At 32.4% G+C, this 72,089-nt stretch overlaps 4 protein-coding genes and 1 long non-coding RNA gene across 5 annotated transcripts in view; 1 reads left to right on the top strand and 4 right to left on the bottom strand.

Annotated features, from left to right (window-relative positions):
- The window catches only part of LOC132744616 (uncharacterized), a gene marked incomplete at its 3' end in the record, with an annotated part of 50,871 nt that extends 42,164 nt beyond the window's left edge, over window positions 1-8,707 (bottom strand). The window contains exon 1 of the mRNA XM_060733376.1: window positions 8,613-8,707. The remainder of the gene's footprint in view (window positions 1-8,612) is intronic.
- Window positions 8,708-13,067: 4,360 nt separating this feature from the next.
- On the bottom strand, window positions 13,068-15,005 carry LOC132744615 (uncharacterized). Its single transcript, XM_060733375.1, has one exon. It carries the CDS (start codon window positions 15,003-15,005, stop codon window positions 13,068-13,070), a length of 1,938 nt encoding a protein of 645 aa, XP_060589358.1.
- Window positions 15,006-15,514: 509 nt separating this feature from the next.
- On the bottom strand, window positions 15,515-16,342 carry LOC132744614 (uncharacterized). The gene has a single exon (XM_060733374.1). It carries the CDS (start codon window positions 16,340-16,342, stop codon window positions 15,515-15,517), a length of 828 nt encoding a protein of 275 aa, XP_060589357.1.
- A 106-nt stretch (window positions 16,343-16,448) lies between these two features.
- LOC132744613 (uncharacterized) lies at window positions 16,449-18,227 on the bottom strand. The gene has a single exon (XM_060733373.1). The coding sequence runs from the start codon at window positions 18,225-18,227 to the stop codon at window positions 16,449-16,451; it is 1,779 nt and encodes a 592-aa protein (XP_060589356.1).
- A 17,570-nt stretch (window positions 18,228-35,797) lies between these two features.
- On the top strand, window positions 35,798-41,416 carry LOC132744618 (uncharacterized). Its single transcript, XR_009627727.1, has 9 exons — window positions 35,798-36,808; window positions 37,196-37,297; window positions 37,484-37,585; window positions 37,969-38,142; window positions 38,540-39,326; window positions 39,772-39,833; window positions 40,279-40,471; window positions 40,699-40,830; window positions 41,101-41,416. It is a non-coding gene; the product is annotated as an uncharacterized LOC132744618 (long non-coding RNA).
- The last annotated feature ends 30,673 nt before the right edge of the window (window positions 41,417-72,089 follow it).

Raw genomic sequence — 72,089 nt, 5'->3', positions numbered from 1 at the left:
AGAATATCTGATATATATATTTTATCACGCGATAATACGATTGACTATCACGCGATATATTATCTCGCGACTGTACGATCATACTATCGCACCATCGCATTTTCACCATCGTACCACTGCGCTTTCAACGTCGTTCTATCGCGTTTTCACCATCGCGCTATCGCGCTTTCACCTTCGTGCCATCGCGTTTTCACCATCGTGCCATCGCGTTTTTACCATCATGCCATCGCCTTCCGGTGGACATGCGCACTTGTACATTTTTATCAACAATGGATGCATGCATAATTATGTATTATGTGTTATGTGAGAGGTTATTCGTATCGAGGCAATATTTAATATTGTGAGGCTTTCACCATCGTGCCATCGCGTTTTTACCATCATGCCATCGCCTTCCGGTGGACATGCGCACTTGTACATTTTTATCAACAATGGATGAATGCATAATTATGTATTATGTGTTATGTGAGTGGTTATTCGTATCGAGACAATATTTGATATTGGATTAATATTGGAATTGATCTCAGGTAATCTATTAATGACAGTAATACAATATTCTTTGCGCTCTAATTTCCCAATCGGTCCAGGTTAACGGCAATCATTTCTCACTTTAAGGCATTTTCTCGTACTTTTGGAGATTATTACTGCAAATTTTTTGTAAATTCGGCATCATAATCCGAACATAGGCTCCAGTGCCAGACTTGGGGATTTATTAGTAATTTATTTAATTTTACCTCTGTTTTCAATTAAATTACATAACTGAACAGAAGAGAAAGTTATTTTACTTTGATTTGTACATAAATGTATTCCATTATCATGATACATTGATCAAAATGTATCGACAATACATTTACAGTACTTATATTCAATTAATGATGAAAAACTTTAAAGACAATGTCACGTTACAATTTAAGTTGTTAGTAATAAGTTTAGAACGTTTGTTTTCAAACATCATAGTGTTGAGGATAAACAGTTTAAAACGTAATGTTTACATAAAATTGTATAAGTTTTTGTTGATTTGACATTACGCAATAACTTTGAGAGAGTAATTGATTGATAACCTAACAAAATTATTTCTGGAAAAAATGCAATAATGAGGCTGGCAAAGGCGCACAGAAAAAGTAAAATTCCCCCTACCCCTCATGGGGGTTAAAATTTGTCGATATTTTATCATCAAGTCAATAAATATCAATGTTAAAAATATGTGCACATATTTTTCGACTACGCCGGTCACAGTAGCCATGTTACTGGTAAAATGATAAACAATGCTGATTTACGATGACGATAATTATGTTTCTTTGGTGATAATGTTGTTGCTGTTGTTGATGATGATGATGTTTTATTAACGTTGATGAAGATAGTTTTAAAACGACGATTATAATGTTAGTTTAAAGTGTGCAACATTTATTGTCGGGAATTTACCATCAAATTGCAGAAACGTAAATGGTACGTAAAGACAGCGCCAAATATGTCCCACATATAAAGTATAATTATACGTTCCGTGACATAAACAGTCCGACAGGCCACAATGGGCCTTTAGATTGTTTTGTGTTAAATCTGATAGTAATCATGTCAATCAAATCGTAATCATAATTACTGAATGAATTTAAGCTATAATTGATTAATTACAATGAATATAATCAATTTTGAACAAGGTGATCAATTACATGATGGTAACCGTGTAATAATGCAAACGACAATAAAATAACGATAAACGATTACCACAGATCTGTCGCAGGCAGCTTTATCCGAAAAGACCCACATAGGATTTGGCGTGTGTACGCCACTTGTTTGTCTTCTGCGTACATATTGAACGATCATGTCTTGTGGCAAATTTGAAATTCTTTCGTAATACAGAAATGAAATGTATTTTCATTACAGATAGTACGACATTTTGTTTCAGTTTTCATTAAAGGACACTTAAAGAAATTAGGTTTGAAAAGAATACAATCGTTGAACTTCTGCCAGATTGAAGAATAGTATACATTCTTTCTTTATCTATTTAAAAGCTTAAGATGACAGTAAAAGCAACTGTTTAGACTCTTGTCGGTTACACAAGTTACTGTTAACTATACTGTTTCTTGGGAATAAGTTAATTAGTTAATAAAAAAATAACGTGAACATTTTACAAGAAGAAAACATTAAATAAAATTAAACATCAGCATTTCTTTGAGTCCATTTTGTTCGTTAAAGTGGTGTAAAATGCTATTTTGAATGTGCAAAATAGCACATGAAAATTAAAAACAAGGGCAAAAATCCTTACTGTAATCCATTAGCGGTCTGGTTTATATAATTATCAAATATCGGTCCTTATACCTGCTCTTATATTTTTGTGAATGCGTGTTTTCTTTTGATTGAGTAGCTTGAAGGAGAAATGTAACGGTGTTTTGTTTTGGGGTTTGGTTTTGTGATATATTTTTTCTTGCTTTGCAGACTGGCGTTTTCTTTAGTTGTACCTATGCTGCAAATTTCATCTGGCATGGAGGGTGCCAGATAAGTCGCCAGCCATACAACAACGTCAAATTCGCGCATATTATAACTTCCAACCTGGGCAACCTGCCCATTGGCGGTAACTCGGCAAGCCTCGTTACTGCCCAATAAGCGGTGTCCCTTCGGGACGGATATTCCGATCTGATCCTAACACATGGTAGGTATAATTGATATATCACATTTATGTCATTGTTACTCTTTATCTGTCATAATCTCCAGTTGGAAGTTACAAGGAAGAGGACTTAATCTTGGGTGTCGTTCTATGTCACGTCGACTGCTTTCAAGATATGGAATTTCAGTTGGAAGGTAAGCTTAATTGTGACTTTTAAATCTTCATTTGAAATTAATTTAAAATCATTTGAGTCCTGACTGGGCCTTTGTTGGCGCAAGGCTTTGTATGCTTAGAAACTACGATAACGAGTTACATATAAACATAACCGCCGTCACAAAAGCGTCATCTAATAAATTGACCGTTTATTTATATGAACTATAAGTATAATCTTAAGTTACAAAGGTATTAATACGTGTTAAAAATAATTTTTAAAATGTCCCTAAGTAACATCTGTCACGAGTCTAATATACCGACATGTATAATTTATTGTTTGTATGTATGTCTTATATATTGTGTCGTTAAATACCCCCTGTACGTTTGCCATTTTTGTTATATCATATAATGTACATGTCGTATATATTTGTCCTATTCATTTTCCCATATTTTTCTCATTTTCATTCATCCTTTTCATTCATTGCAACATGTGACACTTAATGTCATTCTATAATTCATAACAACTTTTTTCTTCTGGACGGACCTCCTAACATTTACTCACCCGAATTGGAAGGCACGCATGCGCACATTGAATATACTTTCATTGGTTTGCGCCACGAAGTAGCTGTGTTGCTTTTTCTTTCTACCTTAGTAAATTGTTTTATTTGTCTTCGTGCCATTATAGGCCGAAACAGCCCCTCCTTTATTATGAAAGAGGAACCCTACAACACATCCAAAAAGTCTCCAACATTTATGAGAATCAGCACAAATTCGGTGTTAGATTAGACAACATTCAGTGATACATGGTACACTTAAGTTAACGCCTACTTATAAATAGAACGGTTTCTTACGTCAAAGTTTTTACTCGAGTACTCAGTCTTCATGTTAAAAATGAGGGGAAAAGGCAAACAGGACATTAGACCCCTGTTTTTTTGGGAAAAAAAACAACAAAAAAAACAAAAAAAAAAAAAACAACAAACAAACTAACAAAAAACAACAACAAAAAAACAACAACTTGTTAATCAATCTGTTCCATGTATGGAACCTTCAGCCGAAAGCCGAAACCTAGATAACTAAATGTTTGTAGAACCTTAAGTTTTTCATAATTATATTAAGAACTCAACATTATCGTATCATTCCTGTTGCCAGTATTGAAAACCATTGTAGCAGTCTTATCAACTTTAACAATAAGTCCAATGGGGTCGAACGTATAGCGGTGCGATACTCTTTCAAGCGAGGTGAAGCCATGCGATACTGACTAATGGCCGACGAAGACGAAAACAAAAGAGGGTATGCGCATGTTTGTTTCCATATATTTGTTGTATACTGTAATTTCTTGAAGAATAGCATTGTGCATGCTGATCAGAACTAATAATTGTGCGTGATCGTCAAAACAAAATACTTAATTTTATAGTATTTAGGAAGTTATTGAGGTATTTGTTGCTGCAAATTCAACCGTCGACCTGATATACACATGCAAACAAATCATGTATCAGTACTTTTAAAACTAGATATTCAGTTAGTTTAAGTCCTAACATTATTTATTTTTGATAACAAAACAATATAAAAGAGTAGTTTTCCATATCTATCCGAAAATATATATAATATTTCCAGCTTTCTTACTATACAACTAATATTTGGCCCGAGAAACCAACTGTATGCACAAATTTTGGTGTGTTTTTCTGTGGTGACGGGGAGTTCCTCATTACAGTACATTCTTATTCAATATTGATGAAATATTAAGCTTTGTGTTTGTATGTTAATCATTTGTGTAAATCACAGTGTAAATTAAAAAGTAGTTTCAATTAATGTATAATAGATCTACTATGATATACAGTCGGCATCGTACTTGCGTCCACCTTTATTTAGCGACTTTTTTATTAAGTGGCCGCATAAAATCCCTCCCGATGAGTTTTACTATATAAGTTAATTCCATTAAACGACGATTTTATATCACGGCCAGCGGCCACTAAGAGTCGGCCCAAATGTACAAAATTCAGTGTTAAAGTATCTATTAAACGGCCGTGACAAACAATCGTCCCTACGGGCATTCTCACCTGTGTAATTAGCGAGTAGGTTTGATGTTTACAAGCAAACAAACAAATATTTTTCATGGTCATTGGTCTTAAAGTATCTATTAAACGGCCGTCAATTAGACCGTCACAATTAATTGCCGTTTAAAAACGAATTGAATAACAATTGCAATCGTTTCAAAAACAGTTTTACGATCTTAATATTTATTGTGACATATTTTGTCAGAGCAATAACGTATCACAACACCGCAATGGCACAGTTTTCCAAAGTTTTGTCATGTGCTCAAGTGACTTCCCTTCCAGAAAATCAAATCGAAAATGACGTCGGAACGAGCGAAAAATGACAGACAACTAATAATACCGGATAAATTGAATGAGGAAATCGTGAATGGAATTGAGTCTGAGTAAATAGCAAATGTCATCGTTTGTAGAGTCGAAATAAAATCATGAAACGTAGTGGACTAAACATTAAAGAACCGAGCTTGCTGATGGTGTAGGTGCTCATCGATCTGATGCTTTATAAAATACATGTAATACCCAATTAAATATGACCCTTCGACAAAATAATCTAAGATCTCTAAAACCTAAATTTTTTGAAAAACTAATTGCTGAAAAGCAAGAAGTTTAAAAGTCATTCCATGAAAAATTATCTGGAGCTCTTGCTGATGATTTGAAAGTATGTTCAGCAGGAGATGTGTATGAACATATTAACAATATATGACAACATGCTCTGTTTCAAGGTCAAAATGACCTGTTGATAGTATTATGAGCGTAGATCACATTTGTACACAAATTTCTACTAAAAAACAAACACATATTGATGACTTTTTTAAAAGAAAGGCATAAATGTAATTATGAAGATGTAATACATATATAATATTGTATAGTTTTTGTTTTTATAAAAAAGATGTTATCATATCTATGACTTGTAAAATAAAAAAGTATCGAATTTTCCAGAATTCTATTGAGAGACCGCTTTATTAAGAGACCACTTTTTGTCAGTCCCTTGACTGGTCTCTTAATACAATGTCGACTGTAGTTAATTTTAATATTTTCATCACGCAAAGGTTAAATATTAAAATTAGATAAGTTATTGCACAGAAACTTTGAATTTTATCAAATAACCAATAGTAACGATAATACTCGTTTTGTTTATTCCATTTATTCAGTAAAGGTTTTATCATTTAATAATATGTTTTTCTATTATTAATTATATATTTATGTTGTCAAAGAAAGAATAACTTTAATTAAAACAGCAACATATGAGAAGTGGATCTACTATTAATTACATGCACTGGTCGAAAAAAAACGCCTCCCATCCGTTCTAATGTTCATTCAATACATTGAGTAGTACATGTAATAAATTGTGTTGATGTGTTTTTTTTTTTGGATTTTCTTGCAATGTGACTAAAAAATTTATTAAAATATACTAGTTTGATTTCCTCTATGGATTAGATATTGTATATATATATATATATATATATATATATATATATATATATATATATATATATATATATATATATATATATATATATATATATATATATATATATATATATATATATATATATATATATATATATATATATATATATATATATATATATATATATTTGCCCTGATGATCATAAGAGAAACCGGTTGGCAAATAATTAAATAAGTTAACTCATGGACAGTGTTTTTTGTTTTATTTATATATTATTTTTTTAGAAAATTAAAAAAAAACATTGACAATAGCTTATATGATCACTCCTTTTTTATTAAATGTCATTTTAGGTCAAAGATGAAAGCCATTGTAGCAGTTTTAGTATACAGGCTTGAAATAAGTCATACTTTTGCCTAATTTCCTACTTCTTTGCCATACTCCTACTGTTGTTGTTTTTGTTATCAGTATTTCTACCTTTCCTACTTTTTAAATAAAAAAACCTAAACAATGTATATATTAACATATAAAAGTTGCATAATGAAATGTACAACATGATATAAGGAATGATAGCATATACTGTTTTACTACTGTTAAGGTTCCTAAAGAGTCCTTTAACATGCTTCTGTTGATCTCTTACGCAAGCTTATGTCTTTCTAAATGTGTGTGAACTGCTGTATTTTCTTGCCTTAGTGGCAAGTTGGAGTTGAATAACATTTTGAACTTGCATGTTGCCTTTTATGTGAATGATGTGCGCTGTAAAAATTATAAGCTACAAATTTTCGCGAATTTGTTACATGCAACTTTTTCGCGGATACCAACATTCGCGGAAATATATTCAGCACGAAAAGCGCTAATTAAATAAGCTCGAAATAATTTCTAGGAATACAGTATTGCCTAATCAATATCAAGAGCAAAATCAAATGACAAACATATCATAGCTGAACGAAAGTGGCAAATAAATTTCAATATTAAATTGCATAGATTCTTCAGTAATCAATTAGACGACAAAAAAAGAACTTAACACAAATTCTTTGATCAAAAATGAGTAATTAATCACAAACAAGATACTGTACAAAAACAAGACTCTTATTGTTGAAAATGGCGACACAATTTTGGGATGAAGATAAGTAACTATGAACGTTGTTTAAAATAGAAATATGATAAGAAATATAGTTATCTAAGATTTAAGAGAACAGGTTACTTTTTCCAACTCCTAATTATCACACGTTGAAATCTAACTAATAAAATTTAGTTCAAATAGTAACACTTATGTAGATAGTGATACGAAACTTTAATTTGAAGTAAATCCTTCAGGAAAGAAGAAGATATCAAAACGTTTTTTTTTTCAGAAATCCGGAAAGGGACACATATATGGTAGATCTCTTATTGTAATCATAGGAAAACATGTACAACACATGTGAAAAAGAACAAATATCGAACCTTTAACACTGTACAGTTATTTTATCGCACCAAAACCCAGCGTACACTTAAATATTTTGACCACTAAGCTTCTATGTATATGGGAGCACAAAGGTACTTGCTATGCAAATGAATTATGACTACCCTTACAGAATAAAGAAGAAAAAGAAATTAACTATTTTAAATTAAATATAAACTTGCTTTAAGCGATTTTATTCACCGACACATAATCAGTTGCCGTCAGTTTACCTTCAATAACGTTTTTTAAGTATGAATTTAAGCCTCTGTAATTTTGATGAAATGTATATCGGTCCTCTATTCACAACTTCAATACAAAATATGCAATTGTAATCGAAGATTTATGAAATAATTAATAAAATACACTCACTCTGACGTGTGTTTACACGAATAAATCCGCCAATACTCCGTATCACATGATTTCCCCTCGCTTAAATGAGTATCGCACCGCTATACGTTCGACCCCCTGATATCGGTTTAATTTGTTCAGACATTTTTGTAAATATGAAAATAACAGACTTGGTTTTGTCGGATTTGTAAGCGAAAATAAAAGTAAGGTACCACATTGGGTAAATCTTTAAAAAGTAGTCAGTGTGAAATTATATTTTGATAATTTTCACAGTAAAAAATTATCAAATATAATTTTCACGGATAAATCAGTAAACAATATTAAACAAAAAAAAAGAAAAAAAGAAAGATCTCCTTAAAAGATAAAATCTGCTTTTTTGAATGAATAAATTGAATGTAAAAAAAGAATTCAATTATATCTAAACTTAAAACGTACTTTATGCATTCATAAGATCTGTTTAAAGTTTCAAACTTGTAGACTATATTTGAAATGAAAGCGTAAGATGTTTTTCTTCAACGCGTATAAATTAAATTGATTTATCGGTTAAAAATTCTTAAATTCATAATACATGTACCACTAATATTTTCGAAATTTTAAATAAATAAAACATACCTTACGGCTGTCACGCGGTACTCAGATATAAGCTCTATCTAGCGCACACATTTTCAGAAGTTTGTATATCATACAAATATATAAGAAGCATCAAGAGAAGGAAATGTCCCTTTCCCTCCAGGTCTACCTCTTTTATACTGCTGAATGTACGAGGGTTGGTGAAAAATATCGCGGTAAGATGCTTCCTATTTCTTTTCCTAACACATGATATTCATGATAATTCTACTGAGTCGAGATTAATTTCATACAAGCATTTATCATACTTTGCTCAATTTACACATTTGATTACAAAATTACACACCTTTAGAAAAGTACTCGTCTAATAAAAAACATTTTCAAGGTTGATGCCAACAAAATGATTTATGTCGACTCGTGTGAACAAATCTGCGAATATTTCTCCGTTTTCAAATCTTTAATTCAAACGTTGCAATATGGTATTACCGGACATTTAGAGACATTCAGAGACTGCTATAGTTTCAATTATGAAGCATTGGTAATTGGAATATAAATAACATTAAAATTAAGAGAATCCAGATTACCATAAACACAACATGCATGTCATGCTGCTTATTTTGCGTATGGACGTATGGAAAGACGTTTTACGACAAACAGACGACGATGTTATACTTAGATACTTCGAATGTCCCCCTGACACACCATAATTGAAACTGTTGCAAGAACTTGTTCCTGTATAACAGTGCTTAATGCAATTTACCTTACATGACTCATACAGCCGAATAGTTTAACATGAAAACGTCGAATAGTTTAACATGAAAATATTGTTATTTAGAAATAAGTTAAATTCGCAAACGTGTTTCTACTCTTCTTGACTTGTGAAGAATGATAACACCATAATAAGTCAGGTTGACTTTCAAGGCTGGCGATACTGATCGTTACGGCTGGTATAATTTTCATTTGATTTAAGCAATCATTGGTAACCATGGGTTCACTATACTTTCGTTTCTGACTCGAGTTTTGTTTTGTCATACTTATTTATTACCCCTCACTTTTTTCGTAATGTTAATTTTCCAGAGGCATTTGGGAGTTATTCTTACTGTTAATGCAAGTGTTCCACGTGACTAAGAATTTTGTACTGTAACATAAGTAACAGCATTTTTTAACAGTATAAATTCTGGTCACGTGTTTTTTTTTCTAAATGAAATAAAATGGCCGCCATTTTTTTCTCGATTCATTCTTATTTTCGAAGATAGGGCATCGCCGAAGTAACTATTACTCTCATAAAATTTAGTTCTTTGCACCCCAGAGTTACTTTCGCGTATAAAATATCTTTTTGTTGAATAGTACAAAGGAAACATCCGTTTTCAACGGAAGTAATTGTAATGTGAATAATCATGTGTCAAACTGGAACATGCAGACGATTAAAGCATGCAACAAAGGATTATTTAACAATTTTAACCAGTGAAACGTTACAGATAGAGTTGGTGGACAGACATCTAGCATCTGTAGGATATCATCGTTATTTTCTAAATGCACTTTGTCAAAAACCATGCGAAGAATATTCTGGAAACAGATGGATCAGATTTCACAGATCATAACCGTGTAAATGGGTTAGTGTTTTGTTTTCTAAATAAAACCTAGCTTATTGTATGTTTATGATTTGTAGATATCATCACTTGCCTAAAGAATAAAAGAAAAAGGAAACTTCTCAAGTAGGCCTAAAGTACACTTAAAACTTAAAAGGTAAGGACAGTTTAGTTATTGTTACTCTTGGTTTATTTTTGTTACAGTTAGATTTAGTTAACAATTTCAGATCATCACAGTTTTTTTGTTCGGGGTAATAAAATAAATAACACATGGGTTTGTGAGTAACAGTAAAAATATCATCCCGAGGAAAATACTGTTACCCGAGGCGTACAGTAATTTCCTCGGGATGATATACGCCTCGGGTAACAGTATTTTCCTCGGGATGATATATTTACTGTTACCCACAAACCCGTGTGTTATTTATATAATGTTAATCATATATTTCTTTCTTAGAGTTAGTCAACAGTTTGAGAGATTACTGTCGGAATTTGTCTTGTCTTACGTTGAGACCATGGGTCAATAACTTAGCAAACAATTACACGTTTCCACATACATTTTGATCGCCCCTTATTCATAATAAGCTTACGTTAATAAAATTTCTATAGGCCGGGGATTTTGGTTGTAATTTATGATGTGGCTGACACCAGGAAGTCAAAATATCGGTATCGTATTATGTTTTTCACTTCCAGCGTCGCAATTCCCATCGTCGTGTCTGTAACTTGATCGGTTAAACGTAACAAAACCTTACTTAATTGTACGACCATTATTAAAAACTTCATAATTTACATTTTTTTATTTAAGAAAGCGAGCGATTATGACCTTAGACGGCGTTTTACATTTCTGCTGTGCCAAATACACACTCATTATCCAAAGTGGGCTAAATACAGACACGTGCATCGGCGTTCCTGTTCTGACTTAAATCTTCATTTTAGATTATGGTATAATTAGTGGTATTTGCTGCATTTTCATCAGAAACATTCAGTTTATGAAATATGTTTGTAAGTATAGAATTAACATTACGCGCTCCGCCCGGTGATTTACGTGACCTGGTCAGTAAGAACCTTAGACAAAATACGGTACCGATGTATTCGCAAAACTGTTATGCCACTAATGTTACCAATGAATTTACCTTATATAATTTTTGTGTACATGTATATAAATTGTTGATGTTTTTAATCGTTTTATTGAATAGTAGATATATTATTCAATGTATAAATGTATTATGGTATTTTAAAAAGTAAAAAAAATAAATGATCTGCATCAGTTTACAGTACACATATTTATTTCATTATTTTACGTATATTACATTTTACATGTATATGTATATAAATGTTACATAATATTGAAAGGGATTAGAACGAAAGAAAACTTATAAAGTTCCTCTCCCTAGATAACAAATGATATTTACACAAACTTATATGGCAGGATAGAACATTGCAAGATTTCGTTAAAACATAAACAATGATAGAAAGAAAAAATATCCGCACTCAGGTATTAAACGCATAAAACGTTTTGAAAGATCGGGTTATTCCTTGTTGACTTCAATGAAAATCTAAAACTGACAAAATATCATTATATTTTACAAATTCAAAGAGTTCAAATATGTAGAAAAGTATATGATAATGTTATGATCGTTTTATTTTGAAATTGAAGTAGCGAAACATAAACAGTAAAGTTTATTTGGTGACACAAATAAATTTAAAATCATTTTCGGGTTTTATGTGCGAAATTCAGTTTAGATAATACATTAATTTGTTTTAAAATTGATTCAGAAAATTGCATGCTCTTGCTAACTTTTTATGTCAGATATGCGATTATGTATTGTCATATATTTGATATGATTCACGACAAAATACAACGTTATTCTCTTTAAAATAAGCTTCACATACATCTGATCAGACATGATTTATTGGTATTAGTTTTGTATTATGCAGATCTATATGAATATTTAATGTTAATTTATTGATCTTTAATACGAGTAGAAATATTCAGGTTGGAAAATTTCACCCAATTTTTTATTGTATTTACTCATTATATATGGATTTTTTACATCTGTGTTATTATTGACGCTATACGTTCTGGATATTTTGGAACCTTATAATATGTAATGTCATTATGAAATATTGATAGAATGGAAATAAAAAAGTTTGTTTAAACCTTTTCATTTTTTAATACATTGTGTTATAGCCATGATAAATATTTCGTACTTATTATTTCCATATGTAGAAAATTATTGACATTTTGTATAATAAACTAACTTTTTCGATCTGTCAATTATGTCAGTATATTTGGAGACTTAATATAAGTTAATATATTGATAAAAAGGCTTTAAATTTACAAAAAATTAAAATAATTTCAATCTAAATTACTTCTGCATCATTGTCTTAGACAAGTAGCTTGTCTAAGGGAAATTGCGGACTTCGCAGGCATCTTAGCGTTGAACTGATAACGATCGATGATTGGCTTATCTCTGTGACCCCTGCCAGTTTGATTGACAGGCGGCGTAATGTCAATACGTTCAGGTACGCAATAATAATTTAGCAATATTATATAACAGTGGGTAGAGCTTGTGGGGATGTATATTAACTAGGCAAAATGCGTTGTAGTTTCCAGGTTCGACCTTTACTGATCAACATTCATATATAGTATAAACAACAATACAATGTTAAGTCGGAAGTGACGTTAACGTAAGCGCGGAACGTCACGTTATACAAGGCGCTATAAATGACGTTATCAATTCCCGACATACTCGGGGCGCGAAATGTTATTTAAAGTTTAGTAATAAATCCATTATTTGAACACTACAGTTGCTATAGTACCTCATATAAAGTATTATTAATTAAGAAACAGTGTCATAAATATTGAATACAGTCTCTTATTCATGTATCACCTTTCCTTTAAAATTTTGAATTAATACATTTCGAGGGGGTAAAGTTTTACAATTGCGCGATTTGTGAGTCCATTTTGAGTTCGAATTTTAGCACTTCGAATAAGTCCATCTTTTCCTGGCACGAGTTCTTCAACCACAGCAAGTTTCCATAATAAGCGGGGAACATCGTGGTGGACTAATACAACGTCTCCAACGGATATCGTCTGGTCATTTTTGCCAGTAGTCTGATAACGTTCTCGTAAAGCTGTCAGGTATTCGTGACGCCATCTATCCCGGAAGTGGTTAATTAACTTCGTTTGTATCGTAGCTTGTTTGATAACTGACGATCGGTCACTTGGCGTAGGGAATGTACATGAAAGGACATCTTCATAAGGGAGTTTGGTTATTCGTCTGCCATAAAGTAAGTGTGATGGTGTAAGTACTTCCGGTTCATCTGAATTACCAGAACAAACATATGTCAACGGCCTATCGTTAATCATTGCCTCGATTTCTGTGATTACAGTCTGTAACGTTTCGTAGGTAACATAGGAACGTCCTAGCACTATCTTTATAGTTGTTTTCGTCAGACCTATGAGACGTTCCCACATTCCACCAAACCAAGGGGCGCGTTTAGGTATCATCTTCCACTCAATTCCTCTGTTGTTGAGTTCTTCTCTAACTGTGAGTGAGTGAAACAAATCTCTTAATTGTTTTGAGGCTGATATGAAGGTGTTAGCGTTGTCTGACATCATGACGTAAGGGACAGATTTTCTGCTACAGAAACGTCGGAAAGCTTGTAGGTATGATTCTGCTGATAGGTTTGAAACAAGTTCTAGGTGAACTGCTCTCGTAGAAGCACATGTAAACAAGCAGAAGTAAGCTTTTATGTCTCTTTTGTTACTATCCCGAACCAGTAATGCTCCAGAGAAGTCTACTCTTGTATAAGTAAAGGGTTTGACGTCAGAAACTCTACACTTTGGTAATGGAGGTGGGTCAGGTGCTGAGTAGGGTTTCCCAATAACCTTTACACAACATGTACATTTACGTAATATGTTTTTTACAGTTTGACGAATCGAAGGAATCCAGTACATCTGTCTTAAGAACGTAATAGTTGAACTAACGCCGGCATGCAATAATCTGGAATGTGCGTCGTTGACAACTAACTTTGTAAAAGGATGCTTAGCTGGTAGTAGGTACGGGCATTTTGTCAGCTCGTCTAATGGAGCATTGTGGATACGACCACGGCACTTTAATATGCCATTGTCTAAGAATAACTGAAGTTGTCTACATAATGGAAATTTGTTTCTTTTTGATTTTGTATCTTCTATTTCTGCTTGATATTTGGACATCTGGCAACATCGTATGCACATCTCCTCAGCTCTGCGTAGTTCGTCTGTAGTTAAAAAGTCTAATCTTCCAGTATGACTCCCGTCTCGACACTTGAATATAAAACGCAGGACATAAGCTGTAACCCTGAGCAGCTTTCTTAAAGAACTGAATCTTGACATGTCTATGAAACTGATATTGCTTAATGGTAAAATTGTATCTTTTGGCTTGGTTGCTGGGTCAATAAACGTTGTCATGGTAACGTAAATATCTTTTTCTTGCCAAACTGGCCAACTGTCAGGTGTGGTAAGCCATGTAGGTCCATGAAACCATAGATTACTGTTCTTGAAGTGAGTCACAGAGATACCCCTCGTAAGTAAATCGGCAGGGTTTTCTTTCGTCGGACAATAATTCCATTTCCGGTTTTCGGACAGCGCGTGGATTTCAATCACTCTGTTCCTTACAAATCGTGGAAGGGTTTTAGGCGTCTGAAGCCAAGAAAGCACAATCTGGCTATCTGACCAAAGGTATATCTGTGTTATGCTGGTGTTTTGCTGCAGGTGTTTACATAGTAGGGATCCAATTACTGCCGCCATTAGCTCTAACCTAGGTAATGTTAACTTTTTCAATGGAGCAACCCAAGTTTTAGCCATTACAAGAGTAGATTGGTTGTCTCTACAGATGTAAGCCGTTACACCATACGATACCAAGCTAGCGTCGCAGAATATGTGAATGCACGTGTTTCTTGATGCGTTTAATGTATTTTCGAAGTAGTATCTAGGAAACGTAGTTTTGTCACGGAATTCAAATCTGTTATTAAACTACGCCATTTTTCTTGAATACTATCAGGTAATGGCATTCAAACTTCTGTTGCCATAACTCCTGTAGAAGTAATTTAGCTCTGATGGTAACTGGACTTAGTAAACCCAAGGGATCATAGATTCGAGATGTATGCTGCAATATTTCTCTCTTTGTTACAATCTGGGTATTTGGTATATTTCTGACCGGATACAGTAAAACGTCACTATTTGTGTCCCATTTCATTCCAAGTATCTTAGGAGTTTGTGCATTATCTATTACTGAATCGTTGATTGCTTGTTTTTGAAGCATTTTACTATTTGAACTCCAGGACCTAAGGTTAAAACCTGCAGATGACATTAGCTCACGAGACTCGGTGTAGAAGTTGTTCTTCCTGTTGGAAACTTGATATCACGTTATCAACGTATAGATCTTGACGTAGGTATTTGCTAGCTTTCTTGTCGTTGTTAAGTTCAAGGTGCTTAAGTATAGTTGCGCAGAGAATAAAAGGGGACGATGTAGCCCCAAAAAGGACTGCTCGGAATTCGCTGTTGGGGTTACTAGGATCACTGAGCCATAGAAATCGCGTCACATCTCGGTCGTTCTCGTCAAGAGTAATGTTGAGGAAAGCTTTATCAATATCGGTTGCTATGGCGTATTTATTCATTCGAAAACGAATAAGAATACCAGTTAAATCATTCAGTTCAGGTGGTGTAGACATCAAGCAATCGTTCAGACTAGGCTGGTCACGTGACTTACAACTGCAGTTATACACGATGCGGATAGGTGTCGTGTTCGAGTCCTTCTTTACATAATGATGTGGAATATAATGTACAGGGTTTGATGTGGTAACATTTGCATCACACTTTTCAATAAAACCGCGTTTTAACTGATCTTCTATGATTTGTCCATAGTTTTTTAGTATATCCGTTTCTATTGAAAGTCGTTTAATTGTGTTTTCTGTACGCTTTCTGCAAATTTCGTAATTTGTAGGAAGTACGGAATGATCTTCTTTCCAGGGCAGTTTTGCAACATAACGTCCATCTTTGTACTTGATACAGTTTTCTTTATACTCGTTAAGTATACCGGAAGTAGATTTCTCAGTATCATCTTCTAATATTCCCATAGATTCTAACTTCCAGAATCTTTCAAGATCTGTGGCATTAGGTGGCGCTGTTACAACATTAAACATATAGCTAACAGACGACGCATTTTTAACTTCCGGAAGAGGTCCTGACAGTAAATAACCGAGCTTTGATTTCACTGCCGTAGGTCCGTTGCCCCTAACCCTAACAAACTTATTCTGCACGATTTGCTAAAAAATAGTCGGCTCCAATCAAGAGTGATATCTCGAAATCGTCGTCAATGTCCGTAATAGGATGTGCAAGTTTAAGACCTTCGATATATTTCAGACATTTCACATTTCTCTGCAAGTTAGGTAATGGTACAGCAATGGTTGGTACAATAAGTACGTCAAGTGGTATTATCTCTCTATGTTCGACGTGTAGAAACACTCTGCCTGTTGGTATATGACGACACTGTTCTGATTTGCCACCAAAAGATGCTAATGATATAGTGTCCGAACCGTTGGGCTTTAATTTCAGTTTCTCAGCAAGCTCTTCCGTAATAAATGACCTTTGAGCACCTTCGTCAAATAATATGTTTGTATTAGTTATGGTATGGTCTTGGGAACTTACTTGAGCGATAGCAGTCTTGAGTAGAATGTTCGATCTTTGATGCGTAGTTGAATGAAGAATAGCAGTTCCTGCATTTCCTGTTTGACCGGAAGTAGAGCTTATAAATGATGTTGCATGTGGATTCAAATCGAAATTAGATGGTTGGTCACAAATACTAGAATGGTGCTTTCGCTGGCATTTCTTGCAACGAAACTTAGAACGACACTCTGAAACTTGGTGTTTTCCCAGGCAATTATAACACATACGTTTAGATTTAATGATAGTTAGTTTTTCTTCACGTGTTTTAACTTTTTCACAATCAAGCGACTTGTGGTCACCTTCACAGAACAAACATAATTTCTTACCCTTGTCATTATCTCTTGTGTGCGAAAATTTCTTAGATGTGTATTTTTTCTTACCGGTTCCGGTAAATAATGATGCCGTCGGCAAGTGTGATTCTCTTATTTCGTCAGTTATGCCCATTTCTAGGAGGTTTATTTCTCTGGCGATAGAAGTTCTCAAATCGTGTATGTGCCATCGTACATTTCCGTGTTCTCGAGCTAAATTTCGTCGTACTTCGGAGGGAAGTTTTTTCATGATTATGGGTATCAATAAATCACCATAGGAACCCTGACTCTCACCTAAAGACTCTAAACCCCGGATGTAGTTTTCCATTTTGTCGTGAAACCTGCGTAGACTCGTTACACTGTTGTCTGGTATTGGTAAATCTAAAAGCGACTGCATGTAACTATCTATTATTTTATGAGACTGTCCGAATCGTTCTTGTAACAAATTTATTGCATTCTGGTAATTTCCGTTAGTTAATGGAAAACCTGCTATGGCGGTATATGCAGTGTCTTGTAGTAAGGAACGTAAATAGTTGAACTTTTGGACATCAGATAGGGTTTGGTTCAAATGTACAGCAGCCTCATACGAGTCCCAGAATGACTGCCATTTTTCAACATCTCCATCAAACGTAGGCAAACTCAGTTTAGGTAGTCTGTGAAAAGATGAATTTTCAGACGACACTCTGTGGCTATGATTAGAAAAGTTCTCATTTGATAAAGTTCTAGCACTACCGTTAATGTCCTGTGAATTACGGATCACGCTGCCGCAGCCAGTGTTATTAGATTTGGTAATATCTTCCTTCAGTTTTCGTAGTTTCAAACGTAGATCAATTGAATATTCGTCACTCTCTACCAATTCTGTTTCCAAATCGTCAATATCTGCATGATTAACAATCTTATCGTTGAGGTTCTTGATAATCTCGGCTTTTTCTTCCATGATTTCGAGCAGGGCTGACTTCTCCGAAAGTGACAACTCGTCGTTAAATTTCTCCAGTTGTCTAGAAATAAGACGTCGCTGGCCCTCTCTAGTAGAAATAAGCTTCTGTAAATTCATTGTGATTGTAGAATTTCTCACGGCACCAACAATGTGGGGATGTATATTAACTAGGCAAAATGCGTTGTAGTTTCCAGGTTCGACCTTTACTGATCAACATTCATATATAGTATAAACAACAATACAATGTTAAGTCGGAAGTGACGTTAACGTAAGCGCGGAACGTCACGTTATACAAGGCGCTATAAATGACGTTATCAATTCCCGACAGAGCTGTTGATACGCTTCCCCCTTCGACGCATATCTTCGTTAAACGACTTGGTATTAAATGTGTGTTGGTTTTTGATCCAATTGTCCTATTTGTCTTGATCACATTATTTCAACTACAAATTAAAATTCAATCTTTGATCATCTTGATCCAACTTTCTGTTATCTTTTTATTTTATAAGACAATGTAATGATCTGTCTGACATGCTGCTATAGTTGATAATTGTTTCATTTTAAGGTTCCAAAAAATAAGGATTAAAAGGGACACATGTTATTTTGCATGACAGGACTTGAAATAGTTTTTAGAGATTAATGTTCCGTTTCATGTAGGCATTGACCTATAACTTGTTTGCGAAATTTCAGATCATTTGCACACTTCGTTTTTCCAGAATAATTATTCTAATTGTGAAAAATGACCCAAGATTAATGAAAACGTTTCAATGCTTTCAACTCAAATCGGGCTGAAAAAATCACACAACATGATTTCTCTTTATTTCTAAGTATATATCTTGATTACCTTCCTTTTTAATGCCTCCTGTTGATTTATGTATGAAAATTAAAAATTTTGTTTCAGGCTTTTAGACTTGAGTTGAGTCCATCTAAAAGAACTCCATTGAGGTCTTATATTCTAAATCATAAAGTTTGAGGTTCATAAATCAACAGATGCGCTTAAAATGGAAAACTATACTATAGATAATATATATTGATATTCGTTAATAAAATGATGATCGATACAGTCTTTGAGTCGATTTGAGTGAAAAGCGTTGTAACGTTGGACAATTAGTGCAATAAAATTGATTATCCCTAGGAAGCGGAGAGAGCGAATGATATAAAATTGAGTACACGAGTTATTGGTTCAAACCTATATAAAGTGACGCAAAATTAAAAAAAACCACAAGAAATGTCGAACGACACATATGCCCCCTTTCTAGCCTTTGACTCACATTATTGGTAATTTTGTTAAAGAAACTTGCCATAAATGGGTACATGTAAGTCAAGATGAATACTTTGTGATGAATTGCAACCAAGATAATAAGCGAAAACCATTCTGACATTTAAAGCCCCTGTGAACCCAAAATCAATAGGGGTCATCTACTAGTTATGTCCAATCACTATGTGAAATATGAAGACTTTGTGATGAATACTTCAAGATAATCAGCAGAAACCGTTCTGACATTTAAGACCCCTGTGACCTTGACCTTGAACCTAATCAACAGGGGAAACCATGTGGTCTACCGACGGACAGACCGACAAAACAATTTACCCCCTCTTCTTCGAAGGGGGGCATAAACATATTTATTACCCTTCCAGATTTTTTCCACCTTTTTGATTGGATATTGATCCGTCGAAAGAAATTGATATTACCGAGCCAGACGGGTAATATACACACTAAATATACCCGTTTGGTACCCAACGTTGTAAACAACATGCGTTGTGGCGATGCGCGTACGGTTCGATTTTACGCGGTGTAAATTCCGATAAACAAGCACTTTTTAAATGTCAAATGAAAAATATTTACCAAAAGAAAGTAATGATGAATATTCTCATCAGTATTGAAAACAAAAATGGCTTCGCCAATGCTTAATATTAATTACAAAAAGTGTCTTCGACAGACTACCCCTTTTGTCTTGTTTACATTCGTTAGGTACGAAAGCAAATACGTCATGTATTTATGTGACGTCATGTTGTGGTGAAGAGGTACCCTAAAGGGAATCTTATTTCGACGTTTCAATTGAAACAGCAATGATTTATTTTAAAATCTTACTCGGCATGGGAAGGGTAATAAAATTGTTATTTTGGTTTTGGAGTGATATATATGGATATATTACATGGCAAGATTTTATATCACCCTCGCCTAATGGCTCGGGTGATATAAAATCTTGCCAGGTAATATATCCACATATATCACTCCAAAACCAAAATAACATATAATATTCGGTCCCTAAATGTCAAAAACTTGTCACTTGAAAACTTGGAGCCCCTTTAACACATTATGACATTTTCAATTATCCAAGAATTTATCAATGTAGGCAACGAAATTGACTGTTACCTGAATAAATTATGTCGAGTAAACTCTTTAAATGGAGATAACGAAGACACTCAAAATATAAAGATGTAAATGTTCAACATTACAATTATCATTGAGGACCATAAGAAACACAACAACAACGGATAAAATAAAGGACAATTAAACAGCAGTGACACTTATACTGTGAGTGTTTTATGCAGCAATGTACATAACTATTATCACTGCTGTATTTTCATTTGACAGTATAAATGTCCTTTATTTTAAGTTAGTTTAATCATACAATTTTACTATATTGTACAATTTTACTTAGGAAAAAGATATCAATTCTGAGTGAATTGTCGTAGAATAATGCACGGTTTAATTCAATTGCGTAGTCATATAATCACTCAGGCCGATAGGCCTGAGTGATTAATTACAAAGCATTTGAACGAAAATCGTGCATAATTATACAATAATGCACGAAGAATTAATATCTATTTCCATTCTAACACGTCAAGAAAAAATATAATCATTATTATAAAGTTGGACTTTATGTTTGGTGGTTAAATTTGTTTCCGCCTCAGAGTTTCCAATAGAAACGTTCTTTAAAAGCTCTTCCAGTGGGTTGAAAAAATCTGTTGTTAAATCTACCGTGTGTAGAAACATTTTGAGAATAACGAATTTTGAAAACGTTGATAAAACTTTGTTTGTTCATTTTATTTCACTCTGTATTTTTTCAAGCAAAATACAAATTTTTTAAAGTGAAATAAATGTAAAACTTAAAATCGTTTGCGACATTAAAATAGCGTACTTTATTTGATTGTTTTGCACGTGCTGTTTGGCGCTACATTGTAACGTCACGTAAACAACACTTTAAACGTCTGTACAGCGTTAACGACTGAACTAAAGATATTGGTGTTCGGATTCATTTTCTTAGTTAAACAATTATCTTTCATTGTAGATACTTTTCTCAACAAAATTCGACAATTTTTTTTTATTTATCAGATTTTTCAAACAAAATGGCGCCTTCAATGTGAAAATACACAGGGAGATAATAAGAACGGCGAGTGCATTGTTGTAGAATAATGCACGCTTCGGACCTTCTTTGTTTACATAGAAAAAATTTCGATAGTGTTAGAATAACGTTTTACGTGCAACTTAAAGGGAACATTAAATACAAAACAAAATAAAGCTAATACAGAAAACGAAACTTGTATGTTCATAGTATGAAACAAAAAGTATTTTATGATATTAATGAGGGTTGTCCCAGAAAAAAAATGTCGTAAAAAAGAAAGAAAGAAAAACATCTTTATAAACCCATGCCGTTTGTAACTTCATTTTCACTATTACTATTTAAGCAAATTGATGTTGTTTTAAAGCTTTTTTGAAGAAAACAGAAAATATTTTACAGTATGCGAGATGCAGATATAAACTATATACACTTGCCCTTACCTAATTATAATAAATTAACATATTTTTAAATTTACATAAAATATTCTTTTCTCACAATAAAAAAGCTCTTTTTACCCCCGTATATTTATAACATTTTTTTCTCATTCCATTGCGTGTCAGCTACTCCATAGATCGTCTTTCAGTGTCATTAATCTCTCTCTTGCACTTTTAAAATAAGTCAAGTTATTCTCATAGAAAGTAATGTTACACAAGCAAAGAATTTTGAAAATTAGCAAGTTGTAAAAAAGAGTATTCCCCTTTTCATACGTAAGATGAGATGATTGTACGATATATTAATATAAAAACATATTAAAGACCCATTTTGCCTCAGAAATTCTATCACTTTTATTTCTCAAAAACGTTTTATTTTTGGTTCTTGTTACAGTTACAAAAAATACTTATTTGCCATATAATTGAACCATTTTTGCTTCTTTTGCTTTGTTTGCAAATGGTAAAATTATAGTGAATTAGTATTTTGTAAGGATGTCAAAATACTATTTTGTTTACAATTTGGTAACTTTATGACACATTACTGCACATTTAGCGCTACTTTCCTCAGCTGTTAAACGTCTAACATGCTCTAAATATATTAATAAAAAATTATTAAACACATGTTTGACATTTTTTAAAAATAAATAAATAAATATGGGTTTCTGAGGAATAATGTGCCTTTGAGGTTCTTTCAGTTTGTTTACTTCAATGAAATTATTTTTGAAAATATATTCTCCGGTTAAGAATTTTGAAAAAAATAAATATTCCCCTTCCCGTAAGATGAGAATATCGTACGGTATAGTATTTTAATAACATACTTAGGTTCTTTCAGTGTGTTTACTTCAATGAAATTATTGTTTTTGAAAATATATTGTCCGATAAAGAATTTTAAAAAAACAGGAAGTTGTAAAAAAGAGTACTACCCTTCTCGTAATATGAGAATATCGTACGATATAGTACTTTAATAGCATACTAATGTTCTTTCAGTGGGTTTACTTCAATAAAATTATTTTTACTTTTTTACATTTTTTTTTTAGATTTTGATTATTTATTTCAATACTGTCAAAGTTCAGGATTTATTTATCATATGTTTATAATATTTAGACAGCTTGACAACTTCCTAGTGACGGACATGATTAATCGGTGTTTCATAGCTAGTTGTCAGTGGTTAAACTATTTCCGTCAGATATGGCCGGTGATTCATATTTGGTCTTCTATGTCCGATAGGCGATATCGGTGATTAAGAGCTTGCATATCTCGTGACATAGGTTGCTGTCAGTTATTTGTACAATATTTTCACCGATCGAGAATTTCAAACATGTTTAAAAATCCCAACCGGTAATTTTTCATCGAAAAAACTTATTTTTCCCCAATAGCAGTTGATAGGTGGAAAACAGGTGACCAGCAGTTGATATCGGTGTTATATCGTTATGTTATATATCGGTGATATCGGTGATAGGGGGCGTGGACGGTAACTTGCACTTTCCAGTACCGTCCATGAACAGGCTCAATCAAACCGAGCCTGCAACATTTTCAATTTTGCCGTGTTGGGCTTTCTTTAGGGATTCTGTATTTATCTATCTTATGATCACATCCGTGTTATTTGTGCTGTGTGGCGGCTGTAAAAAGTCTCCCCGTACATTTAATCAATGATGTTATATTTTCGATCCTTGAAGATCGTTCAGCACGACATTATTGTTGTGCTTGTGGTAATTTTAGTTTCAACTTTTCGGCATTTTCTAGTTGGGTGGTTCCAATATTCCTACTTGAATAATGTTGAATCACCCTTAGGATATGTTGCCTGCTTTTTAAATTTGTCTTTTGACGTCTTATCTGTGATACGCAGGCTTCATAACCTCTGATCCCCTTTCAAAATTCCATTTTATTTAGTTCCGCCCATTGTTTTCTCGTTTAGGGCACACGCTTTTTATTACTTGGGGACCATACGCCGCTTTTCATGGAATGGCACTACTATGTCACATTGAAGGTTCCATGATAACCGCCGTATGAACACATCTGCGGATGTTTCTAAATTCAAAATTTTACTATTTCACGTTTAAATGTTGAATTCTGCTTAAGCGGGTGGTAGGGGGCGTGGACGGTAACTTGCACTTTCCAGTACCGTCCATGAACAGGCTCAATCAAACCGAGCCTGCAACATTTTCAATTTTGCCGTGTTGGGCTTTCTTTAGGGATTCTGTATTTATCTATCTTATGATCACATCCGTGTTATTTGTGCTGTGTGGCGGCTGTAAAAAGTCTCCCCGTACATTTAATCAATGATGTTATATTTTCGATCCTTGAAGATCGTTCAGCACGACATTATTGTTGTGCTTGTGGTAATTTTAGTTTCAACTTTTCGGCATTTTCTAGTTGGGTGGTTCCAATATTCCTACTTGAATAATGTTGAATCACCCTTAGGATATGTTGCCTGCTTTTTAAATTTGTCTTTTGACGTCTTATCTGTGATACGCAGGCTTCATAACCTCTGATCCCCTTTCAAAATTCCATTTTATTTAGTTCCGCCCATTGTTTTCTCGTTTAGGGCACACGCTTTTTATTACTTGGGGACCATAAGCCGCATTTCATGGAATGGCACTACTATGTCACATTGAAGATTCCATGATAACCGCCGTATGAACACATCTGCGGATGTTTCTAAATTCAAAATTTTACTATTTCATGTTTAAATGTTGAATTCTGCTTAAGCCGGTGCTAGGGGGCGTGGACGGTAACTTGCACTTTCCAGTACCGTCCATGAACAGGCTCAATCAAACCGAGCCTGCAACATTTTCAATTTTGCCGTGTTGGACTTTCTTCAGGGATTCTGTATTTATCTATCTTATGATCACATCCGTGTTATTTGTGCTGTGTGGCGGCTGTAAAAAGTATCCCCGTACATTTAATCAATGATGTTATATTTTCGATCCTTGAAGATCGTTCAGCACGACATTATTGTTGTGCTTGTGGTAATTTTAGTTTCAACTTTCGGCATTTTCTAGTTGGGTGGTTCCAATATTCCTACTTGAATAATGTTGAATCACCCTTAGGATATGTTGCCTGCTTTTTAAATTTGTCTTTTGACGTCTTATCTGTGATACGCAGGCTTCATAACCTCTGATCCCCTTTCAAAATTCCATTTTATTTAGTTCCGCCCATTGTTTTCTCGTTTAGGGCACACGCTTTTTATTACTTGGGGACCATACGCCGCTTTTCATGGAATGGCACTACTATGTCACATTGAAGGTTCCATGATAACCGCCGTATGAACACATCTGCGGATGTTTCTAAATTCAAAATTTTACTATTTCACGTTTAAATGTTGAATTCTGCTTAAGCCGGTGGTAGGGGGCGTGGACGGTAACTTGCACTTTCCAGTACCGTCCATGAACAGGCTCAATCAAACCGAGCCTGCAACATTTTCAATTTTGCCGTGTTGGGCTTTCTTTAGGGATTCTGTATTTATCTATCTTATGATCACATCCGTGTTATTTGTGCCGTGTGGCGGGTGTAAAAAGTCTCCCCGTACATTTAATCAATGATGTTATATTTTCGATCCTTGAAGATTGTTCAGCACGACATTATTGTTGTGCTTGTGGTAATTTTAGTTTCAACTTTTCGGCATTTTCTAGTTGGGTGGTTCAAATATTCCTACTTGAATAATGTTGAATCACCCTTAAGATATGTTTCCTGCTTTTTAAATTTGTCTTTTGACGTCTAATCTGTGATACGCATGCTTCATAACCTCTGATCCTCTTTGAAAATTCCATTTTATTTAGTTCCGCCCATTTTTTTCTCGTTTAGGTTATACGCTTTTTATTACTTGGGGGACCTTACGCCGCTTTTCATGGGATGGCACTACTGTGTCACATTGAAGGTTCCATGATAACCGCCGTATGAACACATCTATGGAAGTTTCTAAATTCAAAATTTTACTATTTCATGTTTAAATGTTGAATTCTGCTTAAGCCGGTGCTAGGGGGCGTGGACGGTTACTTGCACTTTCCAGTACCGTCCATGAACAGGCTCAATCAAACCGAGCCTGCAACATTTTCAATTTTGCCGTGTTGGGCTTTCTTTAGGGATTCTGTATTTATCTATCTTATGATCACATCCGTGTTATTTGTGCTGTGTGGCGGCTGTAAAAAGTCTCCCCGTACATTTAATCAATGATGTTATATTTTCGATCCTTGAAGATCGTTCAGCACGACATTATTGTTGTGCTTGTGGTAATTTTAGTTTCAACTTTTCGGCATTTTCTAGTTGGGTGGTTCCAATATTCCTACTTGAATAATGTTGAATCACCCTTAGGATATGTTGCCTGCTTTTTAAATTTGTCTTTTGACGTCTTATCTGTGATACGCAGGCCCTATAACCTCTGATCCCCTTTCAAAATAACATTTTATTTAGTTCCGCCCATTGTTTTCTCGTTTAGGGCACACGCTTTTTATTACTTGGGGACCATACGCCGCTTTTCATGGAATTGCACTACTATGTCACATTGAAGGTTCCATGATAACCGCCGTATGAACACATCTGCGGATGTTTCTAAATTCAAAATTTTACTATTTCACGTTTAAATGTTGAATTCTGCTTAAGCCGGTGCTAGGGGGCGTGGACGGTAACTTGCACTTTCCAGTACCGTCCATGAACAGGCTCAATCAAACCGAGCCTGCAACATTTTCAATTTTGCCGTGTTGGGCTTTCTTTAGGGACTCTGTATTTATCTATCTTAAATACATTGTCATCGGTTCACTCCATAATTGGCAAAAAAAAACTACCGATCAATCACCGATGGCTCTGTGTAACTGGGGTGTAACATATTTACCTACTGGTAGAAATCGAATCTACCCATGAGACCGGCGTAGACCACGACCAGCTGGCCCATTCCTTGTGATTGGGAAAAGGACCTATTCGTGCCCAATTCATTCTAATATTAATTCGTAACAATGCACACGCCGTTCTTATTATCTCCCTGTGTATTTTCACATTGAGGGCGCCATTTTGTCGACAAAAAATCTGATAAATAAAAAACAATTTTTGTCAAATTTTGTTGTGAAAACTATCTAGAATGAAAGTAAATGGTCTAAGAAAATGAATCAGACCACAAATATCTTTAATTCAGTCGTTAACGCTGTACTGACGTGTAAAGTGTTGTTTACGTAACGTCACAATTTAGCGCCAAACAGCACGTGCAAAACAATCAAATCAAGTACGCTATTTTAATGTTGCAAACGAGTTAAGTTTTACATTTATTTCAATTGTAATCATTTGTTTTTCGCTTAAAAAGTTATAGAGTGAAATAAAATAAACAAACAAAGTTTTATCAACGTTTTCAAAATTCGTTATTCTGAAAATGTTTCTACACACGGTAGATTTAACGACAGTTTTTATCAACCCACTGGAGCAGCCTTCAAAGAACGTTTCGTTTGGAAACTCTGAGGCGAAAACAAATTTAACCACCAAACATAATGTCCAACTTTATAATAATAATTATAATTTTTCTTGACGTGTTAGAATGGAAATAGATATTAATTCTTCGTGCATTATTTAAGAAATAATATATCCCAAACTGTGATTTTATTGCTCAATAACATCACTGTTTGGAGTTCGGATGCAGGGAATTATATCACGAGGGCGTAGCCCGAGTGTTATAATGATGCGCATCCGAACGACAAACAGTGATGTTACCAAGCAATAAAATCACCGATTTGGATATATTATTTCGATTCTAACAAGACATCAACAAATAAATGCTGTCCGTACATGATAATTAGCTAAATTGCGGTTGATTTGAGTCCGTACTTATTGTCAACGCGTCACATTTTTAGTGGTTACGTCACGTGTATAATGATTACGTCACATGTCTAAATATAGAACGTCAAACAGTGATTTTATAGCATAATAACACACACTTTCGGTTCTTCTATGTTCAATAGGGAAAAATGCGGGTCGTGTTAGAATGTATAATAATGCACGTTATTCGTTCAAATGCTTTGTAATTAATCACTCAGGCCTATCGGCCTTCGTGATTATATTACTACGCATTTGAACTCAAACCGTACATTATTCTACAGCAATGCACTCAGAATTGATATCTATTTCCTAAATATCAATTCGTAAAAACGAAATGTTAATTCGTAAAAACGAAATATTAATTCGTAAAAAGGAAATATTTATTCGTTTTTACAAAATATTATTTCGTAATTACGAAATAATAATTCGTAAAAACGAAATATTATTTCGTAATTACGAAATGGAATCAAAATATGCACAATAGCCTCTTTTTTGTCGGCTCAATGACTATGACATTTACTAATTTTTATAATCGCACGGTGCTAATTCCCTGCGGTCTGGAGGCCGCAGGGTATTGGTACGCGTTTTGCTTTTGAGGCATGGAGGAGCACGTGACCTGTTTTTGGTACATGGAGGAGCATGTGATATGTAAACTGTACATGATTGGTTAATTGGCCTTTTCAAAAACCTAGCTAAATACCGTTTGCCGGTACGTTACGGATTTACCTCTAACAAAAAACTATTACGTGATATTTCTAATTTTCTATAATTATTTTACCGTTTAAGGTGGAAAACTTGAATGATGTGTTTGAAAATTATCAATGTTTCTTTAATGTTTCTCAAATTTTACAAACAATAAATTGTTTAATCCGGAAATCTACAAAATTAAAATATTCGTAGTGGCATCTGCCATAATAAATAGAGTTATTTTCTGCGTAAACTTGTGTGTTTACTTTATTTATTTTTTGCTCGGAATTATTCATAAAATGGTAGGCCTATTTAAACATTTTCTTAAAAAGAAATAATTGTTTTATGTTCGACATTCTCCGGTCTTCAACGGTCACCAGTTTCCAAAGACCTTCTTATATATATAGTGATCGTTTATTCAATTGTCAAATATATTCCTGATACAAACGTTTATTTATCCCCCCCCCCCCCCAAAAAAAAAAAATGTTGAAAATAGTTAAATGAAATATCATTATATCATTAAAATGTTCACCGCAGGAAACCATTTTACTTGTACATAAATTTAAAGGAAATATATTTAAGGTCTTAGACCAATCATTAGATCGTGAAATTTCGGTGGGGGGAAAATCCCGGGATCCGGGACGCCCGGGATCCGGGATCGTATTAGATATATAGGGAAAACGAATAAACTATATTTGTGTTGATTATTGTCGTAATGAAAGGCGATAAAACGATAACTTTTTATTTTTTATTGTATGTAATGAATGGCAAATTAATTTAACTTAAGATTTAAAAGTATTTAGAGCTACTTATTAACAAACTTAAAATGCGGAAATCACAATACTTGTAATTATATGCCTAATTGAACATAACAAAGTTTGTGTTAATACAATAATTGGTTAAATTTTATGTTCATGTGTTTAAATATTATTTTTAGAAAAGATCATAAGATATACTTAACATAATTGATAACCAAAAACCTTTTGAGATGGATGACAGGTGGTCAATTCTCTGTTCTATTTAATAGATCCCGGCTTTTCTGAAAGCAAGATGGTAATGGTAAATTTCTCGGGATATGATCCCGGCTTTTCTAAATACGATGTCCCCGGATCTCTTATATATCTAAGCAGGTACGTATACCTGACCTAAGTAGGAAAATCAACGTTTTCTGCGACAGTTATGCTTGAGTATTTATAAATTATTTTAAATACAAGTCCGACTTGCTATGCTTATTTTAAGTAAAAGACGTGTAAAATACTATATAAAATGCTGATTTATCTGCATATTAACAAATGTCTCGAACAATCACGTTGTTGTTTTTTTAATGATATATACTATACCAGAAGGCTTTCACGTTGCAAAAAAAAAAAGAATACAAATTTAAAACATAAGGTAAAGAGTACAGATGTATAAACAATTAATCAAGATCCATGGATCGTATATAAAATAACATGTTTCACATATTAACAGATATGAATGTCTAAAATGAATATTTTTATAAGCCGAACAAATTATTTATCAATGCATATTTTGACGATTTAATAATAAAATGAAAAGGAACTGTAGCGGACCTCATTTTTCTTATAAATATGCCAAGTAAAGGACCCACAACGTACCGTCCATGGTATTAATAAACATTGGTGTATTGAAGGTGTCTAGTGATACTTCCGACTATGGCCAATAGACCGAATGAGAATTTACTCTTTATCTGTACGTCTAATACGATCCCGGCTTTTCTGAAAACTATATTATAGAATTGGTTATTTCCCGGGATCCCTATATGTTTTAATACGATCCCGGCTTATCTGAGAAGTATCTTCTTGGACTGGTCAATTCCCTCGATCCCTATATATTTTAATACGATCCCGGCTTATCTGAGAAGTATCTTCTTGGACTGGTCAATTCCCTCGATCCTATATATTTTAATACGATCCCGGCTTATCTGAGAAATATCTTCTTGGACTGGTCAATTCCCTTGATCCCTATATATTTTAATACGATCCCGGCTTATCTGAGAAGTATCTTCTTGGACTGGTCAATTCCTGGGATCCCTATATATTTTTATAAGAATAGATTTGTAATATCAACACAAATCTTATTTTCGTCTATTGTGAATCTTAATATTTGAAAAAAGTCATTGCCACATGGTTTTCGATTTTTCAGGAACGTTTATATATAATATACATTCCTGGTTCTTTGTAAGATTTCTATCTCGCATAAAGAAATACAATCAATCTGTATGGTAATAAATACGACAAAATCATGCATTAATCGCATATATCACGTAGATTATTACTTGAATCTTTTCTTAAAATCTTAGTACATTTTTCGCAAGTTTGATTTTCTTTAAATGTTTTCGTCTACCTGGAGGAATGCAGCTTTAAATTGATTTAATATGTTGAAACGTCCTTCACCGTAAATGTCAAAATGAAAGTCCGCGATAAAACAGGCCGTTACAAGAAAATTGTGAATTCTCGGCGAATTAAGAAACAGTCGAATGTTATAGTAGATCACAATTATGTTGGAGCACATTTGTGTAATGGACAAGACTGTGAATGCCAGCCGAAATTGCCTAAAAATGTGTCAAGGATGGGCTGGAAGACAGGTCGTAGAATCGTGGAGTTTGATGTTCTTCTTTCTGGTTTAAAGATTTGCAAATTCTGTGGTCTTGGACCAGTTCCACTGACGCTTTTTAACATTGTGGGCGAGTTACAGAGGGGTCTTGGGGGATACCTTTATGTGAAATGTACAAATAATGACTGTGAAGAAATTAACATTGTTCCTTATGGGAAGACACATCGTCAGCAAAAGTCGAAGGGAATTCCAAGTTTTGTTGTAAACACGAAGCTGGGAACCGGTATGTATTTTAGACGATTAAGTCTTTTTTTTTAATAAATAAATAAAAAAACACGTATACAGCTATTGTAATATTGTATATGATACCAGTGATTAATTATGGATCGACGACAGACTGTGGAAAGTGGAGAACTGGTCAGTTTTCAGAGAAACCGTACGTACTAATAACGATGTTGAAGGTAAATAGTTTCACTCACTATGAATATCAGTAACGCCTTATAATCGATTTTCGTTACTCAGTGTTTATAATACCAAACTATAGATACTACATATTTGTTGATATTTTGCAGGCTGGCACAGACGTCTAAATTCACGTGCAGGCGGGGCGCAGCTTGCACTCTACGTTCTGGTGTCTCTTCTTTATGGTGAGGCTCAGTTAGTCGACTTGCAAACTCGTCTCGTCTCACAGAACATGCTGACAAGGGTACGCAGAAAGCAATACAAGGCCATCCATGACAAGCTGTTCGACCTGTGGGACAAGTATGAAGACGGAGAAATAACAACAAATCAACTTTTGAAAAATTCAAGTCACATCATGGGCCTAGGACCAATTCCAGCAACAGTGGATGACCATTGCGACGACGAAGATCTTGAGTAGATTCTGACAAGAAGACAGTAGCATCCAGGAGCGGTTTAGTGGAGCTGAAAAATACATAAATTGACTTGTTTGTATATATGTATAGGGCGTGTAACATAATTATGTGTTTTTATATATGAGTCTGTAAATAAAACGTAGCCTGCATATGTACTGTTATCAATTATTTTGTATTGTTTATTTCAGTATATTATTATTATTCAGTGCGGATAAATAAAACTCAAAAAGTATTTTAAAAAATACTTATTATTTTGTTTATTTCAGTGAAATGCGTATAATAAAAAAATAATACTATAAATGAAAAGTGTTTTTTTATATTTACCGTGGTTTGTTTCATTGTACTGTTCATTTCAGTTTAGTGCGTGTAATTATATTAGTGTTATTAATTATTTTCATCGTTTGTTCGTTTCAGGTTTATGTTGTAAATAAAACTTGTTTATTATCGTTTATTGGCTTGTTGTTTATTCTTTTATATTCATACATATTTAATCAGACAGACAGACAGACAGACAGATATCTTTATTCACTCAAGCACATTTGTACAATATGAGGATTTTCTAATATAGCAAATATATAATACATTAGTTTTCCAGCAGTAAACATACATAATTTTGCACAATATATTTTTTTCTTATAATGTAAACAATATGGTGAATTATTACAGTGTTTTTTCGGGGGGGGGGAATTCGGATATTCTTAATTCTAGATAATTTAACAGTTCATCTTGATAAAAAACAAGAAATAATAATAAAAACAAAAACAAAAACACACATATATAAAAGAATGTACTAAGAGATTCAATCAAGTTATAGATACACCTTTATGCTAAAACTTTACGTTCAAATATAATTTTGAGATTTTCCCTTGATTAGTGTATGTCACGCTTCAATATAGATCTTGACCTTGGTGTATTTATTATTATTGTTATTATTTATTTACTGTTAATTGAAAACAGTAATAATAATAATAACAACAATAATAAACAGAATAAATAAAATAAATATATTTTTGATAGAGTTTTGAAACGATAAGTTTGTAATTTAATTACGCTGTTTCAGGTAAAATTCAACAAGGTTGCATTATAACGGATAATTTATAATTGGCGAAAGATATAAATAGATATGCGCGCGCTCAATATGAGAAAGTTCTCACACTGAGTATATATGTATTCAAGTATTGCAGAAGTATCTTTATGGATTATTTTGGCGAGAAAAAGGGTAAGTCTGTAAAACTGTTATCATAAATATGATGGATGCTATATAATTAAAATTTTGCCAAGACTATACGGATAAATTTACAAAGATTCAACAGTTTGGGCACATTTGTTGAATTTATTAAGCTTTCAAAACTGTTTTCGTTATCAACTAAGTGAAAGTTATTAAGATACATGCTGCGTTGATTGTTAAAATAGTTACAGTTAAAGATGTAATGTCTTTCTGTGCCTGGGGAGCCACTTGTACACAGAGGACAGGTTCTATCTAAGAAAGCGGTACCATCATAGCGCCCGGTCTCTGATGGGAGTCTTGTATTACATGTTCTAAATTTGAAAAGGGTAATGTAGTCATTGCGCGGGATTAGATTTAGGTACTTTTCATAAGTAAGCGACTTTTTAAAGCTATTGTATATACGGCCTTTATTTGATGATTGCATTTGATCGTGCCATATTTGTTTATATTGATCAATTAAGGTGAGTTTAATGCGATATGGAATACTTTTATTTACGGCTGTATTTTGATTAATCCATAAGTCAGTCCTGCCACCAGAGTTTAAAATATCTTTAATTTTATTTATCCACTTATAATTTTGGTCTGAATGATTTAACATAAATTGGTATAGGATATATGAAAGTTTACTTTGCTTTCCAAGTAAAAGTCTAACCCAGAAAGATATCATCCTAGTCTTGACTATGATTTCGACAGGGTATCTGCCTAATTCACCAAAAAGCATATATTTTGGAGTGCTTTTCCTAGCACAGGTTATTCTTCTAAGAAATGTGTTATGGATTTTTTCAAGAAGTTCTAAGTTCTCAAAGCCAAATATTTCAGATCCGTAGGTTAAGATAGGCATTACAGTATGATCAAAAAGTTTAAGTGTAAGATCGATTGGTAAGTCTGCATTATTGCAGCGTGAATATAGCAGATTTAGGGCTTTATTTGCTTGTTGGGTCACATGTTTCCTTGCATTTAGAAAAGAGCCGTTACTGGTAAAGGTTACTCCAAGATAATAATAACAGTCTTCAATAGCTATGGCCTGGTTACCTAGAGTAAAATTATATCTATTCTTTGCATTTCTACTTCCGAAAACAACTATTTTGGTTTTCTCAGCATTAACTTTTAGTTTCCATTCATTACAATATGAATTAAATGAGGATAAGCATTTTTGAAAGTCGTCAGCTGATTCTGACATTATAATTGTGTCGTCTGCGTATAATAAGAGTAATAGTTTAAGCCATGTTTCATTAGTTATAGTATCAGTTAGATTTACTCCCAAAGTTCCATTTGATATAAGATAAGATTCAAGGTCATTTAGATAAATGGAAAAAAGTATCGGGCTAAAATTTTCCCCCTGGCGGACCCCTATTTCTGAAGTAAAAAATTGAGATGTTTCTCCTAAATGTACTACGCAGGACTTGATATTATTGTACATATTGAAAATAACTTGAAAAACTTTACCATTAATAAACTAGTAATTTATGCCATAGCCCAAAGCGCCAGATAGTATCAAAACATTTAGAGAAATCAATAAATCCGCAGAAAAGTTTTTGTTTACGCTTTATTAAAATTTCAATTAATGTATGCAATCTTATTACAAAATTAATACAATTAATGCGCGAATTTGAACACTAAACCTGATAGTTTCACACCTTATCCCTTATTATCACTTTATTATATATTTCTATAGTGGTACGTAACCTCCAAAAATGGTACATTTATGCAGTGGTACGTAACCTCCATGGTACGTAACCTCCAAATTCCATTAATTACATTGACAGTTTATTTTCTGTATCAATCAATTTTAGCAGTAAACTGCGCCGTTACATCATACATCATGTCTAAATCCCATCTGTACGTGATTTCTCTGTACTGTTACACTCCCCCCCCAGCTTTATTTGTCACGAACTACAAGAACTTGTTAAATGTCCAGCTGTTTAAGATGACATATATCACTATCAGTGATCATTTACAAATTTATGTGTGAATAAACCTGTAACACATTTTACTGTAAGTAAGCTGTATTCGTATTGCACATGTACTAACATTTATGCTGCAATACATACATAAAAACTGCGGCATTATCCTTTCATAATACCGAATAACAATAATAGGTCGAGCGTACTGCTGTGACCATTCATGTGACCATTCGTGGATGTTACATCAATACATAGTCTCACCTGACCTATGCTCGCCCAGGCGCATGCTCGCCCAGATTTTTATTTTTATGATATAAACTTATAAAAAAAAATACTATCTGAATCATGTGTTGTTGTTTCTTGATGCTGCAAGTGTCCTAGTTTCTCACCTTGTTTTGAAGAGTTTAACGGAAGTTGTTATAAGCATAATAAAGCAGACGAAAACGAAAACGGAAGTACAAATGAAAGTCCTTGATGCTAATAAAAACAACGAATCATGTGTGACTTTTTAATAAAATCTTAATAAAAATAAACTAAAAATAACAATTAATCATTGCTTTTACTTTTTGTAAAGTTTAAGTCGTTCCGATATATTTAAAACAGTCATAAACTGGTATTGACACCAGCTGTCATATTGTTTTTCTACATGCAATTTCCAGGGCCGCCATAATAGACGTCTTTTTCCATTCAATCTGTCGCTTTTGGTGCAATTATGGTGTATGTTTTGGTTAGACATTGATTTTTTAATAACTTTGTAGATAATAACAGCTTTAGATAAATAATTAATTACTTTTTTCGTTTTTTTTTTTTTTTATCAGAAGTAACTAAAAATAACCTAGGTCTTACACCACTAATTTTCCCCATATCCTCTTCAGAGTGATAAGTATGCCCAGGTAACAAAAAATTCATGATCCTGAGACATTTGAAAAGGCAAGAAAGCTTTTAAAAGAGGAATATGACAAGTGGTGCCACTATGAGTGCTTGCCATCTAATGTGCAAACAGAGGTAGATCTGAGTTTAGTTACCAGCACAAGGTTGTTTTGTAGATATTGTGAAGAGGAGTAATTGTTGGAACAGTAGACCACACACTGTTGTTTTTGTTCTAGTTTATGTTTCTAGTTAACTTTTTGAATTTGAAAAAAAGCTTATGTTCATGATATTTAGTCACAGAAACTTTTTAGTCACAATCTAACAACAGCAGTTGACTATCTTTTGAAAAAATGAAAAGTCTACATAGTAAGTATATATCTAAATAAGTTTTTCTCTGTAAAAATATAATTATATGCAAAAATATAAATACCTGCTTTATATTAACAAATCAGTCTAAAAATATGATGAATGATTCCAGGTAATATCCGTTTTATATTCGTAATATACCGGTGGGTGAGCATGGGTCTCCTCCCTTCAACATTTCAGAATATTAATTTGGTGGTGTTTAACCTGGCAGACAGTACCCGGATGTAAGTGTTTATGTTTTAAATGGGTCACATTACGTACCAAATATGACCAGCTATAAAACAAATTCGAAAAAGTTTTTTTCAAGTCAAAGTGTATTAAATAGTAATCAAATAATTGCCTTTATTGGGCGAGCATAGGTCAATTTTAATGATAAGTTTAAGATGTAAATGGTTTCAATCAAATATTTTGCTTCATTTCTTCTATTGTTTGGTATTTTTAGAAATGATCGACAGTTTAGGTGGGCCCGTACGTGTAAATAACTTCCTGGCTGCATTGAACTTGAAGCCGATTAGTAACAAAAACCTAAAGACCACGGAGAGACGGGCAGGAAACATTGTTGAACATGTGGCCGACATGTCAACTCGTGAGGCAGCCAAGGATGCCTTCCATCGAGAAATGAAGTAAGATTCAGATAATTGCTTACATCAACAATTTCAAAATTGTTCATTTACATGGTCAATGGAAATGTTGATATTGAATGATGATTGTTCTGGGAATGCCAAGCTATAATGCTTGTTTTCTTTGTATTGAACTGGATTTTCCCATGAATGATGATTAGATGAACAGTCTGGCTGTACATTTTTAAAATACTATTGCGAATGGGTGTTAAACTGAACATAACAAAACATTTAAATTTGATAATTGTATAAATACCATCATAATTAATTAATTATAAAGATGACATTGTCAACACAACAGGGTTCGAAAAATCCGGGCATTTCGAACCCTGACACATAACATTAAAATGTTTTTGTTTACACTCGGTCAATATAGCATTTATATTTCAGGGAAGTGGATGAAGCGGAGTCCAAGAGAGCTGCCGACAGGATGGAAGGCCTTATCGAAGATCTTGGTGTATGTCCACTTCCAGATGTCTCCCCTTAACTAAAGTTAGTCTATTTACAGTCATATAGCATTTATAAAGATATCCATTATCATAAGCAGGAGCATAACAGATCTATACCATTTTATAAATTTTCACAGCTGAGAGTATTTTATTTACAAGTTTACTGTTCATTCCATTCTTATATATAGTTATCACAGAATTTTGCTAATTATTTTTCTTTACTCGCTAGACTGATGTTACAACCTGACAACCAGGTAGATGATGATTGGACTGATATAGATGAGGAGAATGATAAAACTGATGATGTGAGACGCTCCTCCGCTTTGAAAAGGTACAAAAAGAGTACTAATATTGTAAACTGTCTGTCAAATCATGAAGTGAACCTTACTAAAAAGGACACAGAAATAGATAAATACAGAGTCCCCAAAGACCTCACAGGCCTTTGCAAACTGCTTGGAATTAGAGCAGACGCCAATTAAATCACCATCTGGACAGGTTCCAAGCCATTCAGACTCTATTTCTACCAATTGTTAAAGAAAAATGGCCAAAAATACATATACCAGACAACATTTAGCAGACAACATTTTTTCCCCAAAATGTTAATATTCTGACCCAAATGTTAATATTCTGATAAAATAAGGAAAGCTTTTGTCTTTCAAAAATTACTTAGTGGTGTTAATTGTAAAGTGTGGATATTTCTTCTGCATATTACAGGAGACGTAATCAAGTTAGAAAACATAAAAAAAACACAACCAATGCTGTCTCGGGCACAGAAAACACCATCAAGTCGAGTGTGTCTGGCACCGAAGTTCCCTTGTCACTCTAGAACAGGACTGTCTTGTGCGGTAGATACTGCCTGGCACAAACGTGGCTTTGTCAGCTTGACTTGTAAGTAATAAGTTATAAACTAACTTGCCAGTTTAATTGCAACACCAGCAGTAGTGAAGACTGTCTTAACACATACACAATTTTAACCGTTAAGGCAATTTGCAATTGAAATGTACTAAGTTTGTTGTGATTGTGTATGAGGCGATAGAGATAGAGAGAGAGTAGGCAATGTTTTGATTAAGTGTTTGCTCTGAGAAGACTACCGTCTTGAAATGTGAATTCTTATGTAATTTTGTTGTGATTAATACTTCCGAGGGATCACTTTGTTTCCAGATTTTTTTTTTCATGGTGGGTTCTAATATTTCTTGTTGCTTTTTGTAAATAGATGTTTAAGTTCGCCAACAGAAAGCGAAATGATACACAGATGTCATTAGTTGTTCATATGTTAATTTTACAGCTCACACCTTCTTCATGAGCAAGGCAAAGTATGGAACGAAAGTAGGGAAAGCAGTCGTTAGTCATCGGACATGCGGAGTATGTAAATGGTGGAAAAGGAATAGACCTTCAGAGACAGTATGAAATCATCGTTGTGTTCATGATCACACAGGAAGTGCCAGGCTTATGGAAAGTGTATCGGGTGAGCGGGGTGTATGTGAGCTACACAAGGACGGAACCCCTGTGGAAGTGATCGAAGGCTATGGAGATAACACCATGATAGCTCGTCTGAAATCCAAATCAAACATTAGCTTATAGTGAAAAACATTGGAAAGAAGCTATATGCTCTTCAGGCGGACAAAAGCAAAAAGCTCAGCAAGTTAGTGATCCTACACATTCAGAAATGTGTGAAGTATATTCTAGCAAAGAATCAAGGTGATCCAAAGGGACTAGAAGAAAATCTGAAAGCTTTAGTACCTCATCAATCCGCAGACCACACAATGTGCCAGCCTCGATGGTGTGGGTACAAGCGTGACCGCAGTGTTAAATACTCACACAGAAGCATGCCCTACAAAGGACCGCTGAAGGACGACCACCTTAGATCTTAGCAGGAAAAACTGTTTGAACCAGTTGTTATGAAGGCTCCCCAGCCCGCAGACCTCAGTTCGAGTCAACAGTGCGAGCACGCCAACAGAGAGGTCACCATGAGGGCTCCAAAGTCCCTTCATTATGGAAATTCAGAATCTTTGGATTTTAGAGTGAAGGCCACAGCAGCATTCATCAATGAAGGGCGTCACTACATTTCAAAGGTACATCTCTTGTTACTGTTTAAGTTTGTTCTGTTTAGTTTGCTTGTTATTTTATTTACAAATGTTAGACAAGTACAGACATAGTTTTGAACAACAATTAAGAAAGTCATAACAACCTTTCATTTGTGGCATAGCAGTTCTGGAGACCCTGTTTCCTTGGTATTAATTGTTTTCAGTATTACATATATTTGTGAATTTTTCATGCATAATTTTGGCAAACTTCAACCATCACTCGAAAAATAAAGAACATTCATAAAGTAATAAGCATTAATTTATATTTGAGAAAGAGAAAACAGTCTCTTCCAGATTGTTGAAGCCTTTAAAAAAATAGAATAATTTTCATTGAAGTGTATTTAGTTGGATGTATTGCCAAAATAATTTTGGAATGTTTGTTTGACGGTTGATTGATGTTGATTGTTTATTGAAGTTTGTTGTTTTTGTTCAGCTGTTCCACTTCAGCACTGTTATTATTCAAGGAACAAGATATTGACAGGTGATGATCATAAGGTAAATACTCTATTATCAAGAACTTTAGAAAGATTATCATTAAATTTTCTGTTATGCTTTGTGCAGATAGGACCTGTATGCCAGTCAGTTTTATGAGACAAACATTCTACAAGATAACTTTTATAAAAAGATATAAGCAATTGCTGTTGAAAATGTTGAGTGATAATGAAGAAAAATATTGCTTATAGACCACTATGCACCTTGATGGAATGTATAAAGTGTTGGTGTGAAAAGCAAACTTTATTGAATAATGGTGTTACTTTTACAAGAATCATAATGCAATTTTCCACAACAATAGTTAAGAGTTATGAATAGTTCCCATTTTATCTGAATTATTTTTGCCTGGGTTTATATATAGATCAAGAAAATTATTTTCTTACAATATCCATGTTTGACTGAATATGTCATTTTAAAGTGTGCTAAATAATCTGATTACTGCTTTCAGGTACACTCCGAGGCAGGTCTTTCCCCTGGTGTCCACAGCCTCAGATATGCAGATAAATGCCAGAAGCATAGGAAGCGTGCCCAGGAAAGATCGGCACTGCCATCGACTAAGCGGCGGCGACTACAACTAAAACAAGAGCGGTCAATAACACAAGGTGCTCAAGAAGCTCTTGAAGGCATGTCCTATCAGTCAGGTAGGTAAAGTGATTTGTGCTGTGTTTTTTTTTACTTACAGAACAAACATATACATGTATTTTGACAAAATACTGTCAGTCTTGCAGGTACTGGTGTTTTCCTCCTTCTTTTCCTTCTTCGAACATCATTAGAAGCTTGTAACTATAAACATTACTAAAACAAAGTTTGCAAATTACCTTTTGTTTACTTTATAGGTTATATTCTAATCTATATATTTGTATTTCAGAGATCGTGCATTCAGATGATGCTGACATCCAAAACCTGCCAGATCCAGTCCCTCGTGGTGACTTCAAACCTATAGTGCTGCCAACAGGACAGCCTACATACATTGCTTTTGACCTGGAGACAACTGGCCTTAGTAAGTAGACCTGTATTGCGAATTCGTTGATATATACCATGTGAAAACTGTAACACAGTCGTTTTCATTTAGGTTATCGTCCTTCGATACTAGGTTGAGTGATTAGTCGTCTCTAAAAATATAATTGTAAAAAATATGCAATATATCAGGAATGGTTTATCCTTATTCGGAACAAGCTGAATTAGAATAAGATCTCAGATTATTATAAGAGCACATAAAACAGCTCAAAAATGTTTATTTATTTATAAATAATTGTGTTGTTTGTTTCAGTACACGATGGCCAGATCCCACATATTACCCAGGTTGCTGCCACAGAACCTAAAAGTGGGAAAGCTTTCAATATGTATGTTCTACCTACATTGCCCATATCCGACAAGGCATAAGAAGTGACCGGCCTAAGAATTATGGATCACAAGATGCAGTACAATGGAACTAATGTAGAGGCTTATTCCATATAATTATGAAGCCTTGAAATCATATTGTGATTGGTTAGAAAAATTTCAAAATGTTGAATTGGTTGCGCATAATGGCAGAAGATTTGACTTTCCTGTTTTGTTGACGGCATGTGACAATGTAGGATTGAGGGACAGAATGTGTAAGTGTGTTGCTGGATGCGCGGATTCACTGTCTATATTTAAAAAAGCATACCCAAACAGGAAGTCTTACAAACAGGAAGACCTTGCAAAGGATCTATTGGGAGCTTCATACTGTGCTCATAATGCTTCAGAAGATGTCACGATTCTTGGTAAACTTATTCACCACTTTGACATATTATCTGTTGCCACACACATTTTCAGCAAAATCTGTGTACCCAGTTGTGCAGTCGGGAAAAAGCAAAGAATTTGCCGTCACTTAGAGTATTGATTTATAATAGTGTGTGTAAGTTAACTACAGCCGAGAATATTGCTGCGTCCGGCTTGAACCTACAACATCTAAGGTGCATCTTTAAGCGCCAAGGCGAAGATGGTCTTCGGAACATTTTTGTGATGAAGAACTGTGACGGTCGTGCTCTTTCTCAAGTCAGAACAATACGTCGAGGTCCATTTCAAGTTGACAATTTTTTTCATTTACTCAGTATATACAGTAATAAACATATTTATAGATTGCTTAGAAATATAGCTTCATGATAATTTGGTCATTTTAAGAATGTTTGATACTTTTCAAAATGTATTTTGAATTTTACATAAAGAAATGTGTACTGGTAATGAAAAATGGCCAAAATCAGTTTATGGGGTTGTCAAATATAATGTTGTGTATTTTACAAACAACATGGTAAATGATGTCTTTCTTTTGTTATTTTTCTCATATGGTTTGTTAGATAATTTCTATGTATTTCATTTGGCTGGACCTTGTAAGTAGGTTATAGAAAATTCTTAGAAAAATTGAAGTAGAAGTCTACATTTTCACGATTTGGCCATTTTCCGAGTAACAATGGTAACATATTTTTGTTTTCATAAGTTTTATTGTAAATACTGTCACTCAAATGATATTTTATTTTGATAATATAATAAATGTTCTATAATTTGGTACCAAATTTCTAATGTTTTTGCAATATCTGTTGAAAATAAGCTCATTTCTATAGTTCAACTCTGGCAAATTTTACATGATCCAGAAAGAGAAAGGCCGAAAACATACACTTTGTCATAATTTTCTTATTAGATGGTAAAAGTCAATACAAATTTGCAAACATGTCAGGCATGTAGCATAGGTTCAATAAATATTAACATTCCATAGGTTCTAAAATATGTCAATGATGGGTCTAAGACCTTAAAATGCAGCCATTAATAGTTGATTCTCGTAATCATAAGCAATTCAATTGAATTCTGCTTTAAGTTATAAATTGTCCAAATTTTGTTAGGTAATATTTTAGGAAAATCAAAAGTCATTTTCATATTCCATTGATGTTTATTTGCTTTTTCCAATAAGATATTAAAATGTAATCAATTCAATTTTTAAATTTTAAATCTTTTAAACTTTTAAATCATAATTGGCTTGTTTTTGATAAAGTAATTATATATATATATATTCTATCCTAATACTATTATGTACAGGATAATATCTTAACAACATGTTACGTACAGCTGAAATTGGGTATATATATTTATCATATTTTATATACTATGGGATATATCCAAGTACTTATGCTAACTGTGATATAAACAATAACTTTTTATGTGCAACTGAAGTGCATATCAATAATTGAAAGAATCATTTGCAATACATTATGTATGATTATTTCGAATGATTCAGGTTATCGTTTGAATCATGCGCTTTAAACGTTTTTCATTAGCCGGAATATTAGATGATTCAACTTTTTCGTCCTCGTTGGGTGGTAACAAAAATAACCAGACACACTTTTATAATAGATGCACTGTCAGTTGTTTTCTTTTCTGGGAAGACTGTCAAAAACATACGAGCCACAATGTAAGGCATTACAAGTAATAAATCTTTTTAACAACTGGAAGTTAAGTTACGTATACATTCATAACTCATCTACTCTGCAATGAATAAGCCTACTCTGAGATGACTTTAATATAATAGTCTTAAACTAGCAAAACCGTGCATTTAATGAAATCACAGTAATATATTTATAAAACCTCATCATATATATCAACATTGTTTTCAAGCTTCATCATTATTAAGATATCATATCAAACAAAAATTTATGTTCCATATATTAACCATTTCATAATTATATGTCTGCAATAAAACACAACATTGATATTTTAAAAATTAAGAATAAAAAAATACTTTAGCAGCTGCTGTTAAAAAATGTCAAATGAAGATAAGACGATCTGAAAATCATTTACATAATTGAGTTGAAGAATTTTACCAGGAATTTAATTAATTTTTTCAAGATCGGAATTCTATCTATTAGAAGTACTTGCAATGTGTATAACCATAGCAATGTATACAAATTTGAGTAATGATTTGGAAAACACAAACTCCAATAAAGACCTCTTATCCTTACTAAATATAGCATAGACACCCAAAATTGATTGTTATAAAATACGAATTGTTTAATGCGCTAAATAAAACAATCAAATTGGGTGTGCTAAGATTTACCCTGTCTGCATTATTTATAAAATATCTCTATTTTTCATTTTCATGTCTATGTCATACTTCAACTATTACCATACTCTTATACATTGTATAGAATGCCATCTGGTAAACATTCATGTAAAGTATAGACATAATCCATGATTCTTTTAATGTTTGAAGTTTGGATTACGAAGTACGACGCCCAACAGCGAATTATTGGTTACATAATTCTTTTTTAATCAGGTGAACTAAGAACGCACAGAACGGTTATTTTGATTGATTATGGACGATAGTGGTGTTAACCGTCTATGATTTTATAATTGATAAGATACCTGTATTTTTCATTGGTATGCCTATTCTTTATGTCAATGTTTATTTTTTGTTTTATTTCATGCAACTTACTCAAATATTATAAGAAAAGTCGTAATCCATCCTTAATTTATTTTATTTTCTTATTTTAAGCATAAACGTATTTTAATAGTGTGTTGGCTATATCAGCAGGTGTCAAGTGCTGTGTGGCAAAAGTTGCCCTGTACTTCACCTCAGTGTTGCTATTTGTCTTTTCTTAGGGACATCCCGCTTCTCTCCGTCAGCAGCCCTGATAGGTGATATGGGCTGGCAACCAACTATCAGTACACAGATGATAAGTGTTTCTAATTTTTGGCACAGACTATGTATGATGCCTAGGTCCAGAAAAAAATACAAAGTTTTTATGTATGCTAATTCAGTTGGTGGTACAAGATGTAAAGACTGGTGTTTCAGAACAAAACACATTTTTAATGATCTTGAATGTACAGAATTTTGTAATATTGATAATATGGTATCAAAAAAGCTATGTAAGAAAAAGTTCAATCTAGAACAATGCAAAGTTTTATTGCAAAGTGGAATGTTAATGTTACATCTGAAAGAAGTAGAAGCGGGGTCGGTTGCAACAAACTGCGCACATATAGGCAGTTTAAGACAACTTTTGGAACTGAGGAATATTGCAAAATCATACTTCCGCGTTGCCACAGGTCCGCTTTTGCTAAGTTCAGATGTGGAACTGCACCACTAAGAATAGAGACAGGTAGATATGAACGCCTACCAGTAAATGAAAGGCTTTGTCCTTTTTGTAATGACAAGGTAGAAAGTGAATTTCATACTGTAATGGAATGTTTTATGTATGAAGATATTCGTGTAGATCTATTTGAAAAAGTGAGTGTCAAAAACCCACATTTTCACACAATGACAACTATGGAGAAGTTTATTTTTATATTCTCAAATACGAGTTGTGTACGGTATATTGCCAAAACCTGCTTTGACATACTTAAGAGAAGGGTAACTTTCCTTTACATATAAGAACATACAAATTGCTCTCTTTTTCTGATGTGTCTTTTTATATGTTTTTATTTTTATTTAAAATATGTACATTGTATATATAAGAATAATAGGTAAATGTTTTTACTGAAATGTAGGTTTTAAGATAAATATTTTAACCAGACTAAGACTGTGATCTCACATTGTTATCAATTTTTCAAAAGTGAATACTATTTTATAGTTTATATAGTCCTAGATAAATTTAATTGGACAGTATAAAAATTTATGATAAAACAGTCTTAGTAGATTTAGATTTTGGCAGGGTATGGTTTTTAAAAATGTCATTAATTGACTTATATAAGTTTTAATGGTCATATTTATTACATATTGGACAAATATGATTATGTTGCTTCTGTATAAAACATCCATTGACTAAGCCAATATATTGTGTGGATAAAACAGATCTTCACGTAAATTATGTTGAAGAAAACAAATCGTTGATATACTGAAGTTAGTAATATTTTAAGATTGTAAAGTATCAAGTGTAATAAATGACATATTTTCCAAGGTTAAATGATTTATAATGGTCAATTTGTCTTTTTACTATTTGCATTTAAACATTTTAGTATCGTTTTATTCATTGTACCACAATGTAACCTTCTGTAGGAAAAACATGCAATAGTTCGAATATATTGAGGTCATATTTTTTTAAAATACAACAACCTTTTAAAGAATGATAATTGTGTAGCTAGGGGGGAAAACTCCTCAGTGCATAAAACAGTAACTGCTGTGATATTGACTGTGGAGTTGTCTCCCTTAGAGGTAAAAATAAATAGTCTCTTGTAATTCTTTTAGAATGGCTTTTCATGTATTTATGTTTGTGTTTAACGTTTTATATGTAATTTTATGTATACATGTAAAGAGGAGACTGAAATAAAGAAATATATATGTTAACATTTTCTGGTTCTTCGGGATCATTGATTTCATCACTAATATGTGTTGAAAATGAAGTAACGCTCTGCGTGTGATGTGTGAGGGATGTTGCACTTTTTCAATGTCCCTCATGTACAGACTCAATAAAATCTGCATTTTAAAAAAAAATGTGATGATTGCTTCCGAGAGATCACCCTTCTTTAACATGTTTATACTTCATAACAGCCGGTGTCAAGTGTCGTGTGAAAAAAATGCGATGGCTGAACTGTGCTCTGGTGAATTCAAAGTGGCTTTGGTACCAATTATACTATAACTTTGACAAACAGTAATAAACAGAAAGTATTAGAATCGCTAATAAAAATATTATATGTTTTAGGAAAACATTTAGGTAGTATGTTTAATACCATGTATGGATTAACCAATAGATATGATATTTAAATAACTGTCGCCTCATATTACATTATAAAACACCCTTTTTGGCCGGGTTGCACTGGTGCAAATCTGGGTTATAGTATGGTGAATGTTGGGCGGCGGCGGGCGGGCGGGCGTCCGGGCGGCGGGCGGGCGGGGAAAAAAACTTTCGTAACAGTTTTCTCAGCAACTACTTATCACAGCCTCTTGATATTTGGCATACAGCATTGAGACATAGTCCCATACTGTGGGATTTGATTTCAGGTCTGTCGCTCATCCACTTCCTGTTTATCCACTTAGTTAAATTAGTTAGATTTTTCGACATTAATGGTCAATGCTAGGAAATTTTCGTAACAGTTTTCTCAGCAACTACTTATCACAGCCTCTTGATATTTGGCATACAGCATTGGCACATGGTCCCATACTGTGGGATTTGATTTCAGTTCAGGTCTCTCGCTCATCCACTTCCTGTTTATCCACTTAGTTAAATTAGTTAGATTTTTCGACATTAATGGTCAATGCTAGGAAATTTTCGTGACAGTTTTCTCAGCAACTACTTATCACAGCCTCTTGATATTTGGCATACAGCATTGACACATGGTCCCATACTGTGGGATTTGATTTCAGGTCTGTCGCTTATCCACTTCCTGTTTATCCACTTAGTTAAATTAGTTAGATTTTTTGACATTAATGGTCAATGGTAGGTAATTTTCGTAACAGTTTTCTCAGCAACTACTTATCACAGCCTCTTGATATTTGGCATACAGCATTGACACATTGTCCCATACCGTGGGATTTGATTTCAGGTCTGTCGCTCATCCACTTCCTGTTTATCCACTTAGTTAAATTAGTAAGATTTTTCGACATTAATGGTCAATGGTAGGAAATTTTCGTAACAGTTTTCTCAGCAACTACTTATCACAGCCTCTTGATATTTGGCATACAACATTGACACATGGTCCCATACTGTGGGATTTGATTTCAGGTCTGTCGCTCATCCATTTCCTGTTTATCCACTTAGTTAAATTAGTTAGATTTTTTGACATTAATAGTCAATGGTAGGAAATTTTCGTAACAGTTTTCTCAGCAACTACTTATCACAGTCTCTTGATATTTGGCATACAGCATTGACACATTGTCCCATACCGTGGGATTTGATTTCAGGTCTGTCGCTCATCCACTTCCTGTTTATCCACTTAGTTAAATTAGTTAGATTTTTCGACATTAATGGTCAATGGTAGGAAATTTTCTTAACAGTTTTCTCAGCAACTACTTATCACAGCCTCTTGATATTTGGCATGCAGCATTGACACATGGACGGTCCCATACTGTGGGATTCGATTTCAAGTCTGCAGCTCATCCACTTCCTGTTCACATTAATGGTCAATGGTAGGAAATTTTCGTAACATTTTTCTCAGAAACTACTAATCACAGCCTCTTGATATTTGGCATACAGCATTGACACATGGTCCCATACTGTGGGTTTCGATTTTAGGTGTGTAGCTAATCCACTTCCTGTTTACCTACTGAATTAAAGTTTCGACATTAATGGGTCAATGGAAATTTTTTTTCGTATTATCACAGCCTCATGATATTTTGTATACATATGCAACCCGGCATTTTCTGTCTTTGACCCATTTTTATTATCTTTCAATCGCACATGAACATTTAATCTTATTTCCTGCAAATTAGCGTTTTCTGGGTAAGTAAGGCAGTAAAAACATGTTAATAAATACTGCAAAGTTAGTCATTGAATGTAACTTATTACCTGGATCTTGAATCATTTTACTATTCTTAACATTTCAATTCATTTTTTTATCTATTTTGTTATTATCTAAATATTTTGTCTCATCTTTTAATTTCCTGCAAAAAACCTATTGCTCAGTTTAACCAGTATACCGGTTAAACATGTGTTCAAATGTGAAATTGAATAAGTACTTTTTCTCATTTGTTATCTGTTACTTATCATCGATGTCATGCTTTGCTTTTATCATTAATTATGCGAGACAAGTTGTTTTTAATTTGGGTTTATACTTTCATCAAAATTGTATTTTTTTCTTTTCTCAAGTTCTAGCACCTCTTGAAGATAAAATAACGGTTCTAATTGTTTGTATTTCATTATCTAAGTGTTTAATTTCCTGATCAAGAGCTAGCATAGCTCTTGTGAACTGAAGCAGACGTGAAGGGTTGTAAGCATTCATCACATAAAATACGCAGTTCTTTAACAGCCAGGAAACACACATTCTTTAAAGATCCTGTATGTTGTTATCAAAGTGGTTTACCACACTATGTGAAATTATATATATGTGCATAATTATGCAAATAAAACAATTTTCGAACATCGAAGAATATGTAAAATTTATACTGCAAATATTTGTGCGTATTATATGTAATCATTAAAATATATATGCATTCATTTCTTATTGTAAAATTTGACTTAAACATTTTGGAAATAAATTTCTATTATCCTCCCTGTAATATCTTTATAAATAATGCTTTTTGGAACCTACAATATTGAAAAATCTTAATTTGAGCATCATATTTATAATTTTAAAACCATAAAAATTGTGTTACAGGATCTCGTTTTGATAGTTTTGTAGCGTTAACAGCATTATCAGTTAAAGACAAATTATTTAACATTCTCCGAGTTCTGAAGAATTTGCTGCTCCATGGATGTGTCTTTGTGAAGGTAGAGTTTGATAAGCTCTCGTGTGTCATGTCTTTAAAAAAATATAAATTAATTTCAATTCAATTATTTTCTTTTACCGAAGTTGAACCAATTTCAAGAATGCACAGATTAACACTTGAAAATGATTTTAACTAAAATAGTGGTAGGTAAGTAAAAAATATGAAAATAAAAAAATCATCATTTTAATACTGAATATACCAGACAAAAATGAATTATAGGTTTAAATCCTTTTTAGTCATTATCTTCAATGGAAATATTTTTACCCTTTACTTTAAGTAGTATATTTATCATTTCGCGAAAGTTCAAGAAAGATAATAATCAACAGATTTCATCGGAAAAATTGGGTGAGAAACAACACTGTAATTTACAAATACATCATTTACATGTAAATTTATTTTCAATAATCTAATTTGAAATATTTTCAAAACACATTTAAGCACTATCTTTATTGCTTACATGTGTTTTGTCTTAGCGAAGCTTTCAAATGTTCAATGTCCAACTAATGCAAAATGTTTTATTTTCCTTACACGGGGGAGAATCACGCCGTTCGTTACCCAAACAAACAAGTTGGCGGATGCAGCCAAAAAGTAGGTTTTTCCCTTTTTTCTCTGAAATTCGTGATGTTCTGATGTTTAAGTACATATAACAACCTTCTCCACAATTTTCCTAGCACACAGGATTTATTTCATGATGTTTCGTCCCGTACTTTATCTGAAATGCGCGTCACCAGATTCGAAGCGAGAGAATTTTCCAGCGGTTTGATCGTTCGAATTATTCGCGCCTTCTCTTTAAATTTTTAAAACCGTTCGAAAAAAAGAAAGCTGCACTTCTGTTCGTTCATTTTTTATTTGTTTGTTGTTTATATTCTATAAAAACCTATAATATTCGTGTAATTTTAGTCGTGGGGAATGAACTTTATAGATTCTTGTAATATTATGTTCTCGTTTACAAAATTTACGTTGTGCTTAAATACTATCATTTGGTATCAGAATATGATTTGTTTTAATAAGGGTGTTTAAAATAAAGTTTAGATAAGATTAAAATAAAGTTTAGATTTCAATATATTTTGTAGGAATTTTTCGACTTTGTAATGTTTGTTTTGTTTTGTTTGTAATACATTTGTAATACATTTATCCTAATTTGAATATTGTATATGTAATAGAGAATATACAATTAGATGCTTTATAGACTGTCTAAATTATAAAGATATGAATTCTGCTTTATTATGGAAAAAGTCCAGTAATTAGTTTACGTTCGACATTTTTCACTTCATCTGTAAATTGAGAAGTCAAACTAATGCAACAGTTCTGAGAGATAATGTTATCTTTTGTTTCCATGTTGTTGTTTTATCACACTTTGTAAAAACTGAGTTTCTCAACGTTCTGTTCAATGTGATTCTGACCCTTTTGTTGTAAACTGAAAATAAAGACGTAAAGGTTTAATACAATATTAGCAGATATAAGAATACAATACACTATTTCAAAAATGTAATGTATGCACTATTTTATTTTGTTTTTAAATGTTTGAAAATGAAAAAAAATGAATACCTTATAGAATCTACATGGAAATGTAATTTTTACATTCTTACATCTAACTAATACTAAAGTTTTTTTCTTTTTTATTAGACATTGAAACGATTGCATGAAACGCCATTAAGTATATAAAAATAAATTATTTCACATCGCACAAATGTTGTAAAATTAAAAATTCTTGCGTTTTCTTAAAGTTTTTAAAGTCCATATTATGATAAAAAAAGAAAACATATTATCATTAAAATATATATTCATGGAATCATAAATAAGCAATCAATTATAATTCAGCTCAACAACTTAGACCCCCCCCCCCCTTTAATCAAGTGAATTACGTGTACTTGAACATTAAGAATCTATCAAATGTTTGGCTACATATAGACTCATTAACCAATGAAATACACTAAATTTCTACTCTATCAGAGCTATATTTTTGCAAATTTATCAAGGACAAGTTCAATTCTCAACTGCATTAGCAATATTCAACACATTTGCAAAATAGGACAACGTGTTTGTTAAAGATTGAGTTTATAGATAAGCGTGATGAGATATATTTGTTACTGAATAGCATGTCCATTATACTGCTCCGGAAACTTTGTAACATTTAAGAAATATATCTCTTAAACTAATCAAATCGAAAAAAGCAAATTAACTTTTTGGCAACGCACAAATACACTCTTTGGATGGCGTTAACATTGTTGATAACCGAAAACGTATTTCTTTTAAAAAAAATACATTGTAAACTTTTATAAGTTATAAATGAAGGAGCATCTTTATATGTCCATCAATAAGATACATCTACAGATACCTAGATTTCATCGAGATAGACATTTTAACTTTCTTTTTCTTATTTTCAAAACTTCTTTGCAAAAGTGTAAAAGAAATTTAAATCCCCAAATATCACTAACGCGAACAAAAGAACAACCTTGTGAAATTAACTTTCGTCCTGAGTAAGTAAATCACTTGTATTCTAGTTATTGCAAATTCTAGATAAATACTCCGTTGGTAACTTAGTAAGAATCAAAGAGCTGCAACCTCTGTGGTATTTTCTGATCTATGCAATCTAAATCATACTGACTATCTGTATGTATTTTCCTGTATAAGTTTATTGTTATATACTATAATTAATCTGACGCAGCGACTGCGTCTATAACAGTTTGAGATTGATACATATGGAATTTTGCATGACTAGAGTTGCATCAAAAAATCATTTTTCATTATATGACAGCCACACTTTATCCTTGCATATCGTGGCTACTTCCTTAAAAAGGACACTTCAAAAAAAAGTTGACTCGACTATGATTTGAACCTTAGGCCTCTCACACCCTAAACGGGCGCGCTACCTCTGCACCACGGTGAAGTAATACTTCATTATGTAGCTTGAATAAAAACAAATACATTGTAATTCTAATTTGAGAATTTCCATTTCGTGTTTGTAATCCTTACTAATTTCGAGGTATTTTGTTCACGATAAACCTGTTGTTTAACACTGATGAAAATAATTTAGCGAAAATCTTCTCGACAAAACAGTACGACATGTTTATATTCCACTACTCGACAGTCAGATTTATTTGTGTACTACGCTCTGGAGTATTCGGTAATCGACATAGCTAAAAATAGCATTTTCATTGATTAATCTTTACGGAAATAGCCGAACATTTTTCATTGGGTAAAAAAGATATGCATCCGCGAAATTTGTGATTGTAACCTCATATTTCTATTGACTACTCTAAACTTTTAATGCACTGTAATTTGTTAACTGCCTACATTAAAATTATTCTTTCTTTTAAATGGTTGTGTTTTTTTTAGCAGTTCTGAGTGAGAACTACTTTGCGTTGTTAGGTCTGTTAGGAAATTTTGTGTTAGACCGTGGATGTTAGCTATGTATTTACTGATCTTGCGATCAGAAAATACAAAAATCATTGTGCACGATACTTTTGTTTTTTTATTATACCCAACCATTGATCATAATAACAGGAAATTCTTTCTCAATATTTAATAATCTATTTGTGATGAGAATATGGAATTTTTCAGGAGTTATAATTGACCAAATAATTTGTAAGACGTAAGTATTTCACTCTACCTTATCACATTAATTTCATATTGGGAGGAAATATACTAAATTACTTTTGATAATATTTAATGTTCTGGCTGTGAATAATATGCGGCAAACAGCATTTACAAATACTTAGTATAAAGGACAAATAATGAACCATAAACTTTGCCAATTTACATGAGCATGACGTTCTGACACAAACATCATCATTCTTTTGTCATATGACTATTTCTAGACAAATTAAAGATATACTATGCTCATATTTGATATCAGAAAATATTGATAACTGCTACACAGTCTCGTTGTAGATATAAAATAAACATGTTTTGACTCCACACAAAGTAGATATGTCATGACACTATAGGTGGTCACAATATGAATATATAAGGTCGTTAAAAAACTGGCAGTTTTTTTAAGAAAAAACCAGCTTTACCTGTCCTGTAATAAGAAACGTAGCTTCCAAAACATAGTTTATTCATTTCTTTTAATTCAAATTAGACATATCCAAAACGAAGTTCATAGATTTTAATACATTTCATTGATTAAAATATTTTACTCAAGGATGATCATATTATATCTTTAAACTTCAAAATCAATTATGTCATAACATAATGATACAATTGTCATGTAATTTTTAGTGGTAAATGAAAAATAATAAAGTAACATCATTTATTGTCGAATACGCATTCTGTATAACAATATAAAACGTTAAAAGGATAAATTATTCGTTTCTGAGTCATAATGTACTTTAACATTTCAGATACATGTACAAATAAAACTGGTGCGATATAAAGTGACTGTAATATGTTAAATAAGATGATTATTAACTATTTTTTTCTGCGATGAAATCAACGACAAACAACTTTATGTTTGACTGCGTTGATAAATTACAAAAATGACATATACACTATTATGAAGCATGTATTGACAGTTTTCAAGACATATCTAAAAAAACAAAAAGTATCAAGCATTTGAATATGTGAAATATGCTGGTGAATAGATTTTCCGATTGGGTTATCTTGTATACACCATCATTGAAAGTGACCAATTCTTGATAATGAAAGATGACTTCTTTGAACAGCTCTATTCAATGTTCAATATTACATTTTGAAATATGAGTGTTTTTGGCATCTTTACACTGCTGAAGATTTGCTTTTTATCTTAAGTTTGTCAAATACACTTTTGGTAGACCAGTTTCTGTTCTCACGAAAAACTAACTGGAAAAGGGTGGGTTTTGTTGATGGATATTGTTCCGATTTCAGAGTCTATATTAGAGAAATCTGATTTTGTGAAAACATCACAGCCCACAACATTCGGGAAATCCCTAAACAGAAATATTTATTAGCAAAAGTTGATTCTGTTTTCACAGCATAATATGGGAGGAAACTCACATGTTTAATGGATATTTAAAATCATACATAGGAATATTATACTCGTAATAAAATGTTGATTTACAATGTTATAACATATGTATCGTTAACTGAAAGCATAAATGCGGATTTTACTTTTTTAGTTATTGGGCTTCTTCTGTTAAAATCATTAACAATTTTACACATTTAAGTATAAAGAACAAGAAGACATGTAAAAAAAATGAATTAGTTTGATTTACATAATAATAATAATAATAATAATAATAATTATAATTATAATAATAATTATAATTATAATAATAATAACGGCATGAATATTAAAAATCAGATGGTATCCCATATAAGCCAGAGCTTTTTTTATTATCACGTTTAGAAATAACTGATTCAACTTCACATAGGTAAAAGAAAAATTTAGCTGGCTTGCACTTTCATGTTCGATGTGATGGCATTTTTATGGCGTTACATATATAGCTTGTTTGAAATAATTTTACTATTCCTATGTAAGATATACTAGTAATAGTTTAAGATCTTGATTAATGATGTCAAAGTGAATAAATTAAGTGCATCAATGTAATGGAAACATTATCAATCAGGCTTACCTTAAAATAATCTTTCTTTCCCCTCCTGCAACTCATTGGTAAGGTGGGTAGGTAGGTAAAAATTCTTATCCAAATCATTTCCATTGAACAGTTGCTTTTAAAGGATTTAAAAAAAATGTGAAAGCTTTTAATAAGTTCAGAATTTATATAAAACCAAATTTTCAATATAAGTATATTTACACAAAAAAGACATCAAACAGATAGTGATATGTGGTTCTTAATGATAAACTATTTAGTGACAGGCAAATAGTAAACAATATTCTTATCTGTTTACCTATAACTTTTTAGGTACCTGTAATTTATGAGGGGAAACAAACAATATTTTATTTCAGGCTTCATGTCAATGCAGCAGTATACACATAATATTCTGATTTAAGTAGGATTTAAGTAGGAGAAAGCCAAATGATTTTTGTAAAAAATGTTTCATATTTCTTCCAAAATATGACAAGGAATATCATGCCCAAGTTTTCTAAAACTAATTAGATGTCATTTAATCTTAATGAAATGCAAAGTTATTTTTAGATTTAAGGATTGGTAACAAAAATAATATATTAATAACAAAGCCTTTATAATTGGATGTTGTTGTTTTTAAATATGCCGATAAAATAATTGAAAGCTATAATAGTATGGCGTCCTATGATATTTACTATACAATATGGGCATTTGAAAAGCTAAAGAGCTTTTAACAGAGTTTTTTAACGTGTATAATAATATTGTTACAAAATCTCAAAGCGCTTTGTGTCTAAGTATCTAGTGTGTAATTGATCAGACAAATTGAAATATGTTTTAAACAATCTATAACTTTTGTTTCACGTAAGTTAAAATGTAAGACACAAACATATCAATGCTGAAATGTTCATTTAACATTTAATGGTAAAATACTCAGTCTGTTATCGGTATTTACTTGAAATAAAACACTTGTGTTGAAGTGTCTAAGTAGCAATAATTCATTTCAATGTTAACCGATAACTGACACTTTACTTGCATGATTACATTTAAGCAACCAATAATCAACTTTAAATGAAACTAAAATTGTTATTCTGTAAGAAAAATTGGCAGTTTCTGTACAAAATTGATTAGCACATCAATTGAATATTAATCAATACAATTAGTTTTAGTAACATTTAAATTAGATTTAAGACTAGAGCTTGGGTTCGTTCTTGAGAAGAAAATGATGACACAACTATATTCATCCTCCGCATCTTAGGTAATTTTAACTGCTAAATGTTTTTTAAACATGTACTGCTCTTCCGTCATCGAACATTACCCTTAATTACATAATAAATCTTATTTCATGTTTTTTGTCTTAATGCTTCACACTCGCATTGTATTAGTAAAATATTGTAAATAACATACTAAACAAGTTTATCTTGTCTGTTAATCTATGCAAGGTTTTATGTTAGGTACGATGATAATTAGTATAGCGTAGTACTGTTTTTCAATTTTCTTTAGATTATTAGTTCTATAATTGCAAAAATCAAATGATTGATTGCTTTTTCAGACTATGACTTTTCCGTAATATAACGTTTTTTTACGATATTTAAAAAATCAAACACATGACTTGTGTATATGAGCGTAGGTAAGATCATGATCAGCACAAATGTTAGGTTAATATTTATACTAAGTATGATGATATTTTACCAGTTTACGCGTTTTAAGAAAACTTATTTTTGTACCAGCAACATATAACACAAGTTGGATTGATAGAAACAAAATGATTTTGTAAAATCTTGTCAAGCTTTTAAATATGTTTTGAAAATGAAATATAATTATATGTGTGATACAATCCGTTTCTTTTTTCAATATTCAGTTATATAACTTAAATTTTTATCTCACTAGCAAGAGTCTCTAAGAATGCGACATCTATATGATTTTATACGCATAGTAAAAACTGTCAATGAAATACAAAAAAATAAAATTACACGTGCAAGCCAGTAGAACAAATCGATACATGGTCTGCCCTTTTCAGGAAATGTACGATATTTAAAAAAAAAAATAATAAAAAAAACGGGGAAAAAGGTAATTGAGTCGCTGATAAAATGATTTTCAAACAATCTTAATGTCAAATATATTTAATTATTTCGTATGCATAAACACCAATAAATTCAAATAGAATATATTATATCTTTAATTTAATGTTTAATGTTTATGCTGCATGTATGTTAAATTAAACAAAATAAGTAATAAGACAATGTGTATTTTACATAGAAATTAAGGTAAAAAAAAAAAACATATAATTATATAACATTTTTACTGACGATGGAATCTCACAGACCTTGAGCACCAGAAAATAGTTCTTAACATAGTTCGATATAATCTGTATGTAATGAATATTATAATTCTACAAACTCACACAACGCGACAAAAGATCGGTCACTACCGTCTGATTAAAAATGTTGTAGGTTTGATTTGATTAAGTCTGATCATGGACGGCAGTTACATATGCAAGCTTATAAGCAGGAGACAGTATTTAAACATGAATATGTGTTTTAATTATGTAAATGTAAAAGAAAATAGATGAAATTTACCCGATGGTAACCACTGAAATCTTCATTGTGACCCTTTATTTCCATTCCATTAAAACGGCGTATGATCCACAAGCACCAAAAGAGCAAACAATGGATAAAACTAAACACATTTATATATTAAGGAGACCATAGAATTTGAAGCGTATCACAGACATCAAGAACCCTTTATCTGTGTAAGTAGATATAGTGTAAAAAAAAACAACAGTTAATTGCTTTCTCAGAGGAACAGTAATTGTAGAGAGAACCAACTTTTTTTTTTCATTTGTACTTATGTAATAGTAAAGTAGCTATTTTTTCCATCTCAATCTTTTCAGATAGCAAGTTTATATTATTCTTATAAAACCTTAATTATTAGAGGGATTGATTTTCGCCATATTAAATCATTGTCCCTTTTTACATTATTATTCTTATTGAGTATGAGTTTGTTGTGAGCTTTGGTTTTTGTGAGTACATTTTGCCCAGACTATCTTCGGAACAAAACGTGGGAAATATCTTCTAATGTATTATCATGATTTACATACATCTACAAAGTAAAGGTTAATTTACACTTAAACTACAAATACATCTTACTTAAAACATTGTCGGAAAAATAAAACGGGAAATTATAATGTTACCAGGCCAAAATAAAATGAAAAAAAGAGAGATAAAAATGTTTGCCCTAGTCACAGCCAAATCTTTCCCTAAAAAACCGTCGCATACTTTAACGTTTTGTACGCAAAAATTATCCAAGCAAAAGAAAACATTTTATTAAATTGCTCGATAGGAACGAAGGGTGTGAGTGCTGTGTTTAACATCAAATAGTAAAAATTATAAACAACAACGTGTAAGTTGTTAGAGAATACAGTAGTGGTCGGTTGCTTGCAAAAAGGATACAGAAATGAGACAATTAAATATATTTTCACAACAGGTCTGCACAGTCATGAATATCTAATCTATATATCTTTTGTAAGTTTTTAAATCTTTTTATATGGATTTCGGCTATCTAGCCCTATTACATTTCTTTACATCATTACTGTTTTTTTTTGTTTTCAAGTTATCAACTGACCTAATGTTATTGTTTTAAACAGATTAAGAGGATTATTATCTAAATGTTGAAGGTTGACTTTGAATTGATATAAAATTTCTTGACCGTATTAATTTCATCTGTTACGGAGTAAAAAGTTAACAACCTACAAATTATGTTAACGTTCATGTATAAAAGTTAACGGGATTATATGTTAATCATCTTTTAGTGATGTTGATATGTCTAGATAGTGATAAAATGTTACGAGATCGATATACGGTTACTGATAAAACGTATTCCATCTAATAGAGTATAACATGAGACTAGAACCATTGTATATTATTGCTGCCTCTTCAACTCAATTATTCAGAAGAATCATATGATTGTCAGCAAAAGGTTTTGTTAGTCAGTGTTAATATAAATATGGACGATTTATCACCCACGTATTGCTTTTCATTCTGTTACCAAATTGCTTTTTCATTTTGTTATTAAAATGAAGGTGATAATTCAGTGCTATAGTATAAAATATATAGTTGATCTGTTGGTATCGTAAGTATTGTAGACTCAAAAACCACCATGGTCTTTTTTTATTGTAATTCTTAATAATGTTATAACAAATTGTTCATTTCATTTCAATTATGCGTAAGAAGTGTTTGTTAGATAAGTAGAATACGAATACCAAGTAATGCCACGAATATGCGGTTTCGGAGTTATATATCTTTTAAATTCATATAACAATACATTAAAAGCAATACATTTAAGTGGATTCCACTGAAATCTTTTAACATGAAAGAATTGAAAATACTTTTTCAAGACTTCCCCTGTCCCCTTCCCCTTTGTGGGCCTATTTTTATTTTCTTTGAATTCCTAATCAGTTACAAATTATTTATCATTTAATGATTAACCTGTCCGTGCTCTGTCTTTGCCCTGTCCTGTTTTTGTTTGGGGTCCGCCTGGGCTTCTAACAATTGGTTCTTGTTGCTGGGTCATATGGGGGTTGCGTTCATTGAACGCCGCCTTTCCTTGTTGATCTTGTTTATCATATTTTGTGTACCATTTGATGTAGGTCTGGACTAGAAACTTGTATTCATGACTTCTCTCCGTTTTTCCAGAATAATCCTTTTTTATTGTGCAAAATAAAAACTCCAAAATGAAAGGATTACAACGTTTTTCACAAGCAAAATGTCTACAATCAAAATATCATGAAATTGTTTACACTAAATGGTTTGAAGATACATATTAGGGATATTAGGATATTTAAATGTTTGAGACGCCAATATGACCTGTCCAATAAAATAACCTTTAACACATCGTTTTGAAGCCTCTAATAATAATAAAATAACAATTACTCATGTATATTAGTTACATGGAATAAATTGTACTTTACTGGGTAAATTTTATGATATAAAATTGCTGCAAAAAATTGAAATCATATATACCAGTCATAACATGGATTAAATCACACCGTATTAAACGTATTTAAAACATATATATTTATAACTACGCTTTTTTCAGGCAACGTTTCATATTGATATATATGATATTCAATTCAATATATTTATTGCTTAAAACATGTGACATATTTATAGCAAACAAAATATATGAAATACAATGGAAAATGTATGGGTTTTACTTATGTCTATAGAAAAAAATATTGATAAAAGTTTTCAGAAGAGCTTATTACATTAAAGTATGTTTGTTAGTTTCTCATCACATTAGCATAATATATAAATTTACATAGATTCTGAACAATTTTCCGGTTAGTTTCACTTAGCAAGTTTGTGAATTTTTGTAAGGTAGGCCAGATATAATATGTTGTTTTTTTTTTGTAATAACGTTTTGAATATTTTCTACGTAGTTCTCTAAATTTTGGAAAACTAAGAAAAAATGATATTCATTTTCGATCGTATTAGAATAACAATTTAAACAAATTCTCTCCGTCCTAGGAATATTTATGTAGCGTCCGCGTTCTATTGCCAAATCATATGAGGATGTACGAAATTTCGTTAAAGATATTCTGAACTGTGTTTCCTGTATAAAGTCGAGATAAATTTCAAATTTACATTCAAGTTTAAATAAACAATACGTTTCGATACGAGGAAAGTTATTTATTGATGAGCACCACTGTTGATAATGCACATCTAATATCCGTTGTTTAATCATATTTACGTAAATTTGAATGTTAAATTGGTTTTGCCATACGTACATTAAACCGTAATTATAAAATATTTCTTTAATCTGACTAGCCCAGTTATTACCATTATATGTATTTCCTAATTTAGCATCCCCAATCAACATATTATAAGTTTTAGATAGTAGTGGTTGATTATCCAAAGTAATTAGTTTAACCTTGTATTTTATCAATATAATTTTTCGATACACATTCATTGGTGTCCTCCCTAATTCGCCGTATAGGGCATCTACGTTTGGTGAGCGTTTTACGCATAGAACTTTCCTACAAAATTTCGTATGTACAATCTCAATATCTGTCTAGCGTGATGACCCCATACCTCCGCACAGTAATGAAGAGTAGACATTACAAGAGAATCAAAAAAATATATTTTTTGGGATACAGTTAGTTCTAATTGGTTGTAAACAATAAATAAATTGTGAAGTGAAAACTGAGCATGTTGAGCGATTCTCTGTTGCGTGCGATTCCAATTCCCGTTTTTAAACAAATGAACACCAAGGTATTTAAATGACTGAACGATGTCAATACGCGAGTTACATATATAAAAATCATAAGATGTATGACGACCGTTTTCAAATATCATTATTTTTGTCTTATTGACGTTTAATCGAAGTCTCCATGTATTACAGTAAGTCTGTTCATCATTTAACATTGATTGTAGAGATTGAGGGTCATAGGCAAATAATGCACCGTCGTCAGCGAACAATAATAAAAATACTTTTACGTCATCAATACTTAAAATACAATTTAAGTTACTATTAATATTTTCTATAATATCATTTAGGAAAAAAAGACAGAGTATGCTACTAGCTGGGTCTCCCTGCTTTACTCAAATAATGGATGTAATGGGATCTGAATTCTTAGAATTATATCGAATTACTGATTTTACAAGTACATGGATTTAAAAGCTGTTATAAGTTTAGTGCTTACGTTTGTAGTAATTAATTTTTGCCACAACATTACTCGATCTATTCGATCAAACATTTTTCCCACTCTAAAAATGCTACATATAGTTTCTTTTTCATTGATAATGTTTTCAATATAATAGCATGAAGAATGAATACACAATCATGGGTTGATTTTGATTTTTGGAAACCATGTTATCTATTAATATTGAATTTTCGTCTGCCCATTTAGTAAGTCTAGTTATTAGCATCTCAGAATAAATTTTAGATAAAATATTATTCAACGTGATTCCTCGAAAGTTTTTTGCTTCAGCCTTTGAAAATCGGAACTATTATGCCTTGTTGCCAAGTTTCAGGGAAGATACCTTCGGTGAATAATTTGTTATATAATTGAAGTAAGAAAGGGGAAATAATATCAAAAAAGTGTTTAAACACTTCGGCTATTAAGTGATCTTCACCCGGACTTTTTGAATTATTTTGACTGTAAACGGCATATTTCAATTCCAAAATAGTGAATAACGCATCTAAACAATCATTTTGGACAATCTGTTCTCGTTGATCATTCAAGTTATAATCTGACACAGGTTGCGTTCCATATAAATTATTGAAATGCATATAAAAATTGTCAATAGATATATTATTTGGACCCCGTTATTGTGTTTATATTACGATTTAACGTCCTTCCAAAACCCTTTGGATTTGAACTTGCATTACCCTCGTTACGTTTAAAAAGTTTTTTACATTTATTCTTTACACTGTTATATTTTATTTTTTTAATCAAATAATTTTTTTTTCTGTTGTTTTATGTCTTAAATAGTAATTTCTCGCTACATTGAATTCAAGGCGGGCATTGTAACACTCGTGATTAAACCATTTCTTTTTTTCTTTTGAAAATTTACATAAACTCGGCTTATTTATTTTTCTGTTTTTACCAAAAACACTGAAAGCATGTTCTTGCATATAAACCGTGAATTGTTCGACCGATTGATCAACGCTTGTCAAATGTAAGTTTTGCACGATTTGATCTATATTCGTTTTGTTACCTATTAAAGCATTCCTAAATAATTCAACACGCGTGTTATCCCATGCAATATACGACTCGCTATTCGGTACTACGTCATCACGATTCGTACGAAGGCGTGGTTTACATCGCAAATGTTTATGTATTTATAATAGCGTTATGGTCTGAAAACTCGGTCGGTGCGGGATATCATATCAAAGTTTACCCGATGTGTTAATAAATAATCAACTGTTGAAAATCCATTATAACCGATAAAAGTAAAGTCGCCTATATTCTTGTCGCTATGAAGTCGGCCGTTACATATTAATAAATGTGTTGTCTTACACATTTGTATTAATCGCTTCCCATGATTATCTAATATTGTGTCTTTGTTTGCTCGAATTAAAATATTGTACTCATTATTTATAAGATCAGTATTTTCATCTATAAATCTATCATATACTACAAAATCAGATTCCTTAGATGTTCTAGAGTTAAAGTCGCCAGTGACAAAGACTTGACCTTGAATGCAATATTTTTTAATGCCTATTTCAATCAACAAAAAAAAATCTTCTTGATTGCGATTAATGACTTTTGAATGAAAAGGAGGAATATATGTACAGCAAATAAAAACATCCGTATTAGAGTTAAATATAGATTTGCATAGTTTAAACCACATAATACCGCACTGATGTTCTTCTATAAAGTTAATCTTGTCACACAATTCAGATTTATAGTATATTGTTATTCCACCAGAGTAGCGTCCTTAACGTGTGGTTACAGATTTGTTTCCGTACAAATGATGTGCGTTATATCCTTGAATATTCAGGTTGTAATGTGTTTTTTGTGATAACCAAGTTTCAGTTAAGATATTTATGTCATGTTTTTTAATTAAATCCACAAAATCTGGATCAGCGATTTTCCTTACTAACCCGTTGACATTCCATGATAATAAATCAAGTGGGTTCTCTTCACGATTTCTCCCTATGCTGTGTTGTTGGTAGACTGTGATTTAAATTCAATGCCACTGATAAAAAGCTTTTCTCCTATGAATTTAACACTATTTCCCTTCCGTTTCTCAGATAGGATATATTTTTTGTCGAGCTTCGCGCCATTCTTTTGGAAGCTGCACCCCAACTCCAACATTATTTGTTTTCATGTAGTTTTTACGTCCTAAAGATGCCTTGCGTTTTCGTTCCCGGTCATTATAATAGTGGAATTTCACAATTATGGGTCGAGGTTTCTTGGATTTGCGATCATTGCCTAGCCTGTGTGCTCGGTCGAACACTATATTATCAGCTTTAACTTTCAATACGTCCTTAATGAATTGTTTGACAAGAACCTCGAACGCTTGCGTTTCAAGGTCTGTACTTGCTGACATATGTGATATTTCTTGTTCGTCAGGTTCCATGCCGATGTTGTCATCACTTGTAGCTCCGTTGAAAGTATCCGTGTTACTTTGTGTAGACAAGACTGGGATTGGTGCAGTTTCTGATATGCCATAAAATATGAGATTGTTTTAGTTATCCGTGGTCGCCGTGTTTACCATATATTTATATTAATGGATATTTCGATCATTTAATACACTTCTCAGGTTTCCACGTATGATGACGTGTCATAAAATCCAAAATTAATTTGTTAAAAGATGTAACATTATAATGTAAAATGGAAACACAAGTAGTTTCCCTGCTAGCAATAAACTTACCAGCGCGGTTGCTGTTTTCATAATTAAGGGGATATAAATAGAATATTATTGCGAATACCCAAAATATTTTTATGATCTATATTTTTTTCATCTTGAATGTTGTGTAAGTGCTTATGAAATTGGTATCTGACATTGAGGATATAAAAATTGCATTCTAAATCAGTGGGACACAGGAAACAAGTTTGATTATATTGTTTGTTTTTGTGAAAATGGCGCTGCATTCAACCCAGAATTGTTATTTAAATTGAGGACGAATTATACATGTTTGGAATAAGAATAAATTCTACAGTTTCTGTCAAAGCTTTAGAAAATTGCTGACCATATTCAAGCATATCATTTTCTAAATGAGGATTATGCTAACCAACTAATTTTCAACTAATTTTTTTTTCACGAACGTATCGGTAAACATCTTTTTTTCATTTGAGTATGTGTAAGATCTTATGTTATTTGGAATCTGAAAATAAGTTAGGCAGAAGCCAAAAATATGTTTAGCCTGTCTAGTGTCTGATACGATATATGTTTATATAATTTTCTATTGATAATTGCATTTTCATTTTCATCAGGGATGAAATTTGTTGTACGTATCTATTGTTTTGTAAATAATGCGCTGCATTCAAAACAGCGTTGTTAAAATTATATTTATTGATTATCTAGAAAGAGCTAGACATGATCAAAATAACAATACCCTATGTCTCCACTAAAGCATTGTATAACGGCTTATCAATATTCGAAGACATCACAGAACAAACAATTAAAAAACACAGATGCACAAAACATATTCATTTTAAAAATATGTACGGTATTTCCATTTTCATCATGAATAACAACTGTTCAAATAATGTATTTCACATTTATGCGAACCATTTTACAGTTGTGACATATTTTATTTAAGGAACATTACAAACATTTTATTTAATGGTAACACCATGTATGATTTCGTTTTATTTGAAACAACAATAGTACTAGATAGGCAGTGTAAATGAAGACGGAGTCATATTACTATCTTGACTTAAATTAGTTGTGGTTGTTTAAATATATATCACTAATAAAGCACTATGTAAAAATTAAATGATTTTGTGATTAATTATAAAGATACAAAACAAATACGTATTGTAAATTCAGAGAATACAATCATTGAAATAAAAAATGGGCATTTGTAGTGAAGAAATCATTCCAGATTACATTAATGCTGATAATAAATCCATTGTTCGGATACATCAAAATAGTTTAGGTTAAAATGCCAACTGTCAATTATTCATATAATGATTTAATACATAAAAAATGTATTATCTCATAACCATCATTTAATAATATCATATCTTCATCACGAAAATCAGCATGATCGCATGCATGAAAACAATATCAGATTAGATTAATAGAATGAGTATTTTGCATTCAACATTAACATTATGGTAAACCAAGTATGGTAGCTGAGAGTAATAACTAATTGTGTCCTTGTTTAGCATTACTATCTTAATGTTTTAATTTAGAAATAAAAGGGCTGTCCAATAAATTCGATGAATTTTGCAGTTATTCTATTATGTTCAAGTATTTTCACATTATATTTACCATTATTATGTATTAATATAATACGTATACATGTGAATTGTGTAAAGGTCATAGAATGTTCTCAATAAAGACCCAAAGTACCCGTTTCCATAGTCAATGTCTTGTCCGTTGCCATACTCCATTATTAGTGACCCATGTCTTTTTTTTCAATGTTGATATCATTTTGTTGCAAATATGGTATATCATATCTCGTATTCCTATTCGCAGAGACCTTGTTACCACAATTGCTAAGAAGCAGAAAGGGTTTGATCTGTGCAATGTTATGTTCCACCAAGACAACGCCCCGCCCATCGCGCTGCATTAGTCTTCTTGGAATTAAAGTGTGCATTCACCATGGACTTCCGAGTATTCAAAGTCTGTCTTCGCGGGAGGAAATTTGGGGGTGTTCAGTAGTTACGCTGAGTCACCAGGAACACTTTCAGATAATCTTCAAGTGAGTGGTATATAGCCACGTTGAACATATGGGTGTGCATACAACAAAAATATGTAATAATTAGCAGCGATTGATAAATTGCGACGCTAACTTGAGTTCTGAATGTCGTTGACGTTTATTCACAAACAGTGCCCGGCAATGTTTGTTTGATGGAGTTAATTGAATATATGTACTGATTTATGTATTGAAATATTTTAGTGAAAATTACAGTCTGGTGAAAAAGTAGTTTTTCATGTCTTGGATAAATCTTTTGAACTGGTATGTAACTTAAAATGTGTGCGATTAAAAAGACTAAAAGCATATTACAGAATTGTTTTTGATAGTTTCTTTGAATCGGATCATATCATAATTAATTTGAAAACATTACAGCATATGCGGGTGTTTCTAAATTTTCACTATTTTAATGTATAAATGATGAATTCTGCTTAAGCCGGTGCTTGTGGTCGTGAACGCTAGCTTGCCTATACTCTAACCCTAAAACAGGAATAGTCAAGCCGAGCCTGAAACATTTTCAGTTTTGGTGGTATACATGTGAATTGTGTAAAGGTCATAGAATGTCCTCAATAAAGACCCAAAGTACCCGTTTCCATTGTCAATGTCTTGTCCGTTGCCATGCTCCATTATTAGTGACCCATGTCTTTTTTTTCAATGTTGATATCATTTTTTTTGAAAATATGGTATATCATATCTCGTATTCCTATTCGCAGAGACCTTGTTACCACAATTGCTAGGAAGCAGAAAGGGTTTGATCTGTGCAATGTTATGTTCCACCAAGACAACGCCCCGCCCATCGCGCTGCATTAGTCTTCTTGGAATTAAAGTGTGCATTCACCATGGACTTCCGGGTATTCAAAGTCTGTCTTTGCGGGAGGAAATTTTGGGGTGTTCAGTAGTTATGCTGAGTCACCAGGAACATTTTCAGACAATTTTCAAGTGAGTGGTATATAGCCACGTTGAACATATGGGTGTGCATACAACAAAAATATGTAATAATTAGTAGCGACGCTAACTTGAGTTCTGAATGTCGTTGACGTTTATTCACAAACAGTGCCCGGCAATGTTTGTTTCATTGAGTTAGTTGAATATATGTACTGATTTATGTACTGAAATATTTTAGTGAAATTCACAGAGTCTGGTGAAAAAGTAGTTTTTCATGTCTTGGATAAATCTTTTGAATTGGTATGTTACTTAAAATGTGTGCGATGAAATTTCACGAATATATAAAAAAAAACCTCGTACATAAAACTGAGTATGTATTTGTTTTATATATATATATATATATATATATATATATATATATATATATATATATATATATATATATATATATATATATATATATATATATATATATATATATATATATTTTACATTTTAAATACTTTTTGTCTTAAAAAGACTAAATGCCTATTACAGAACTGTTTTGGATAGTTTCTTTGAATTGGATCATATCATAATTAATTTAAAAACATTACAGCATATGCGGGTGTTTCTAAATTTTCACTATTTTAATGTATAAATGATGAATTCTGCTTAAGCCGGTGCTTGTGGTCGTGAACGCTAGCTTGCCTATACTCTAACCCTAAAACAGGAATAGTCAAGCCGAGCCTGAAACATTTTCAGTTTTGGTGGTATACATGTGAATTGTGTAAAGGTCATAGAATGTCCTCAATAAAGACCCAAAGTACCCGTTTCCATTGTCAATGTCTTGTCCGTTGCCATGCTCCATTATTAGTGACCCATGTCTTTTTTTTCAATGTTGATATCATTTTTTTTGAAAATATGGTATATCATATCTCGTATTCCTATTCGCAGAGACCTTGTTACCACAATTGCTAGGAAGCAGAAAGGGTTTGATCTGTGCAATGTTATGTTCCACCAAGACAACGCCCCGCCCATCGCGCTGCATTAGTCTTCTTGGAATTAAAGTGTGCATTCACCATGGACTTCCGGGTATTCAAAGTCTGTCTTTGCGGGAGGAAATTTTGGGGTGTTCAGTAGTTATGCTGAGTCACCAGGAACATTTTCAGACAATTTTCAAGTGAGTGGTATATAGCCACGTTGAACATATGGGTGTGCATACAACAAAAATATGTAATAATTAGTAGCGACGCTAACTTGAGTTCTGAATGTCGTTGACGTTTATTCACAAACAGTGCCCGGCAATGTTTGTTTCATTGAGTTAGTTGAATATATGTACTGATTTATGTACTGAAATATTTTAGTGAAATTCACAGAGTCTGGTGAAAAAGTAGTTTTTCATGTCTTGGATAAATCTTTTGAATTGGTATGTTACTTAAAATGTGTGCGATGAAATTTCACGAATATATAAAAAAAACCTCGTACATAAAACTGAGTATGTATTTGTTATATATATATATATATATATATATATATATATATATATATATATATATAGATATATATATATATATATATATATATATATATATATATATATATATATATATATATATATATATATATATATTTACATTTTAAATACTTTTTGTCTTAAAAAGACTAAATGCCTATTACAGAACTGTTTTGGATAGTTTCTTTGAATCGGATCATATCATAATTAATTTAAAAACATTACAGCATATGCGGGTGTTTCTACATTTTCAATATTTTAATGTATAAATGACGAGTTCTGCTTAAGCCGGTGCTTGTGGTCGTGAACGATAGCTTACCGTCCATAAAACAGGAACAGTCAAGCCGAGCCTGAAATATTTTCAGTTTTGGTGGTCTTAGGCGTTTTTTACGGATTCTGTTTTTCTTTTCTGAAAACGATCAGTAAACGGTATAAAACATTAAATAGTTTTTCGTAGCAATAATTTTTGAATAACATCATAATATCACAAATTGCCATAAGTAATAAACTTGTTCAATGAATAGCGGTATTTGAACCTGCATGGATGGCGGTACCGACATATCAGTTGTATATATAATACTACATCTACTGCATAAAAAGCTACATTTGTTTACAAAAGGAAAACAATCTTTGGCTGAAAAAAAAAACCTGTCTGTTTATATTAACACTGACACAAAATTATTTTGTTATGAATAATAAAATTCTTCAGAACAATTGAGTTAAGGAAGGTCAACAAATACAAAAAGGCAGCGCGCTGTACAATTGAAGTTGCGTTACAAGCAATGGGGTTCGTAACCATTTTTCTTTGATGATGAAATTAAATAAAAAGGTTATTTTTTCGTTTTTTTGTGAAAAATGGTATATATTTTCAGTCAACATGATTAAATGCCACATATTTTCGCTCCCTCATAGCTCCGACTTAAGCAGAATTCGAAATGTAAAAAATATAATGGTGGAGAATAAATACATTGCAAAACATAATCCATTTTTGAAAAAAAAGTGTGTTCGGTCATGTAATCTGAAGAGGTCTACAGAATTTAACTTTAAAGATAAAACATATATAAAGCCTTTAATTGTCATTTTACATCCATATTTGTTTTGAAATGTGCGTTTTACTATGTTTTGAAACTGATACGAATAAAAATAAATTATGATTTTCACTCGCTTATAATTCAAAATAGATGCAGATTCAGTACCATGTTTGTATCGACTTTTTATCTCGGCTGAATTTATGCAGTCCACTTTTTGCATTATTCAGAAAATACAATTATCAACCCCTCTTACAGAAAATACAATTATCAACCCGCTCTTGCAGAAAACTCAACTTTGTTGTTGGTAGCTACCTTTTACTGTGTATTAATTCTTGATTTATTAGATCAAATGTAAATAGATGACGATGTACTCATGTAATACACGTAACACAATGACAAGTGGTCGCAATATAAAATTGCACAGAATTGCACTAAACATTTTGTGCCATTTTCCCAGTTTAAGTAACGACTGAACGATCTTTAAAATGGGTCATTTGAACAGGTACTGGTCGATAAGAAAAATAAAATACTACACGGTACTTTTTTTTATAATTTTCGAAATTCGAAATGAAGTCAGTTACATGAAAAACAGAAACTTAGGTAGAATCTTTTTGAAAAAGAGCTCAATAATTTTAACTTTTTTCTTCACTTCAAATGCTTTTGTTATCATATTTTTAAATCTCACATATTCAAAGAACAATGATGAAGATTGTCTATATACGCAATACAAATAAACAATACAGAAAATCTTCATGGCCAACAATACATTTAAATACAATTTTAAAATATTTTTGACACATCTTTCATTACCGTGATTACAATTGCGAGAAAGGGAGATGACGTATTATCAACTCGTTTAAAAACAGCAGTATCATTTATTTCCCTTCCACGATTTAAATGTAATTACATTTCCAACAAAATATCAGTAATGATTTGCATTTTTTCTAAACGGAAGATGCTAATTAATTGAGATTATTGACGTCGTAGCAACTACTAGTTTAGATGTTGTTAGACTATCTGTTTGCAATTCAAAGAGTATTAACCTATCTATAATATAAGTATTTAAAGATCTTTAATAGATTTTCCAAGTAAATAAATAACTAATGGTTATGAAAGAGAATCAGATTAACGTCACTACAAAACTTGGTATACCTGCGCTGGGTTACCAGTTGGTTCTGAGTGTTCACTCAATGCCAAAATACTCAACATGTTTAGTGTTGATATTGAACACAATATACAATTCCAGTTTGTTCTAGTAATAATTCATAATCAGCAATATATGTCATAGCTGTCGTTTACTCACAACATGTAAAAGAAAACACTCATCTACTTTTTATTTATCATATTTCTAATATTCAAACATGGTGCAACACACAAATTACCTGACCGGCCAAAAGCGGTATGCGGACATCCGTAATTTAACAGACAGTCAGAGAGTAAACAAACATTTTACGGGTGACGAAATTGAAATAATGTACAAAGATACATTCAATTAGTAAACATTATAATTTATTTGATAACTATGGGTAGGGTGGGCGGGTTCAACTTCGATTCACTTAAAACAATCGCAACTTCTCAGCCTTTTAAGGACTTCGAACACAATAGTATGAATACACAGAACGGATGCGGTATTTCGGTCTAACCTACGCTAAGAAACATGTAAACAAATAGTAATTTAATGCTGGGAGTTGTTGAAAAGTTTATTTCCAATATATGTAGTAAAAGACCACCTAAAATAAGTGAATTCATGGAACAAAAGCAAACAATTTATTTTCTATATATTTATTATTATGGTTGTAGAAACCGAAAGTACAAAAAACCAACCTGTTGACATTTAGTCGGATTTGTTTAAAATTGAACATCAGTGGGCATATTTAAATCACAAATTGTTATCAGACATATTTTCAAGCAAAAGAGTACCGGAACAGGCGTTAGATGGCAAATATATACATTCACTGCGGTATACCGTACCCCGGATATTGCTCGATATTATGAGGACTTTCATCCCATTTTGCGACTTTGAACGAGAAAAGAAGGTAAGTTCAGTTACGATATTTAGTCATTTTGAATTGGTATGATATAAATTTTATAGAAAAACAAATACTTTGATAATTTCTCTAGTTACTGAAAACCAAAAAATGTTGAGAAATAGCTTTGAAATGTAATTAGGAGGTAAAATTCGTCTCTTTGCTCACGTGATAAATGAGCTCGAATCAGTCAAATTGGATGTTTTTTTGGTGCATATACTTCCTTAAAAGAAAAACTTGAATCGAGTGAAATATGATAATGATGATGATGTTTATGTTGTAAATATTTAATCATCAATAGAACCTCAGATGACAGTGAATTTTGAGAATAAATACACATATCAGTGTATCAAGTATTGCGTTGGAGTTGCCCGCCGGTGTCACGAGTATTGCTTTTTAGTGTAACGAGTATTGGTTATCAATATAGAGTAAATGCAAGAAGTAAACACAAAGTATTTTCTACATTTGATTTTAAATATTTGTTATTGTGTATACTTATTTACACTATATGTGCAGAATATGCAGAGTTCGGAGGTACTTTACTGGAAACATCTGCGAATAATCCAGA

This window comes from Ruditapes philippinarum, unplaced genomic scaffold, assembly GCF_026571515.1.
Source record: "Ruditapes philippinarum isolate M1 unplaced genomic scaffold, ASM2657151v2 ctg1071_1_1_1_1, whole genome shotgun sequence".
Classification (NCBI taxonomy): Eukaryota; Metazoa; Mollusca; class Bivalvia; order Venerida; family Veneridae; genus Ruditapes; species Ruditapes philippinarum.
The sequence above is the reverse complement of the archived record's forward strand: the minus strand, read 5'-3'. Positions and strand labels throughout refer to the sequence as shown.

Coding starts and splice junctions, on each gene's coding strand:
- LOC132744613 (XM_060733373.1), bottom strand. CDS start 18,227: ATGAATTTACAGAAGCTTATTTCTACTAGAGAGGGCCAGCGACGTCTT.
- LOC132744614 (XM_060733374.1), bottom strand. CDS start 16,342: ATGTTTAATGTTGTAACAGCGCCACCTAATGCCACAGATCTTGAAAGA.
- LOC132744615 (XM_060733375.1), bottom strand. CDS start 15,005: ATGGCTAAAACTTGGGTTGCTCCATTGAAAAAGTTAACATTACCTAGG.